This window comes from Microtus pennsylvanicus, chromosome 17 (assembly GCF_037038515.1).
Source record: "Microtus pennsylvanicus isolate mMicPen1 chromosome 17, mMicPen1.hap1, whole genome shotgun sequence".
NCBI classification, from domain to species: Eukaryota; Metazoa; Chordata; class Mammalia; order Rodentia; family Cricetidae; genus Microtus; species Microtus pennsylvanicus.
The window spans coordinates 45,268,223-45,340,311 of record NC_134595.1 but is presented as its reverse complement, the minus strand read 5'-3'; the positions used below and the strand labels follow the sequence as shown (position 1 = coordinate 45,340,311).

The following is a 72,089-nucleotide window of genomic DNA, read 5'->3' as shown; positions in this document are numbered from 1 at the left end:
GGAAGGTAAAAGTAGGGGAAAGGGTTACCCCCTAGAAGTGATGGATGCAGAGAAAAGCAGACAGAGAGACATCAGGCTAGGCAACAAGGGCCTAGATTCAGCAATCACCAGGCCCAGACCCTGTGACTACACCAAATGGCATAGGCCCTACGGAAGAATCTACTTCTATTCTTCTGATTAGTAGATATAGATTTAAATGGACTCCTGATGACTTACAATTATACCCACACATTAATGTATCTCTTTGCCCTCACCAGAGAAGCTTCCATTTGTAGTGCATGGTTAGTAACATAGAAAATCAAAATTGTCCAAGCTGAAGAGAAAAAGCGACTTCAGAACACACGTCCCTAAAAGGGACACCTATATCACAGCCCTTCCCTCTCAGCGCTCATGGGATCATTGCAGAGGATGGGGCAGAGAGGTTTTGAGACCCAGAAACAGCGGGTAAATACAAGAAAATAGTGCCTTCTGCTGACAATGTAGAAATGAACACTTCGGAACTCAGAGGTGTGTGACAGCATGTGCAAGCCCCGTACAAGCTCAAGCCAGACCAAATCTCATGGAGAAGGGGGGCAGAGGAGAAGCCCCATTCTAGTCAAGGAACCGTTTGCAATAGACAGCTTCTGGCAAAGGGAAAATCACTTTTCTTTAAGAGTGCTGCCCTTAGTAAGTCAACACGCTCCAGGGGAAGTCTGCACATCCAAGAATAACACACGGACAGACAAACTGGAAATGGTGGATGAAAAAAAAAAAGAGGATACAAAGTTGTGTGGATAGGGAGGGGGTAGATCTGGGAATGAGCTGGGGGAGATGAGTAACTATGATCAAAATTCTCAAAGAACTAATAAAATGTTGCTTGCTTTATCTCGGGTTATTGTTACAACGATGGTAAGCTGACTAGTTTGGGCCGTCTCTGAAGCTCAGAGGATTTCCAGCACCAGAAATGTTCTAGCTGGCGTGCTGGGACCCGCTGCCAAGTTAGAGAACTCGGTGCCAGATGAAATTTCCCTCGCAGTCCTATGATTCTGTGTTCTTAATGTATTGGCGTGTTTCATAAGAGATCAGGAAAAAAAAATCTGAATGTTGGTTGCTGGTTAGAAACTCACAATTCCAGAGCCTGGCCCCTCACTCTGACCTGGACAAGGCAGATCCTTGACCCTGCTCACTTTTGGTTGCTCAACTCTGAATGACTTTCTTCCATTCCACTCAGCAGCCACAGCCTGCTGGTTCCTGCCCTGGGATTCTATCCTCCTCATTCCTGACCCCTGATCAGCCTCCTCCTACTCCAGCTGCTTAAAGCATTACCAGACTAGCGTCATCTTCTTGACATGCTCAGTTCAATTTCATTCCCAGAGGACTGTGCTTGTGGTTTGCACATCACATACTCCACAACATCCCTGCTCTGCCATATCCTTCTCAAGCGCTCGAGTAGATAATCATAGCTGGATGCTTTCAGGTATGACCCATGATGCCTCAGTCACTTCATACTGAAAGCTCTATTACATTTAAATTTCTTTATTTTCTTTCTTCCAACCAATATTATTGCTTTCTTTTGTTTGCCCCTACCCCGTGTATGTGTGTGTGTGTGTGTGTGTGTGTGTGTGTGTGTGTACACATGCACACACCATGATTCCTGCTATCTCCTGCTAATGGGACTGAATTCTGTCATCTAGCTCATCTAATGAACACTTATCACAACTCTGGCCACAATGATGACTTCCTTCTCTTCTTGCCTTAATTGTTCTCCTACCTTGAATTCAAGTTTTTTGGGTGCTAGAAGATCCAAAAGATTTATAAAAACATACTCCAGGTTCCAACTTCAGCATAGAAATCCAGCCCCAGAAGGTTGCCAAGGGCTTTTGTACCAGGACCTCAAGGAACACTAAATAGGACCTGAACTGCTGGTCATAAATCTTTTTGGCAGGCCATGTATGGGCAGGGTTGACCACATGTTGCACCGGGAGTCACTCATGGTGCTTGCCGGCATTCCTCCACTTCTTTCTATTCTACCCTGTGGAGTGACCAGGCCCTGTGGTCAGTCTTAGCAAATCCACGCTCATCATTGCCAGGTGGTTAGAGGAACTCCTCATTTAACTGGGTGAACTTACAGATGGTCCAGATGAAACGGTTTGCCTCCCTCCACCAACTTTTTCTGTTGTCTACGCCATCAGCCAAATATTCACACTGTAGACTGGAACCTCACCGTGTGATCCTTCATGGAGTTCCTCAGCGTGTAATCTATCTCACACTCCGCTCCAGTGTCCAGTGGGCTTTCAAATTCATCGGGTTTCCAGCTCGATAGAAAAAAAAAAAATAAGAATCCACTTGAGCCTGTGGCAGGTTGCCACTTCTGTTCAATGTTTGCCCATGTTGGCTGGACGTGGCAATTTCTTTGTGGGACTATTGGAAGTCTACTATCACCTTAGAGACTTTACATGTTATTCTTTGTTTCCCCATCTGGAATCCCAAAATTTCATCCAAGTTCTGTAGTCTTGCCCTCCTACATGTAACTGGGACAAGGTGTCTTCCTCCCTTTCTTTGCCACAGCCAGATAATTGACCAGCATCTAAGCACGCTACTGGGCTACTGGCGATGGTATGATTGGAAGAGGCTAGGAACCAGTTCTTTGGTGCCCTTTGTCTTGGGGGAAAGAGTCTTTGCTATGGTTGTGAATGATGCGCCCCCTTGTGGTAAGGGTAAGCCTTCACATTTCCAGGGCCTCCAGGGTGAGACCAAAAGGGAGATCTGCAGAGCAAGGAGATCAGCAAGGGCAGCCGCCCACTGTTACCCTGTCCATCCTCCCTGGCAGGGTTCTCTAAGCTAATCGGAGCTCCCAGGAAAATATGTCCAGCAGGGAGCTGAGGTGCTGGTCCTTAGTAGTTCTTCTTAGGCGTACACTGCTAGCAATGAGGCCCCTGCATATTGCCTTATTTGGGCCATATACCACACCACTCTAGTGTGCAGTGGTCTCTCACTTAGGATAGATCGACTTAGAATTTTTCAATTGTTTGGCTTTGCGATGGTGCAGAAGCAATACATACAAAGTAGAAACCATAGACTTGCATTTTAATATTGAAGGCTTTCTCTGCTGGAATCAATGAACCACACAGAGCAAGCACTCAACAGGACACTATATTGTTAAGCTGCGGGGCTCGGTGGGAGCATTCGTTAGGGTACTACTTCCTTGTAAGTGAGAAACGCATCTGTGCATTCTTTCAAGCTGGTTTTCAGGAAAGGGCACGCGTGGGAAATGCTGTGGCCTGGGACTGGGCTAGAACTGCCGAGAGCCAGACCTCTGCTATTAGGAAGCATCCTCCTTCGGGATGCAGCACGCACGTCACGCCAGACAGCACAATTACGAATCGGAGGAATTTGGTATTTGAGTTTCAATTCTGTCGTGTGTTAACACATTTACTTAAAGTGACCATAATAATCCTTCCAACTTCGTGGGACTGTAAGAGTCGATGACGTACAAGAAGCACACTGTACCAAAGTTCTAGACATTTAGAACATTATTCTAGAAAGTCTTACTTCAGCCATCCCCCCTATAGCCGACTTCTTTAACTCTCATATATGTGTTGGCATGCAGAGTACATCTAAAGTCCATTCAAAATAAATTATTGAGGGAATCTTTCTATCCCGGGAAAGTTCTGCGTGTGATAAATAGTTTTCATGACAGTAGGGGGCAGCAGCGTACACGGTTCTATTTAGGAAATCCTTGGGTAGGTCAGACCTAAGGGTAACATTAGGTACTTAGTGGAGCAAACCCATTCCTTTTAACTTCATGAATCCTATCTTTAAAGGTAACTCCGTGGATATAACAAAGCAGTATAAAAACGTGACACTGCTTCCCTTTCCTGCGTATATGTTGTAGTTGTTTAGCTTGGTATTCTTGTGGAACTCCGAACAGTAGGAGTGCGGTGTCTCTGACTGCTTCAAATGATCTTGGAACCATTTTCCTCCTATCGGGGTGCCTTGCTCCACCCTGATACGAGAGTTTGTACCTAGTCTTCTGGCATCTTATTATGCCGTGTTCGTTTGATAGCCCTGGGCGGCCTGCTCTTTTCTGAAGGGAAACGAAGTTGGAGTGGATCTGGGAATGGACAAGGGGACTGGGAGTAGAGAAAGGGGAAACTGTGGTCAGGATATCCTGTATGAGAAAAGAATATATTTTAAAAAATTATGCATTTATTTACTATAGTTAATGTACTCTGAAGGTATCCCTGTCCATTTTTTAAAATTTCAACTTAAATAAGCCATGCTGCATATAAGGTTGAAATGTCACTGTAGTCCACGAAAATCTACAATAGTTAGGTATCAATTAAAATTAAAGTATATTTAAAAGAGTTTTTAAATTTGTGAACTAGTTTTAACTGTCATTTTCTACTGCATTTAACTTTCCTTAACTATTACTATTGTGTTCTTAGCCATATTTTAATATGTTTGGGCAAGACAAAAAATTAGCACTATTCTTGAAAATACGATTAAATGGTGATAGTTGCATTAATACAGATATAAAAAAGTGATGGTTTAAGTATCCCCACAAAAGACAAATATTCTAACAATACAAAGTTATTGAGGTAGGCAGTGGTAGTCCACACCTTTAATCCCAGCAGTTGGAGGCAGAGGCAGGCAGATGTCTGTGAGTTCAAGGCCAGCCTGGTCTACAAGAGCTAGTTCCAGGACAGGCTCCAAAACTACAGAGAAATCCTGTCTCAAGAAACCAAAAAAACCTTGGGAGGGGGTTGAAGGGGAGGGGAGCAGAGAAAAATGTAGAACTCACTAAAAATGAATAAAAAAGAAACAAAATTATAAGCAAAAAGATTTTTCATTTTTTAAATCAAAAAAATAAACGAAAAGACAAGCAGGAAAGTTGGCAAAATTAAAGAACTACTTAAAAGTTATAAATACAGGAAGATGCAAACGTAATTTTTTAAAACGAATTTTTAAGGACCCCAGGTTTTCACCTATACAATGGGACAACAATCTTTATTTCAAAGAGATACAACGCCACATGATTCCTGTAGTACTTAACACTGATTTATGACAAAATCCAAGACAGTAATATCTCAGCCAGGATCTTAATGATGTACAGGAATTGAACCAAATGCTTGGTGACTCAAAAGCAGTATTTTCAATGAGAAATGGGGAAAATCAGCCTCCATTTGTTTCCCATGGGAATACTTACAAAGAGTGATGACATTTTAGGACCTGGCTCTGTGCTCGTTGCTGCTGCAGCTATCACGTTTTAGACCAAGCCTTATGTCCCGTGGATGGTGCGGTCGTATAGAATAGTACTAGTCCCGATGAGTTGTGGGAGATAAACTGAGCACATCCTTCGACGCTGTCAAAGCCAGGATTCCAAATGTTCCCTGTGTTGTCTCTCTTTCCCCGATTCCACTAGTGTCCCGTTTCTTTCTGATCTCCCTTCCTCTCAGATTGAGTCTCTGTCTCTAACTCTACACTCATAACGTGTCCCACCAGCTCTCTTCAACATCTTCCTGGACTCCTCTGTCTCTGTTGTTGCATATTTAATCACCCTGCAAGACCTTCCATTTCTATGATACTTACACAGTCATTCTGTGGGTTGGCTCAACTGGGGCCTAGTTCATTCCCACCATAGATGGCCTAGTGCCTGGTGCAGAGCGCATGCATCCTCACAGCCTGGGTGGGATATATGACTTGACCCCCAGCAGGAAGTGACACCTATGCCCTCTGAAAAGGAAAACACTAGAAAGAGGCACATTCCATACTGGATTAGTAGGTAGAGAATGAGACTCTTAGTCTCAGGGTCAGGGATTTGAGCCCCATGTTGGGCTTCATTTTTTTGTTGTTGTTTTTTTTTTTGTTTTGTTTTGTTTTTCGAGACAGGGTTTCTCTGTGGTTTTGGAGCCTGTCCTGGAACTAGCTCTTGTAGACCAGGCTGGTCTCGAACTCACAGAGATCCGCCTGCCTCTGCCTCCTGAGTGCTGGGATTAAAGGCATGCGCCACCACTGCCCGGCTTGGGCTCCATTATGTAGGCAGAGACTACTTATTCATTTCCTGGCTGCTCAGTCCCGAATAATCATAACCTCATATCCCCCCAAATAAACATTATACCACTGAGCTATAGCCTAAGATCTATGAATATTATCAAGAATCAATAGAAAAAGAGACCCATGGTGCAGGAACCTGACAATCTCTTCCCTATCGACTCTATTTTGAATTTGGGACAACCATGTATAAGTCTGCTCTTCAGGAAGAGATGGAGGAAGCCGTGGCTAAAGAGAAGTCCCTCTCAGCAAGGCTGACCAGTTGTCACTGAGCTGAGGTACACATTGCTTGCTCAATGTTCAGGTCCCTTTAACAGACACCAAGCTGAAGTCCCAGTTGTGTATCGCATCCTGAGAGGCTGGACTGATTCTGTGAAAAGGAAAAGCTTTCCCATTGAGGAAGGAGAAGACTGTGCTTCATGGAAGAATAAAGTAGGATAAGAGCATTCCTTCTGTTCCTTAAGCTGCTTTATCCACAGTCCCAGGGTCCAGGCAGTATTGCTCCTCGATATGACCTTAATGCCCAGGCCCAAGAATAAAGGCACTCTGAGAGCACCCTGTTCTTGTCAAGAGACTACATTACTTGGACGGGACAGACTTATAGAGTACATAGTTACAGAGTTGGAAGGAAAGAACATTTTGTTGCTCTGGTATGATTATTTTCTCTGAACTACAAACTTTATTGGGTGCAAAATCGTTATAGATAGAACACATAGATCCAAAGAACAAAAATGGTTTGGGCATCTCTAAAAATTCCATCGAGCAAGTCACTGAAAGGTGTTTTATTATTATCTTTTCAACCATCATTTTCTGTCCTCAGAAATTTGAGATTCCCAAAGACAAAGTTATTCAAACTTTATAAGCATTTTCTCATAGCTAAACATGGCCCTTTGGCCATTCCAGGTTGCTTATGCCCCTGGATAAGTAGAACAAAAAAGGGGGTTACCACAGTGAGCGGAAAGATTAGAATATCAAAGGAAATGAGGTTCCTGTTCATATGAGAGACTATTTTTCAAACTTAGATTTTCTAAGGGATAGCATTTTTGTTCCAAGTAGTAAAAGCCTATAGGAAGACATGATGGAGGAGGGTCATCTTTCTATCTGTTGTTTCATTGGTTAAGTAATAAAGAAATTGCTTGGCCTCTTGATAGGACAGAAAATTAGGTAGGTGGAGTAGACAGAACAGAATCAATAGAATTATCAAGAATCAATAGAAAAAGAGACCCATGGTGCAGGAACCTGACAATCTCTTCCCTATCGACTCTATTTTGAATTTGGGACAACCATGTATAAGTCGGCTCTTCAGGAAGAGATGGAGGAAGCCATGGGAGAAAGAAAGCCAAGTCAGGATTCGCCATAATTCTCGCTCTCCAGACAGATGTAGGTTAAGATCTTTCCTGGTAATCCAGCTCGTGGTGCTACACAGAATATTAGAAATGGGTTAGATCAATATGTAAGAGCTAGCCAATAAGAGGCTGGAACTAATGGGCCAGGCAGTGTTCAAAAGAATACAGTTTCTGTGTAATTATTTCGGGTGTAAAGCTAGCCGGGTGGTGGGACGCAGCCCCGCCGCTCCTCTTACAACAAAGCCATGGGGTATTAGTGCAGCAAAGTTCTCGCTAAGCTTCATACCCTCCACTAACTAAGATTTGAATCGCCTCATGACTATAGAACCTAACCCGGTAGACAGATAGCTGATGTAGAATTGGCAGTGGAATGAGAAACATCCAAAGAATACATACTAGTTGCAAGGGAACATTGTTCATTGTTATAGTTAATGTATTTCCTTGTATGTCAATGTATTCCTTCCATCGTTTTACCCTCTCTTACATGGGGAGTTGTTGATGGCACGTGAGTTCATGATGTTATCCACAAGCTAAAGTAACAACCGTGATAAGAAGAACGCATGATGCCCAGAGACCAGAGCTGCCTCTGATCACAACTGGGGTCTCTGATTGGGAAAAACATTGTGTGTTTCATGAGAGGTGGTTTCATCACAATCGTGAGAGGGTTTTTCACTCCTTATGCTGTGGTTTGAAATCTACAGTGGGAAGAAGAGTGAATCTGGATGTCTAGTAACTGATGGTGTGGTGGGAAGCAAGACATAGCCATTGGCTCTGTGAAGTCCCTATCAACCACCCTGTCTCTGGCCTTTACTGAAAGCTAAAACCAAAAATCCAGATTAGATTCCCTCGTTACCCTTGCTCAGGTTTCCACTGGGACCAGACCACACAAGCTGCCTGTGAGCTATCCCAAAGAAAAGGCAGACTGTTCAAGCCTAGATTTGGGCTATTTTCTTTTAAAACTGAATTTCCAGAAAGGTAAGAAAAAGGTCAGAAACAATGGAAATTTGAACCCTTCTTTGGTTACTGAGTTCTATAACAATGTGGGCTACTTATGAACTTTATAGAAGAGCTCCAAGATTTACTATCCTGCATGGGAAAATAAGTGAAGACCTATGCCTGGAAGAGTTAAAGAAAACAGCATGTAACCCACCTGGCATAGTGTCGGGCACAAAGCACAGAGGACCCATCCACTTAACAACGGACAGATGAATTTGACTATGTGACAGCTGGTCGTGCTTTGTGTAGCAGTAACTAGAGTAGAAACCGTGTTGTGTTACAGGAAGGATGAGAGAATTTGCGATATTATCTCCCTGGCATGAAGCCAGGGAAAATCTTAGTCCAGACGGAGTCTGATTTCTTTTCTAGATGTGAGTTACCTAGACAAAGCCTCTCAACGTCACAGTAAAACTGAACTGGCTCATGACTTTCGGGGATATGGGACAGAAATACATCCTGTACACCCCCGTATCAGCTACCGTCTTGCTATCTTTCCCACTGGGAGCAGGAAGTGCTATTTAATACACCAAAATTTCCCACAGTGACCCCTTTCAGTACTTTCCACATGTTAAAGTTCCTGAAAGCTGCCGTTACACACCCTCCAGTCTCTGAATAAACCATTTGAATGCTCGCTCTTAAAACTAACCCAGGATTTTAACTTCTAGACAGGGAAAAGAAATAAAATAATTTGTTTACCCATGGAAAGTACCTCTTTTGAAACAATGAAGTGAAGGGAACCATACTGCCAAGACTATTGCTTCAGAAAGGTCTCACACCTGAGCACCCTGGGCAGAACAAGAGGGCTGTTGATTATCCAGTCACGAAACATGCACCAAGTGATCCAGATTCTAGTATAAACATCTGAGTACTTAGCATGCCCAGGGTGGAGGGAGAATGTTCTTCCTTTGAGAATTGATTTGGAAAACACAAAGAACTTATTCTTTCTTTTATTGAAATATGTCAGTCAGGAGTCCAAAAGAAAGTCATGTGTGACACTTAATGCATTTTCAGACTTACTAAATTTATATTTTCTCTGCAACCAAGAATATGGAAATGATGATCTTAGAAATGTTTTTATCTACACAATAGATTTTGTTCAACAAATGTGTTAATGCTATCCATATATTAATGGGTAATGGCAATGAGATAAATGGAGAATAAGGGGTGAAAGACCAAAAGCGAACAAACAAAAAAGATGACAAATTAGACAGATAATTAGAGAAAGGGGAACAGAAAATGAAAAACAGAGGCCCGAGGCAGCGACCTTCACAGGAGCAGACCTGTGCCAGTGACCTCCACCAGAGCAGGCACAAGGCAGTGACCTCCACAGGATCGGGTACAAGGGAGTCACTGCTGAGGAAGCAGGCCTGAGCTAGAGACCTCTGCAGGGCCAGGCACAAGTCAGGGGCCTCAGCAGGAGCAGCCTCAAGCAAGCAACCTCCATAGGAGCAGGCCCAAATGACCTCCATGATTGTAGAGCTAATTCTGGGAGTGCCAAGCAACCTCCAAGTGGGAACACTGAGTGACATTGGGTGACTGGAACCACGGCCCTGACTGCACCACTAGAAGCAAACATCTGAACATTAAAGCCACTGGCACCTGGAAGATGGATCACCAGAGACACAGCACTGACTACACCAATAAGAGGAGAAGATGGGTAGATGAGGTAAGAACACACCTAACACCACACAGAGAAACATAACACCTACAAAAACTAGTGGCTCTACAACAGCAAGACTTGAACACCTAAATATAGATAAAGAAGAAGAAAACGACCTAAAAAATAACTGTAGGAGAATGTTTGAGGCTGTTTAAGTGGAAACAAAAAAATTCCTTCAAAGAAATGGGGAAAAAGACAAGCAAAAATTGGAAAAAAAAATCACACAAATTCCTTAAAGAAAACCAAGAAAAAGCTATCAAACAGATGGAAAAAGGGGTTCAAGACTTGAAAACCAAAATAGAGACAATAAAGAAAACACAAACCGAGGGAATTCTGGAAATGGAAAATATGAGAAAATATTCAGGAACCACAAATGCAAGCAGAAACATACAAGAGATGGAAGAGAGAATCTCAAGTGCTGAACACACAATAAGGGAAAATAAGACTCATCAGCCAAAGAAAACATTAAATCTAACAAAAACTTAACACAAAGTATCCAGGAAGTATTGGACACCATGAATAATAGGGATAAAATAAGGTGAAGAAATCCAACTCAAAAGAATATAGCCAACAAATCATAGAAGAAAACTTTCCCAACCTAAAGAAGCAAATACATATAAAGATACAAGAAGCTTACAGGAAAAAAAAAAAGATATAAGAAGCTTACACAACACCAAACAGATTGGATAAAAAAAAAAGTCCCCTCACCACATAATAATAAAAATACTAAACATACAGAATAAAGAAAGAATATTAAGAGCTACAAAAAAAGGTGAAGTAAGATATATAGACCTATCAGAATTACACCTGACTTCTCAATGGAAGCAATGAAAGACAGAAGGTCTTGGACAAGCGTTATACAGACACTAGGAGACCAAGGATGGCAGCCCAGACTACTAGACCCACCAAAACTTCAATCACCATAGACAGACAAAACAAGATATTCCATGACAGAACCAGATTTAACCAATACCTAGCCACAAATCCAGCCCTACACAGAGTATTAGAAGGAAACCTCCAACTTAGGGAAGTTAGCTACATGCACAAAACACAGACAATGGGTAATCTCACAGCAGCAAATCCCAAACACACACAATAACGTTACCAACAACGAAAACTAAAATAACAGAAACTAGCAATCATTGGTCATTAATATCCTTTAATATTTATAGACTAAACTTACCTATAAAAAGACACAGACTAACAGATTGGATACAAAAACAGAATCCATCTTCTGCTGCATATAAGAAACACACCTCAACCTCAAAGACAGATATCGCTTCAGAGTAAAGGGTTGAGAAAAAATTTTCCAATGAAATAGACCTAAGAAACAAGCAGGTGTAGCTATCCTAATAACTAAAAAAGTAGGCTTCAAACTAAAATCAAACAAAAGAGATAAAGAAGGATATTTTGCATTTGTCACAGGAAAAAATTCATTAGGAGGAAATCGCAATACTGAACTAGATGTCTATGTCCTAATACAAGGGCGCCCTCATATGTAAAAGAAACACTACTAACGCTTAAATCACACATTAAATCCCACACACTAATAGTGGGAGACTTCAACACCCCACACTCAACACCCCACACTCACCAGTGCACAGGTCTGCCAGACAGAAACATAACAGAGAAATAAGGGAACTAAGAGATGTTATGAATCAAATAGACTTAACAGACATCTACAGAATAATCCATCCTAACATAATAGAATATACTTTCTTCTCAGCACCTTATGAAAACTTCTCAAAAATTGACCACATACTAGGTAACAAAACAAACTTCAACAGATAAAAAAATTAAAATAACTCCATGTATCTTATCAGATAACCATGACTTAAAATTAGAATTCATCAGCAACACTAATTACAGAAAGCCCACAAACACATGGAAATTAAACAGTGCTCACCTGAATCATCAATGGGTCAAGGAAGAAATAAAGGAAGAAATTAAAGACTTCCTAAAATTCAATGAAAATGATCACACAACATATCCAAATTTATGTATGGGACACAATGAAAACAGTGTTAAGAGGAAAGTTCATAGCACTAAATGTGTACATAAAGAAGTTGGAAAAATCCCACTCTAGTGAGTTAACAGAACACCTGAAAACTCTCAAAAAAAGGAGCAAACTCACCCAGAAGGAATAGACAATAGGAAATAATCAAATTGACACCTGAAATCAACAAAAGAGGAACCAAGAAAACAATTCACAGAATCAATGAGACGAGTTGGTACTTCGAGAAAATCAACAAAATAGACACACCTTTATACAAACTAACCAAAATGCAGAGAGAGAGAATAACCAAATTAATAAAATCAGAATGAAAAGGGGACATAACAATAGACACAGAGGAAATCCAGTATAACAAAATTGACCTTAAATTTGTATCAATAAACCAAGATCCATACCTATCCAAATTATTCATCTCTATAGCAATCCCAGAAATGCAGGAATGGTTCAACATACACAATCTGTCAATGTAATCCACTATATAAACAAACTGGAAAAAAAACACATGATCATCTCATTAGATGCTAAACATGCCTTTGATAAAATACAGCATCCCTTCCTGATAAAGGTCTAGGAGAGAGCAGGAATACAAGGAACACACCTAAACATAAAGGCAATATACAGCAAGTCAACAGCCAGCATCAAACTAAATGTAGAAAAACTCAAAGCAATCCCATGGAAATCAGAAACAAAAAAAAAAATTGTCTACTCTCTCCATATCTATTCAATATAATACTTGAGGTTCTAGCTAGAGCAATAAGACAACAAAAGGAAATCAAGGGGATAAAAATCAGAAAAGAAGAAACCACACTCTCATTATTTGATGATATGATAATTTATATAAGCAACCCTAAAAATTCTACCAAGGAACTTCTACAACTCATAAACACCTTCATTAATGTAACAGGTTATGAGATTAACTTAAAAAAAATCAGGAGCCCTCCTATATACAGATGATAAATAAGCTGAGAAAAAAATCAGAGAAACATCACCCTTCACAATAACCACAGAAAACATAAAATATTTTGGAGTAACTCTAACCAAACAAATGAAAGACCTGTATGGCAAGAACTTTAAACCTTTAAAGAAAGAAATTGAAGAAGACACCAGAAAATGGAAAGATCTTCCATGCTCTTAGGGAGGTAGAATTAACAGTAAAAACAGCAATCTTACTAAAAGCAATCTACAGATTCAATGCAATGCCCATCAAAATTACAGCAAAATTCTTCACAGGCCTCAAAAGAACAATACTCAACTTTATATTGAAAAGCAAAAAACTCAGAATAGCCAAGGCAATCCTATACAATTAAGGAACTTTTGGAGGCATCACAGTCCCTGACTTCAAACCCTACTACAGAGCTACAGTACTGAAAACAGCCTTGTATTGGCATAAGAACAGTCAGGAGGACCAACGGAACCCAGTAGAAGACTCGGATATCAATCCACACATCTTCTAACACCTGATTTTTTATAGAGAAGCAAAAAATATCAAATGGAAAAAAGAAAGCATATTTAGCAAGTGCTGGCATAACTGGACATCAACATGTAGAAGAATGAAAATAGACCCATATCTACCACTATGCACAAAACTCAAATCCAAAGGATCAAAGACCTCAACATAAAGCCAGCCACACTGAACCTCATAGAAGAGAAACCAGGAAGCACACTTGAACACATTGGCAGACCACTTCCTAAATATAACCCCAGCGGCACAGACACTGAGAGAAACAATTAATAAATGGGACCTCCTGAAACTGAAAAGCTTCTGTAAAGCAAAGGACATGGTCAATAAGACAAAATGACAGCCTACTGAATGAGAAAAGATCTTCACCAACCCCCATCGAACAGAGGACTGATCACCAAAATATACAAAGAACTCAATAAATTGGTCATCAAAAGAATAAATAATACAAAAAAGATGGAGTCAAATCTAAACAGAGAACTCTCAACAAAGAAATCTAAAATGGCTGAAAGACACTTAAGGAAATTCTCAACATCCTTAGCCATCAGAGAAATGCAAATCAAACAACTCTGAGATTCCATCTTACACCTGTAAGAATGTTCAAGATCAAAAACACTGATAACAGCTTATGCTGGAGAGGATATGGGGTAAAGGGAACACTCCTGCATTGCTGGTGGGAGTGCAAACTGGTACATCCCCTTTGAAATATCAGTATGGAGATTTCTCAGAAAATTAGGAAACAACCTACCTCAAGACCCAGCAATACCACTTTTGGGTATTTGTACCCAAATGCTCATTTGTACCACAAAGACATGCTATATCCATATCAGCATTGTTTGTCATAGCCAGAACCTGGAAACAATGTAAATGCCCCTTGACTGAAGAATGAATAAGGGAAATTTGGTTCATTTACACAATGAAGTACTACACAGCAGAAAAAAATAATGACATCTTGAAATTTGTGGGCAAATGGGTAGATCTTGAAAACACCATATTGAGAGAGGTAACCCAGACCCAGAGAGACAAATATCATATGTACTCACTTATATGTGGCTTTTAGACATAAAGCAAAGAAAAACTAGCCTACAATTCACAATCCCAAAGAACCTAGACAACAATGAGGACCCTAAGAGAGACACACATGAATCTAATCTACATAAAAAGTAGAAAAAGACCAGATCTCCTGAGTAAACTGGAAGCATGGGGACCTTAGGAGAGGGTAGAAAAGGAGGAGAGAAGAAAGGAGATGAGTGCAGAAAAATATTTAGTTCAATAAAAAACAATTTTAAAAATGAAAAACCATGAAAAACAAAAGAAGAAATGGAAGAAAGAGGAGAGGTAAAAAATAGCTCTAAAATGTAAGTAGCAAGCATTATCTTAAATCAAACTGTCTGCAAGTCTATCATTAGAGGTCCATGTGTCATCCTGTTTGTTTCTGCACTTTCCAGGGATGTGTGTGTGTGTATCTACCAGCACATCAATCACACTCAACAGCAAGCCAATGAATTATTGCCTTCCACAAAACTGAGGACTCATTACAGAACCACAAAACAAGTCACCTGAAGACCCAGACACCCTCCACAGTCATTGTTCATCTTTAATGGTTCTTTGTAATAGTGTAGAAGATGTTTTCCTTGGACACAGTTTTCTCTCACATTAAGTTCTTCTTTCTCTATGTACTACCAAGTTAAATCTTGGGACTGTACTCAGCAAGGTTAACTTTCTTCTATAGAACAACTCAGAGGAAGTCATTAGCACACGTATTTCAAAATGGTCTCCAAGTCCCACCCCTTCCTATGCCAATCTCCATAGCCTTCATTCTTGAAACCCTGTTACAATTTGAGATGAAAAGCCCTCTACATGCCCATGTATATAAGTGCTTAGTCCACAGCTAGCAGCAGTGTACTAGGAAGTTGTGGAATTCTATGTGGTTTGGCCTATCTGGACCCAGAGGTTTGCTGAGGAGAAAGGCTTCAGAATTATTGTCCAGTCTCACTTCTGGTCCTCTCTCCGCTTCCTGGTCTAACGAGACATGCTAAGTCACATTAACAGTCTCCTCCATGATGCCTTGCCCACTATGATGGCCTATGTCCCTTTATACTGTGAGCCAAATAAATCCCTCACTTACCAGACGTGTTAACAGAATACATCCTTTGAAAATGTTTTCCTCCTTTCTCCTTTTCCGAACATGGCTCATTCTTTTCGTGTGGTCTGAACAAACAAAGGAAAAGACTGGTACATTTCTCCTTCTAGGAACTCCAAGTCCAATCCTGTGCCTTACATGAATGACTGCCTGGGGACAGGGGGAGGGGCAGCCACATGGTAACAGGAACTCTCCCTAATGAGAACTTTGCATGTTGCATGCTTCACACTAAGGCTCGGTTTCTGTCTCTCCTCTGGAAGTTATTTAAAGGGGGTCAAGGAAGTGCATCTTTGCACAAGCAGACATCCGTGCTTCTTCCCACTAGGGATGGCCCCATGTCCCCCTCTTTTCTTTCTCCTTCTGCCTTGAGTGAGGTTCTCCCTGGACACACCCTTGAAAGTTGACATACAGTAGGCCTGAACATGCAGTTTATTCTTTAACAACCCCTCCCCCCCCCCGTAAGCCCTTTCCTGGCCAGACTCTAATTTCTCTGGTCCACCAGTCTAGTGAAGAGATAAATTCTGAGTCAAGACACATGCAAAATTGTATAATCACAAGCAACACAAATTCAGGCCACAAATTTAATTTCCATTTTCTTTCCTGTAAATTGAGTTTGATAACAATGCACACATGTTTGAGTCCCTGAGAGATGTGGTAACACAGAGCCACCCCAGTGCATACTGGGGACTCAGTGAGCACTCAGGAAGTAGTGTTTATATTACAGTGCTTCTCCTGGCCATGCCTCCTCAGGGAATCGCTGATTTCTACAGTCACACTTAGGAGTGGCTGACTCTTGGCTCTGGAGTATCATGGGCAAGGTGCCCTAATATTGAGCTTGCAGAACAACATGCAAACTTATGTATAGATAAGCATTTTCTCCCTGAAAACTTTCTACTGTGATTACATAATACCTTCATCTGGGGAGCCCCTATAACTTCTACCCCATACAAGTCATCCAGATGTAAGCAGTCCTAGCAGGACTATAATACAGCTAGGAATGAAAACACAGAAACACAGCAAGGTGCTTAACACAAGTGGCCTTCCAATCACCTGAGTGGTTTGGGAAAAAAAATGGGACTCATACCCCCAGGAACTCTGGGTCTAAAACAGAGCTGAGCAACTGTCTGTTCGTAAAACAAAATGATTCTGAGCATCCCCAGTGTCCTTCCAACCTAGACATCATCCCCATCGCCTCTGCAAAAAGATAAAGAGGGAAAGGAAGGGGGGAATATGTGAAACATGATTTCACTTATGCCAGGGGCTGGAGAGAAGGCTCAGCCGCTAAGCACACTTGCTGCTCTTCCAGTGAACCAACAATGGTTTCCAGCACGCACACAGGACAGCTCACCACCATCTATAACTCCAGTTCCAAAGGATCTGTCACCCTCTTCTGGCTGCCATGGTACCTACACATGTGGCATATCTATACCCAGATACACATGCAAATAAAGAATAAATAAAAATAATGATGCTACATGCCTGAAATTCAGAGTTCACAGGTTATCCCCAAATTTATTTTTTCTAACAACTTTTCTTGTAGGCCTATCAACAGACCGAATGGGAGAACATCATGGTTCCTATGACGGTCCCATCTGCACCACAAACACTCAAGTTGCTCATCAGCCAAGAGCATCTCAGACTGGCTCCCCACTCTGGGCCAAGTCTCCCACATGGTTCACCAGCCACACGGGTGCTCCTGCTCTGCCTCCGAATGCAAGTCTGCTCACATCAGTACACTATCACCTTCGCAGCCTCTCTATGTGGTCTGCAGATGCACGACTGGATCTGTTTCTGTAGCCTCGTGGATTTCTTGCTCACTTCTGCTTTGTCTCCCTTTTAGAAATCTTGGATAGGAAATGGAAGCATTTGTACCTCCCCAGTTGCTCAGAGAGGGACACACATAGGTACTGAACTGCCACTTAACACCAGGGCCAGGCCAAGAGGTCTGGAGCAACTAAGCTTTCCCCCGCACTGTCCCAGATTCTGTTTCTTTGCTCCACGGATGTTGCGTCTAGGCTCTCTGGATGGCTTCAGTTACTACTTGGCATCTCCAAAAGGGTAGGATGGAAACTCACCGCACACCATAATCCAGAACGCATACTTGTTTAAGCAAGGGGGCTTTTTAGGCTCTGTCTGGAAAGAAAACAAAATGGCCTGACCCAGTTTTCAACTAGGTCGAGATGTGGCAGACCGAGCGAAATCACGAAAGTCATAAATGACTCTAGAGCCCAGGAGTGTGTGAAGTCACTTCCTGAGTGAGTGCCCCCGCTGGCCAGTGTGTAACTTGTTTTTCCAGCAGAGCTAGTGCTTAGGCCCTGGGGGAAGAGAGGATGAACTCATAACTGAAACAGTCCTCCACTTGCCTTTTCCCACCCTCCTCTCCAGTTTTAGCAAGTTGAACATCCCTTTTCTGCAATGGTAGCTGTTCCCCTGTGTAAATGACTGGGGGTGGCTACAAATGCATGTGGTCTTAGGGTGTGTTTTCATCTTCTCTGCCCCCCTTCAGCTTTACCTTTAACAAACGAGAAGCAAGCAAGAGGCACTGGAATTCTGAAAACCTCGGAGCCCTGTGATCTGTATTTTCTTTGTGTCTAAGGACAGGGGTCAAGTTCATGTGTCATCAGAAACATGGTCCACAGTGTTTTTTGAGAAAAGGTTGGGAACAGGCTGCTTTGGCCAAGCTGACTAGCCAGCAAACCTTAGGAATCAACCTGCTAGGACTTCCTCTAGTCTAGCCACCAGCCCTGATTTTAAGGTGCACTTCAAAGGATGGAATGTGAGTCAATGTGATTCCATGGTGGGCACTTTAAATACGGCCTTCTCCCTGCTCTCTTCTCTGTCTTCTATGGGTGGTGCCATTTGGTCCTTTCCCTGGCTAACAGCGCAGCCTAAATAATCAAATTATGAAGACTTTTAGGTCATTCTTGTTTTCCTATTACTTCGTCTTACTGAGCTTTGAAATATGAATCCTTCTAATTTCCTTTAAATGTTTCTTCTTTTTTAAAAAAGGAAAGAAATAAAAATAACCCCATTTCTTTTTTCCTCGTAAATTTTTGATTTTCGCGGCTCTGTTAAATTTCTGAGTGATTTCTCTTTTCCTGACCAAACTGCTTTTCGTTTCTTCAGACCTTTGCTCTGCCTTCCTCTGAGTGGGGAATGCGCTTCAGAGCTCAGCTGCAAAGACTTCTGCTTCTTGCTTCCGCTCTTGGCATAGCTCTTTCCTCTGCTCTTCCTCCATTTCCCCTCCACTCTCTCCTCCAGTCATCCTCTCTTCATTCCATCACATGTATCTGTGCCTTCATTTTCCCATCCAAATCTCCCTTGGCCTTTTCTTCTGCAGACCTCCCTGATTTTGCCAGTCTTCGATACTGCTTGTTTGTTTTAAGAGAAGGAAGACCTTTTAGATCTTCCCTTTCAAACCGAGACTATAAATTCAATCTTTGGGATGCTATGCTGTTTATAAAAGCATACAGAATTCATGAATAAATAATATGGTGTATCAAATAATTGTTGGTTAAAAATTTACAGAACCTCTGTAAAAATCAAAGCTGGCCAACCCCCATGCTCTGCTCATCAGCGCAGTATCATCGAGACTTCGCTGCCTTCCCAGCAAGCATTTCCACCCTTTTCTGTCTTTAATGCCTTGGCAGCTATACTGAAACACACAGAGTTTACTGCTACCCAATGCAGTTGTATAAAAGTGAGATTCCAATGAGTCCTCTGCCATCTTCCTTCCCCTCAAAGCCAGGTTTACAATCGCAGGGTACCATGGCATTTAGTTACTCATCATCAGCTATCTCCTCCATTTAGACTGCCATTGTGTCTCATAGCCTACATTTCACTTATCCATCGTAAAGCTGCTGGACCAGTTTGGAGCTAGTGTAAACAATGCTTCTGCAAACATTCCTGAACAAGAATTCTGGCCCACGTGTGCATGCATCTCTGCAGGGCAGGTAGAAGAACTGCTGAGTCACAGTGGCTATCCTTGCTTTGTTACCAAATGATAACCAGGGATTTTTTTTTTTCCCCACAGTTTGCATTCCAGCAGGAGAGCATGAAAATTCCTTTCACTCTGCAGTTTTGACTAAAGTCTTCCTCATACTGTGAGGGCAGGGATAGCATTTTCATCTCTCCATGCCGAGAGCTACCAAACTGACTGATGCGTAGAAGGAATTTCCATCTATTTGTTCATTCTTGAAATTCCCTTACACTTATGAAACCTTTCTGACCTATTTGGTGTTCCCCAAGGAGCAATTTTAGGAGGTCTTAGCGTTGAACACATGTGGACAAACCTAATCAGTAGAGCCATATTCCAGAAATTCATAAAATGTTTGCTTCTGTGGTACTATGGATTTATAGAGAAAAGAGGGCTGACTTTTATACAAAACAGAGTGGTGGAGACAGCAATATATCATATAGCCAATGTCTAAAACAGGAGAGCAGAGAATAGAGGATACCTCTCCCCCCCACCACCACCAAGTCTCTGGAACTTATCTATACCCGTCTTTGTCTCTAGGACCATCGGTAAGTATTGAAGAGAGCATTCTAGGGTAAGGATAGTTATGTCTCTTTCCCTTTTGTTAGACTTTATAGAATAGTTCTCAGTGTTGTTCTTTATATATCATTTAAAAAAACTTTAAAAGAAATGACGAGACATTGTAAATAAATGTTAGGCCAGAAGTGGAAAGGTTTAAGAAGAGTATATTCTTGGGTTTTGCAATTTATTTTGAAATTCCTTTTAAAAGGTGTGGGGTTGACAGGTGGCTAGACTGAGAACAGGGAGCGAGGATGTGCACACACACACACACACACACACATTTACACACACACATTTACACACACACACACGCACACTCAGCACACAGTGCAGTCCGGCAGTTGCTTTAGGTTGTAAGCACCAATGCACAATTATTTCGGTGTTTCTATATGTTTAAATTTTTAAATAATAAAATGTTAGAAAAGCATGTAATAAAGCAAAGAAATGAACCTAAATATAATTATCAAATCTAATACTTCAAGAAACCCTCTAATATGCACTTTGTAAAAGCATGGCAGTATTTAGTCCAAGAACAAATAAATCCAAAATAATAAATAAACAACTCCACTCAGTGGTTTAACTCTTTTTATTTACACAAGTGATTTATGCATCACTTTTCTCAATTATTCCATAATAGTTACACAAATGTACGGAGTATAATGAAAATTTTGATATATGTATTTTCTTTAATAAATAAATCAGCATAATTGTCATATCTGGTACTCAAACATTATTTACTTTTGGTGAAACATTTAATATCCTTTCATTTTTATGCTTACTCACTTCTCATGTGGAGGGTTGGGGGAGTTTGCACATGTAGAGGTCCGGGTACAGCTTGAGGAATCCATACTCTCATCCATTACTCAAGGCCGGAAGAATCCAAATCAGGTCCTCTGGCTTGGCCCCCAGAAAGCGCCTTTAACTGATAAACCATCTTATAGGCCCTGAAGCATTTGTTTTAAGACCATGACTCCCATGTTTCAGTAACCCAGATGCTGATATTAAATGTGTTATATATACATTATACCTGAGCTACATAGCTAGACCTTGTCTCAAAAATGGCTGTGGGGCGGGAGGAGGGGTCAATGATAAAGGAAAACATGGGTTTATTGTTCCTTGGAGTTATCTATCCTCCACCCCAAATTCCTACTTTGAAAAATAGCAACTTCCTAAGGACTACATATTATCGCCCACAGGTTAAAGGAAAGCCCAGCTTTTTTTTTCTACATTCATTTGCAAATAAATGTAGAAAAAGTAACAAGAGATTTTAACTAGGAAACAAAGAATTGACTCAGGACCACCAGGAATACAAAGCTACCAGTACAACCATGATGGAAGCCAGGTGTGACATCCAAATGTCAGTATTTGCCAAGGGGACACCTCCCTGATATGGTGGAGAGATCTGACCTTCACAGCCTTACCAAACAGTTAAATTAGCATTACGCATAGCAGGACAGGGTGGTATAATGTGGACATAGGCACACAATCCAAGCCTCGCCTAAGAAATCGTATCAGAAAAGTTTATGTGAAACCATACAACTATTAGAATTAACCTCCAACTTGAAGACAATATAAAAGACAGAAGAAAGCAACAAGAAACAATCATTAAATACTCAATATGAAAAGGCGATGAAAGGAGACAGAGACAGAGACCCACATTGGAGCACCGGACAGAAATCTCAAGGTCCAAATCAGGAGCAGAAGGAGAGAGAGCACGAGCAAGGAACTCAGGACCGTGAGGGGTGCACCCACACACTGAGACAATGGGGATGTTCTATCGGGAACTCACCAAGGCCAGCTGGCCTGGGTCTGAAAAAGCCTGGAATAAAACCGGACTCGCTGAACATAGCGGACAATGAGGACTACTGAGAACTCAAGAACAATGGCAATGGGTTTTTGATCCTACTGCACGTACTGGCTTTGTGGGAGCCTAGGCAGTTTGGATGCTCACCTTACTAGACCTGGATGGAGGTGGGTAGTCCTTGGACTTCCCACAGGGCAGGGAACCCTGATTGCTCTTTGGGCTGATGAGGGAGGGGGACTTGATTGGGGGAGGGGGGGGAATGGGAGGCGGTGGCGGGGAAGAGACAGAAATCTTTAATAAATAAATAAATAAAAGGTATAACTTTTAGATTACACAATGGGTATTATGGGTAAGTTTTTGTGGGACCCTAATTTGGAAAAGGTTAAAACTTTTTTTTAAATGGTGTGGATCACTGTTTGGGCATGTATATATATATCCATATATATATGGATATTTGTGCTAGGGAGGGGTAATTACATTTATTAAGTGTGACAGCGCAGATTGTGCAAGAGACTCTTGTGGTCTCTCCATTTCTGCTGAACATTCAGAGGTGAGCATAACCATTTCGCCAAATGATATGAAGAATCTCAGTCAACATTTCAGAGAGAAGGAGCACCTGAGCAGGTGTGCAAAGTGATCAAATGTGCACAGGCATCCAAGACTGCTGATCAAAGCGGTTCTCAACCATTGGGTCACAATCCCTTTGACTGCTGCTCAAAGCGGTTCTCAACCATTGGGTCACAACCCCTTTGAGGGTCGAATGACCTTTTTACAGGAGTTGCATATCAGCTATTTACATTTCAATTCATAACAGTAGGAAAATTACAGTTATGGAGTAGCAATGAAATCATTTTATGGTAGGGGATCGCCATGGCATGGGGCGCTGTATTACAGGGTCACAGCGTCAGGAAGGTTGAGAACCTCTGGCTTATGACCAACTTTTCTGTACATTCTAACTTTTTTTTTCTTCAAAAATGTCAAAAGAGCAAATGGGGAATAATGAATAAAACCCTCAGGATCTCATAATAAAGACTGTGGTTTCAAAATACAGTAGTGTCCAACCTAAAAACACTCGAAGTAAAATTAAGCATCACTCAAACCTGGGGGCACATTCTTGGAATTTCAGCTACTCGGGAGCTGAAGAATAGGGATGATTTGAAACTTAAGGACAGCCCCGGATGGTGAGTGAGTTCAAGGTTAGCCTAAGTAACTTAACCAGTCCCTGTTTCAAACTTTAAAAAGGCTGGAGACACACCTCAGTGGTAGAAGGACAAGGGAGAGGTGGTGGGTTCGATCCCTAGTATCGTTCCATCCATGAATATACTTGACATCTAGTTCTGGACTCATCTAATGGATCAACACCTTATCATCAAATTACTTTTCAAAGATCAGATCACGCATTCCATCCTTCTGTGTTCTAGAGACAACATCACAGCTTCCTTTGGACACTTCCTGACTGGCATACCGCTGCTCAGTCAGACAAGTGCCTTTGCCCTGCAGACTCCTTAAGGTCTCCTCTGCGCCCTGTCCATGATCAACACTGTGCCTTTCATACCCACGCTATCTCTTTTTCTCACTTTCTAAACTGAGAGGCTGAGCGTGGCAATCTGCAAACTACCTGTCAGCTAGAGAACTGGCTATGAGTCAGGATCAGCCATCAGATCATCTGTTTTGAGATGTGAGATGCACACCTCCAAGTGACATTGTACAGACTGAGCAGGTTGTACTCGTGTATTTAGGAACATATATACATTTATATAACATTTATGTAATAACAATTGATGAAAAGAGAAGCCATGAATTTGAGAAGAGGGAGAAGTAATATAATCCTATTATAATCTTTAAATATAAAACATAATTTTAAAAGATTTTGAGATTCAGAAGACAGACAGTGTCCCCTTTAATGTTCCTCTTTCCCTTTCCTTTTCTAGATTTTCATGTCTGGAGAAGTCACAGGGGGTGACAATTTTTGCTACCATCTCACATCCACCTTAGGTTCCTGGAGTGACTTCTAGATCCTGAATAGCGCTGGGTGCCCACTTCCCAGGGTCCTGGGCACGCTGAGGTAGCTGTAGTGGGGCGTCACGTGCCACATAGCAGCTGGCAGCTCCTCTCCAATCTCTCAGTTTTAGAACTTCACTCGGGAGGGATCAACCCTTTCCTGTTTCTAGAACCGTTCCTCAGAACCTCAACTGAGAGCCCATTCCTTCAGCTTTCCAGTCATTTTCTATGACCCAGGTCCCTACGCTAAACCCCATCTTGACTAAAATGCCTTCAGAGGTTTACGTTTCCCACAAGAAACTTGATCTGACAAAATTTCATTAATCTGGGAAATCAGAATCTAAAAAAATATAAGTTATTTTGAAATAATAGGAACTTATGAAAGGACTGGGAGTAAAACTTATGGGACATGAAACCACCTTCAACAATTAAGTGGGGGAATACATTACTCGTCTCCACCCTAGACCTATAGAGTAGGAAACTCTCCAGGCAGAATACCGGATGCATTATGCTAAACCTCCAGGTATTCATGATGCAACCTACCCAGTGCAGAAGGCCAAAGGCTGTCACGGAAGATTATTAGATGTGAGGTTACTTGGGCGTCACGAAACCCAACATGCTACCTGACTGATGCAAGACTGTCAATGCTGACATTTTCTTATTTCCCAATCCTCCTCTCCTTCAGATTACCAACACGGTCTACGGCAATTTGTCAGACAAACAGGAACTCTTTACTGCGGGAAGCTACCACCACAGAAAGAATGAACTCACTGCTCTCAGAACTATACAGCAAAGCAACTGTCTTTGCTAAACTCTGATTTTTAAAATCGAATTTGGCTTTAACTTTGTATGACACGGCTCTTAAGCTGTTTGCAAGGATATTTATTAGCTGTTGTGGTTTAAATCAATTTATTTCTTGTCATTGTAAAATGTCCGTAACTGCTTTATGCTGTTGACACTGTTGGTTTCTAATCAGTGATCCTTGTTTTGGGTGGACTGGGGACATGAGTGTTACTAAGCAAGGGCCTTGTTGGTATGGCTGCTGTTGGTTCTGACTGAAGTTGTCTGCTTCCTTGTCAGCTGCTCACGATGTGACACTCACAAAAGCACAGACAGAGCCACTACTTACCCCAGGCATTGCCCAGCATGACAGACCAGCCTTCCCTGACAGACTGAAATCCCTTGAGATGGAAGTCAAACCCTCCCTCTCGTGAGCTGCTTCTGTGGTGGGCTTTGTCACAGCATAGAGAAAGCAATTGTTCTATTAGCTTAAAACACATTGCAGGTACCACATATGTGCCAAGAAAGATATGAAAGCAGGACATCCTAGAAATAGGGAATTACACACTTAGAAGCAAGCATAAAAATAATTATTTGCTAACTGATATCAAGATCTCAGATTTAAGCGTAGAAATAGGCTGCCATGTCCTAGCATAGTGATTGGAGAAGAACTTCTGAGCACAGAAAAGAAGAAAGAAATACGAAAGGATGAAAGAAAGAATAAAAGAAAGAAAAAAAGAAAGAAAGAAAGAAAGAAAGAAGAAAGAAGAAAGAAAAAAAGAAAGAAAAGAGAGAGAGATAAGGAGGGCGGGAGGGAGCCAAGTTAAGCAAATTTATTCAGCTATTTGAAGCAGAACATCCATTTATTGTGCTGCAATTACACCCATGAATTCAAGACAGTTCACTGACTTAGAAGATGTGTAATAGGGGCCCAGTGTGTGACTGAACCTCCTCCTAACCTGGGATAGTGTGGCGAACTTTCCAGACATGTTATATGTATCTGAACTGTTACCAACGGTTTCAGCATTTCCTTTTGTCCACATGGTATAAAGATGTAAGCATTGGGGCCACACTGGTCAGGACTTCATTCTCAGCCTCACTTCTTAGTGAGTGCACAATCCTGACAGTGAGTTCAATCTGCTCCCCCTCCTCTTGGGCTGCCATCAGGCAATCAGATACCAACTTCGGAAACAGCCTGATCCCACATCTTGGTGACAGACAGTTAAACATCCTTCAGATGCGGAGAAAGCCATCACTCTTAGGGAAAGAAGGCAAAGTTCTTACAAACTCCTCTTAAAATGTTCTGCTTTGAGAGCCCCATCCAGATAGGACATTTGCCAGCTGACTCTGACCACCACAAAGAGGAGAACTGCTCTCTTTCCTGTGGATGAGGCCAAGAGGCTCAGTTGGTGCAGATGCCTCCTCCACTCCAGACCTCATCATTGGTGCCAGAATCAGCAGGGATTTCAACTTTTAACAAACAACGTGGAGAAAAGTTAGTGAAGGACTGCACAGCCCCCAGACAAAATCTAATGATAAGCCCAAACCAGAAGGCTTGCTAAGCACAGGAGGACTTTTTCTCCCGGAGTGCTGACAGAAAAGGTAACCATCTAATGTCTCTGAACATCTCTAGAATTGGCTTTTTTAATTAGAAGTTACCAAGAAGGAGCGTTGGCATGTGGTACCTTGTTAAAACTGTCCCAACTGTTTTTTTTCCTCTGAAATGGGAAGGTTTCTGCCCTTTTAGATTGTGTTAAGTATCCTAAAAATCATACTACAAATTTATCACCATAACCCGTAGAAATTGTAGGTTGCATTCTGTTTGAGGACTTTTCTGATTAAGAAATTAATATACATGTAATATATATGTGTGTATGTATGTATATACATACATATACTGTAGATTTTATTAAGACACAGATGAAAGTCACTTGCTACCTAACAATTTAAGGCTTTTAAAAATTATTTGATCATTGTTTCTCCTTTTGTTTTATTCCCTATACATATTATTCTCATACTATTTAAAAATAATGCCAAGAACATTGATGTTTTCTTGTGTATGCTCTCACATGTATCTGCATGTATTTGAACACATGTCTGGTTGCTATTATACAGACATCAGTTCAGTTCTCTATTGTTACTGAGCAGCGTCCACAGCAGACACTGATGCAGGTGTTGGGAATGCAGCAAGAAGGGGTGGGCTGAAATCTGTGCCTTAACAAACTTGTCATGGTGGGAAATGCGTGAGAGATCACCTAGCCGATGCATACATGAATAAAATACAGGCAATGAATGTATCAGCGATGACAACATTTGGGTGCCTGCCAGGAGTCAGGAATAAGTTCCAAGTGTAAGTTCATTTAATCCTTCCCATTTTTTCAAGTGCTAAGGCAAATTATTTACCAGGCATCTAACTATTAACAAGATGCTATGAAATAAGCTACTAAAGACCTACTTAGAGATCAGGTAGCCAGAAAAGCCCACCCTTGTGGAGACGTTTACTTTCAAATTATAATTTAGAGGCCAAAACTGAGACAATAATACAAAATCTGAGTGGCTTAAAGGCATGGGTGAGGGTATTTTTATCACATTGTGCAGAATCATGGTGTGTGAATTCATGGGGTCATCTGAAAGATACCCACAAGGCCTTGAAGTTTCCTCTAGCTGGACCGAGCTGCAGCCAGGCTACCCCACTTACAGGACCCTGGCTTCACCTCCTTCCTACATTGGAAAACTTTTTTGTGAATGTTTTTTCTCCGCCACTTTGAGATTTAAGTTTTTGAAAAACCATATTTTAGAACCCAGGTATGACTTTCTCTAGGACCCAGGAGTCAGCCTTCGAAAGGTAATCATCAAAAACAGGAACCTAATGCCCTAACCTCCCAGCCCTGCCCTTAGGAGAAAAGCCTAACTTCTGGAGCCTACGCTTGTTCCAAGATGTAAGTTTCATCTTGAAGTTAGGGTGGATGTGCTCTCCTCTTGGCAAAGCCAATTAACAAACACAGATTGCCTACAATACCCTACTTCATCTCTTAGAAAAATTCTTCTCTCCTTTGCTTCAGCAAAACTGAGTCCAGATTTAGTCCTGGCTTCTCTCCCCAGCTGTTACGGCTTGGTTCAACTTCGTCCAGAGCAATCTTTGCTCTTCCAAGCACGCTGATACCCAGCCTTTTGGGAGGACCATGAATTTACAGACAACAAATGGTGGAGGAGCACTGTGATCAGCAGTCACCTGAGCATCAAGAAGATGGACAAGACTGAGCCACAAGGAAAGCATTGAAGTGTGCATGTTGCACTAGGGAGGAAAGGGATGAAAAATATGGATGGGAAATTGATTCAGTGTTGCATTCTGGGACTTGGGCTGATGGGTGGGAAGGAGGAATCAAGAGCTTGTCACTCACTGCTGAAGTCTGTTGCTAGGTTTCACCATCCCAAGCATGAAAGTACTTTTCCAAGATGACCACTGCTTTTTGTAACCCCATCCCCAGGCACTTCTGCAGCATCGGCTCACATACACTCGAGAGGCCACATGCACACGCCCAAGCACATACACACTCACTAAGACATCATGAACAAGAGCTTTGGTGTAAAGATGTTTTCCACCCAACAACATTAAGCACATCCTTACTTGTTTAGTAGCATGTTCCTTGGAAACCCTGGCAGAACCTGCAAGGCCCAAGTAGAACTCCTGGCCCTTCCCTAAACTATTAAAACCCCCTCTAAGAGTTTAAGAAATATCTCTTTGTCCTTCTTAATTGCAGGATAAATGTAGGAGCTAAGGATTTTGTTGGTGGAGTTTTTGTGGTTGGTTAGGCTCAGGGGAACAATATTTTACACCTTTGTTGTAAAACAGGCAACATCTCTTTACTCAAACTGATTTTGGCACCCACAGTGACTCATGTGCGGGCAGGTTCTACTATCCAGAGAAAGTACAGCTAACTTCCACGCAGGGGAGGGAGGAGAGCAGGGTGTGTTAGACGCAGGCAAGGTCAGGCTAGGCTGTACAGGATGGCGGAGGAGCAAAACTCAGGCAGATGAGAAGGTGCAGGCCAGCTGATGAGTCCTGAGGGTTGAAACTAAGGAAGTAAAGCCCTTTCGACAACAAATTGTAGCATCTCACGCCAGATCAGATTGAGCCCAACCCACCAAATACAAGGACCGGAACTGGGTGATGAAAGAGTCGGGATAGCTGCCACAATCACTCTAGACTTTATCTTGTTGAAGACGACAACGGCACTGGATCGACTTCGAGTCTGCACCTCATCTGCATTAAACCAAATTCCAAGGCCAAGCTGTCTTCAGTCATTAAGACAGAGAAGGAGAGCTTGCTGATTTCTCACCACGACCCTAGGATGGGGACGAGTACAAACACACATATACACATAGTGATATCCTTGGTGTGTTTTTAGCATGCCAGCCACTGCCTTGAGATGGCCATAAATGGCTCCCAAATCATTCAGGTGGTCTAGAAGCATTAATAAAGAAGTCTAACCTGTACTGACCCACTACCCTCACAAAAAAAGACAAAGGTAGACAAAAGAAATCTCTGTGGTCAAATCATTTACATTAAGAATTGCAGAGCTTGTCTCAAAATGTGGTTGTGAATTGTGGCGATGGCTCAGCGCATCAAGTGCTTGGATAAGGGCCTGACTGCAGATCCTCAGCATTCCCATAAAAGTGGGGCCCCTGATTGCCCATAGGCCCCATGCTGTGTGGCTCAGACAGAGAGATTCTCCGTATGCTTCCCTGGTCAGTCAGTCTAGTCCAAACCATGAGTTCAGAACAACCAAAGAGAGACCCTGTCTCAAAATATGGTGGAAAACTAAAGGGGATAACACCCAAAGTTGACTTCTGGCCTCCAAAAGCCCAGATTTAAAATAATTAAAAACTAAAAATCAATTAAAATGTGTTCATAATAGATAAGAGAAAGGAATTTGTGAACACATACAATCAATGTATGATCAGCCTCCCTCTGTTCTCTTTGGCCTCTTAACCTCAGGATGCTGTCCTGACTGGATGCTTTAAGTGCTTGCCACTAAAATGAGCAACTCTGTCTTTCCTGAATTATGGGCTGCAAAGCACTGAGCTCAATGTGGCCTGATTGCAAAGGTTTAGATAAAAGGGTGCAGTTCTCCGAGGAGCAGCATCAGACCACGAAGGGTGTGGGTCCCAGGCGGGGAGCCAGGGCGCACAGTGGGCCATTGTAGGTGGTTTAAAGCAGCAGCAGGTGGGAGACCACAGCAGGCCATGAGGGGCAGCTGGTCCCACCACCAGAGGCCTCTGTGGATCCCATGTGGGTGGAAGGCAGAGGGTGAGAGACCTCGGCTAGTTAGCAGGGCAGCCTGTCCCACTAGGAGCCAAAGAAGATGAGAGATAGAGACAGAAAGATGCCATGCAGAGAAAGTGGGTATAGTTTATTTAGTGGATTATGGAAGGAAAGGGGAAATGGAGAGAGACAGAGAGAGAAACAGAGACAGAGACAGAGAGAGAGTATAGGAGGCAGCAGCCACCTCTTCCAAAGAGAGATGAGATAGAGAGAGTGCAGGCTAGAAGCGGAAGGAAGAACAAGCCATTACATTCTCACCTCTTTTTTATAAGAAAAAAAAAAGTCAGGAGGTTATGCACAACAGGTTAAAAGAATTGGGACAGCAGATTCTCAAGACTGCTTTCTGCTTATTTGTGGGGGTCATGGAGTGGGGGGGGCTGAGAATGCTGGGGGCTGGTCACATCCTGGGGTAGTTGGTGGTCTAGGGTTTGTGGTATGGAACTGTCTATTGTCTCTTAGACCTGGCTAAGTAAATGTAATGGTTTGACCTGTCCCTTTAAGAGGCAAGCCCTGCCCACTTCAACCACCCAAGGCAAGCAAATCTTCCTTCTGCTTCTAGGCTGCTCTCTCTCTCTCTCTCTCTCTCTCTCTCTCTCTCTCTCTCTCTCTCTCTCTCTCTCTCTTCAGAAAAGGTGGTTACTGCCTCTTTTCTCCTTTCCCCCTCACCCCTCTCCCACTTCCCCTTCCCTTCCATAACTCACTGAATAAACTCTATACTCAAACTCTCTCTGCATGATGTATCTGTCTGTCTTTCACCTGCCTCAGTGACCAGCCAAGGCCTCAGGGGACTGGCTGAGACCTGGGGGACTCACAAAGGCCTTGGGTAACCCACCACTAATCCTCGCGGGACTGCTGCTCCTTGTGGGACCATTATTGTCCCCTTATATCTTTAAAAAAGAATAACACCAATCATAATATATCTAAATCTAACTCATCTCCTTCTGGAGATGAAGTAGAGTTCAACGCCTCCTACCCCTGTAACACACTGCTGCTATTCAGCCTAGGAAGAAGAAAATAGGAATATAAGATATAAATTAAGATTCTTGGGTCAGCCTTTCAAACTTGTGAACAGCAGGTTCATATGTTTTACGAAAAAACAATGCTAATCATTAAAGGAATGGAGATCAGTGTCCCACTTGAGACTGTGCATGGCATTGTCCAAAGCACAGCATTGTGCCTGAGTCCATTACAAACACTGCGTGCTTGCTTGCTTTCATTGAGTCAAAACCATAGTAGGGAAAACGAACTTGTAAAGCCTCCTGTCTTGGTGGTCATCCAGACATTCTCTCATATTCTCACCGGAGGCCCAAAGGCTTGATGGGATTCATCACTCTACACAGTATGTTACTGCCGTTGCTTGACCCTAAGGATGAGCATGAACTTATGAATCACACATATAGTTGAAAAGCAAGTTAAAAGTTAAAACATTCTAGGTATGTTTTTTAAACCAGATACCAAACTATATATCCAGTAGCTTCATGAATATGAAATCTAGAAGAGGCTATCTACTGTGAAAGAACCCCAGACATCTGTTTCCTTTGAGCTGTAGATGGAAGAGGCTATTTTAGGTGCTGAAAACACTTACTATCCTTAAGCTCACAAGGTTGCTAACAGGTACTTACCAATGTGAAAAGAAATCATCTTATGTAAGATGTACGTATTTTAGTTAGTGTAAATTATACCTCAAGTAAAAATCAAGTAGGAAAATGTACACTTTCCAAAATGAAAAACAGAAAAACCTGTAAACAGTACCCATTATCTAACCATGGTTAATCCAATAAACGAATGCATTAAATACTCAAGTTACAGAGTGAGGTCCTTCTGTGCTTGGAGGCCAGGTTCAACTATGATTTCAACGTGATTTCTGAAATAGCTTGTTCGATTAATATGCCCATGGGCATATGCCCGTTCAAGTGTCACCTGGGTTTTTTCATTGTTGGCTGTGAAACTAGCACCTGAAACTAGAGAGGAGACATCAACCTCCTCTCTAAGGTGTACCTAGTTATTCCCAAAGCTTCAGACATGTTTACAATATTAATAAAATATGTTGTCCCTTTCCTGGCTCTACAAGGCTTACCTAGCAATCCCTCCCGTATGTTGGCCAAATTTCCACGTCCTGACATTGACTCTGTTCATCCCTGCAGTTCCAAGAAAGAATGGCCTGTAAGCGTGGACAGAAGGTAGCTAGGCTATCTCAATATTCACCAGCCTATCTCCTCTCTACCTGTCCCTCTGCCTTGACCTTAACTGGGATCTCATTATCTCTCACGCCGGAGCAGCTACATTTCTCATTTACCTCACCTCTCTTCCCTCCATTACCGGAGATCCCACCTGCCTTGGCCTTTCTAGTGATTGTGTGGCAACCTCAGGATCAAGCTCAAACCACTCTACTCAATAAAGGAAGCTATTTTATGAAATCTGCTATCACACACCCACGTCACCTCTTGCGTGTGTTTTGCTTCATCCAGTGTTGTCGCATGGGTGCATGACTATGAATGACATTTCAGGAGGGACAATAATTCATTGTGCAGAAGTATTCTGTGCATTCCAGTAGGTTTAACAGACCTGGCTCCTGCCCACTGCATGCCTGTGGTACCCACCTTCAGATATTGTGACAACTAAAACATGCCCCGGATGTTTCTAAACACTCTGAGCTGTCCCCTTCCCAACTGACTACCTCCTACTGGTCCTTCATACCTCAAGTGCTGAGCTGAGCCACATGGAACTGCTTTGGTTATAGTCCAAGAAGATAGTATAAGCTATTTAAATATGGCTAACCTTAATATTCTGTTCTTCTGGAAGCCTTTGCTAATGATATACGAAGATACCCCATGACTGTCTCTATTAAAGAGCTCACCACCAGGCACTGTAATTGTCATCTCTTCCTCTTACCACATGGTTTAACTCTAATTAACTATGAGCACATTACCAACTCTTACATCACTTCATCTCTCTAGCACTTGTGTTGGGTGCAGAAGGAGATTAATCCCAGGCTGGCTGAACCAATGAATAGGATGGTAGGCATACTTTCCCTGATGACTCAAGCTTACTTACTATTCCTCGGCGAGTAGATGTCTGCAGGGCACAGTGAGCCACTATACTTTTTAGCTTGTCATCAAAAGACCCAGCTCAGGGCTGCATCATTGGTGTCTGTGTGAACTTTGCTTTACTGCATCAGCATAAATGTCTTCAGTGGTCTTTGGTGCTCTTTAGAAACAAACGCAGATCATCGGGAGGACTATGGTGAGTCTCCAGAATTATGCCATTGTTTGACAGGCCTATTGCTAACATTTTTTTATAGCTTTAACCATTAGACTTAAGATGCTAAGTCTCCCTTCTGGCTACTAAGGCGATTGGCTTCTAGGACCTTCCTAAGTAGTGACTTTCCTTTGCAAAACTGCTTAAAGGTGGCTCAGGATTTAAAAGCAGAGAAACATCCCCAGTTGAGATGAAGAGCTGCTAATGAGATGAGCCAAGTGACTTTGCCCAGTGTTTTCTAAATGGTTGCTATTTCTCTATAGCCCCAAAGAATATGGCTCTACTTATTTATGTCAAAATGCTTATATCAGTAAACACTGGAGTATGCATCTCAAATATAGGACAATTCTAATTTTGGAGGGATGACTTACAACTATAAAAGTGCAACCTATTTGTTGTAATCAATATAGATAAAGGCCAGGCCATGAGGAGCAGAAGCAAAGGGGAAAGCCAGGAAAAATTAACTGAAGATAGATTTTTTTCAGAAAAATATTCACATGTGTTGTATCATTAAATATCTTTACTACACATCTTGACAAGTAATATGTGACTCTATCAACAAGTAACTTTTCAGGTCTTTTATTTTCAATACATTTATAATTCTTTTCTGCTATATAAGATAATCACATCAGTTTAAGAGACAATTAAATACACAGAAGAAAATTAAATATTTTTTACAACAAGTTATTGCTTACATGAAGGGTCCATATAATTTTATTTCCTTAGACCAAATCCTCCCTTAGCTTGTGGGAAATTAACATTAAATAGCTAAACATAGAAAACCAAGATCTATAAATAACATAAAATGCCACTTAACTCTAACATGAGCTTAAACAAGACACAGAATGATGCAATATGAATCAACTTCATCCATTGGACAAGTCCAGTGGGACACGAATCAGGTCTGTGCAATGATGTGCAGGGAAAGCCTCCAGCCCCAGCTGTGAGCATTTCGTCCTTGGGCTGTGTCCAATTTCATGCCAGAAATGCATCCATTTTTACACCTTCTTCTTGTTCTTAGCTTTTAGGCTGTAATAGGAAATGAAAGGTGTGAACTTCAAATAGAGGAATGGATGGTAGGTATATCACAAGCCTTCATTCTTGCAGCTCATCTGAGAAAGGATGGCCATGCTCAACATAAGTAAAGCTAGTTAATGACAGGAACAGGAGACGGACACTTCTCTCGACTTTCTGCGTTCGTTGTATGCGGTGCAATCGTGTTAGCTACTATCTGTTGATCAAATGCTACATTACTGATGTGAACCAGAATCACTGGTCTCTTTTTAAGTCAAATTGTCTTTCAGGATTTAGCAACCAACCACGTGTCAGAAAGTCTATAAATGATACAAAGAGGAAACATCCTTGCAAGGAGAATCAAGTAGCTAATGACTATCAGATGCCCAGGGAAATCTAAACCATCACGTGAGAAAAGTTATTATGTTAAAATAATAACAAACACGACGATGGTGTTGACGTGTAAGTGCAAAATGAAGTCTGTGTTTGCACGGTCTAACTCAAATTCCCTCTTCTAAAGTCCTATGTCTCTGGACTGAAGACCTCCCTTCCAACAGGCCTGCCGCCTACACCCTTTATTCTGTCTTTAGGACAGACTGCTTGTCTGTCAGTGACCCATACCTGAGGTGGCGCACGATCTTTTTCACCCAGTCCTGCTCCGGATCAGCACACACGGATCTTTTCCTTTTTGTGTAAAGGCTGAAAATCAAAAAAGAAAACTTGTAGTTGTGTTCAGTAAGCATTTAAAGGTGTTTGTTTTGCACAGAACATGCAGGAAACTTCACGTGCTAGTTTATTGTTCCACGGACTAAGCATTTGGCTGCAGAGATGAAAGGAAATAAAAAATGCATGAAGTCCATCCTGCTAGAAGGAATGGAAGGGACTTCTTTAGACTCTCCCTGCAATGTAACAGATGACTATGCAGCTGCAGAAGATGTAATCCCAGACTTCTCATTCAATGTTGTTGCTGCCAGAGGTTTGTAACAGGTAGGTATGTGGCTAGTAGCTTGTATTATTCCAAAACAAAATATCCTAAATGAACCATGAATATTTTAAGTGATATTATAGTTAGCCTCATTTTCCAGTAAAGAAAAAAAATCTGCATTCCAAGGTGTCTTTCATGCATTACATTCAACATTATTCTAGAAAGTGACTTCTGCCCTGGGCAATGCTTACTTTTTCAAAATCTAAACTTCGGACTTACTCCAGTCCTACTTAAACTTTGAAGTACATATGAAATAAAACTATTTTGTTCCAAGTATTATTTCTGAATAAAATTCCAAAAGGTTAACATGTTTTTGAAGTCTCCATGTGTTCCTGACATAATGGAATTAAAAAGTTAATGAATAACTTACATGATAGCATTAATGTCACAAGCTTCATCCACCAGCTGTTCCGTGAATCTCACAAAAATTTTGAGAGGGTAAATGCGCTTTGTGTACCGAAGGCAGCAGTCAAAGTTGCTTGCTGCTAAAAGAAAAAAATATAAATTCCATTGAGTTCACAGGAAAGAATTTTCCTATTTGGAAACCTAGTGGAGGCTCTTTGAGGTCTAATTTAACATAGCTCCCAGATATCATTTTTTTTAAAAATAAGAAGCTGTAATGTTTTGGTTCAACTAATGTAGGCAAAGTCTGCTCATGCATTTCCTGGTCGCCCAGACCAAAATAATCACAGAGAAACTATATTAATTAGAACACTACTTGGCCAATGGTTTATGCATATTCCTAGACAGTTCTTACATCTTAATTAATTCATTTTTATTGTTCTTTGTATCGCCATGAGGCTGTGCTTTACCAGATAAAGTTCTGGCATCTGTCTCCTTTACACAGCGTCTCTTTGACCTCGCCTACTTCATATATATATATATATATATATTTCAACCTGGCTATATTCTCCCCTGTCACAGGCCGAAGCAGTTTCTTTATTAACTAATGGTAATAAAACATATTCACAACATGCAGAGGGGAATCCCACATCAAACTAACACAGTATACAAGCCCATGGCTTCTTTAGGTCTTTAATAAGAAATTCAATTATCTCATTGCTGTTTGCCCTAATCGCTCAAGAATATGGGTATTCATCCCCACCACCATCCTTTAAAAATAAAAGACTTGTATAGAGAAGCATTTCATATTCAGAATATAGGGTAAGGGAGTCAAATTTTAATCTGACCTCTGGCAGTAGTGAAATTACAAAAAAAAATATGATTTTCTAGGAACTACAAAAAAAAACGTAGAGGAAATCGTAACCATTAGGAGTTGTGCTCAAAGCACTCTGAAACTGTTGTATGGGCTGGTGGAATTTAAATCCCGTTCATAAAGTTCACCACGTGTTTTCAGGCATGCACCTGTTGTAGATAGTGATATAATAAAGCAATACGCGGGCACTCCTCGGAGTTAAAGTGTAACCTGCTGTAAAGGTACTGAATAAATGTTATCTCAAAGTTGAAGAACAATGTCCTCCAGGCCTCACAGGGACACTGAGGCCAAGTGTCACAGTCTGAACCTTAATGGGATATTATGAACTGTACTAATATTACTTAGTTGGGAGGTTTAAAAAATGAAAGGTTGGAAGTGAAATGTTCCCCACTTTTCTGAATGACCATATATCCTGAGACTGTCACACTCAGAACATCACTCCCAGAAAAGGTACTTGGACCTTATCCTGAAGTAGAAGTGTTTCTGAAAGCCATTTATCTCCAAATCTGCTAGAATTGACAGCAGAGAAGATCCTTGGTTACTCTTTCCTCCTCCTCCTACTCATGAGCCAGCCAGTCCCTCTTACACACTTCTTAGCAGGCTGCTGTCCACAGGGCACTTCCAGATGAGGTCTAGGGATGAGGAAAGACTTTTTCCCTCCTGGACCAGCAGAAGGGGCCACACTTACCTTCTGACTGGCTGCAGAAGTGAGCTAGCACTATCGAGGCCACAACAATGAAGAGCAGGCTCTTTCCAGTGCAAGACATTCTCAGCTCCAGGAGTGATCAGCTCAGTGCTAAGTGCTCAGTGCTGCGAATCCAGTGCCCTGTGAGTGTTCTGCTCCACCAGCAGCCCTACTTATAGCAAAATATTGGGAATGTACACAAGAAGGCGTGTTCTCACTCAGGGGTTTTCCCCCATTGATTAATCTGGCTCCTCATGTCATCACAGAGAAAACCCACAGGGAAAACTTCCTGCCTTTCCCTAATGTTGGGAAGGTGTGAAGGTCAGGTGGGGGCTGGGAGGGGAGGGGAGCCCAGAGGAGCACAGAGCAAGGGAGTGGAGAATCATGTTAATTCCTCTCCACGTAGGAAGAAGAAAAGCTGCTCAGACTAGTGGCCCAGAAATGGCATCTTTCCAGGTTTAACTTAATCTCCCTCTTTCTTTTCTTTTTTTCTCTCTGAAAGAGAGGAACAGCCTCTGAATGGGAACATTTTCATACTCCTATTGTTACACCAGTTTCCTTCCCAGAGCCAGCCCTGGAGGGGGAAGATCGGGCGTGCTGCAACACAAGTTTGTGATTACGTGATTGATACTTAGCCGTCACAGAAGATTCTGAATTTCTAGACCAACATCCCGAGCAGGTTGTAAAGCAACATGACAGAAGTGTCCCAGACTCTTATGGAAAATACCATCCTCACTACCTACCCTCAAGCATCATCTTCATCTTGATCTTCCATCAACATCTCTAAGAATCGTCTATAGTTATATGCCATTAATCAATACTGCAACCCAGACCAATCTCCCCACCTGTCTTTTGTTCTTTGTGATGAGAGGGCAGAAAATAAATACTATCAGCAATGAACAATCTGAAAGGCAATCCCGAAATGGTGACGGTAATAATAATAATAATAATAATAATGATAATAATGTGTTGTTATCTCTAATGTATGATAAGGGCTGTCTACCATAAAAAAATGAGTGGAAGCAAAAGAATCCAATAAATAAATAACTGGGATTTGCTAGCCCTGTGCTAGACGTGAAAGATTTTAGACAAAACAGACACTGCTCCAGATAAGAAGGGAGTCTCAGACTATTAAAGGATCTATACATTCGGGAATATAGGAATATATGTGAAAGTTAGGAATATACACACACCAACCAATTGCACCACTAAATACAAAATACAAAAAAATACTAAATACAAAAATTGACAGAGCTGAAGAGAGGAAGAGAAAAGTTAATAATACAAACTGAAGAGTACCATTCCACACTTTTCAGTGATTATCAGAAAAAGCAGGTCAAGGATCCACCCCCAAAATACGGAACTTAAACAGTATTCTAGGCCAACTAGACAACAGGCATCTCTAGAACTTTCTACGCAGAAATAAGACAGCCATTCCTCTCTGCTGTAGATGAAAGAATCTCCAAGATGAATTATATAACAGGTTACTGAAGAAGTCCTAATAAATTTCAAAAGTTTTTAAATAATAAGTAGTATGTTTTTTTTAAAAAAAAATGAAATTAAACCATCAATCAAAAGGAGAAAGAAATTTGGGAATTCACAAGTGTATAAAAATCGATTGACATGTTGCTAAATAACCAAAATGTCAAAAATCACTAGAAGTCGGAAAATGCTTTGAGATGAGTCGTAAACAAAAATACAGCTTTCCAAATCTTAGGAGAGGCTGTGAGCTCAGGGAAGCCACAGCTGCAATACCTGCATTAAAACCAAGAAGGAGGTCAAGTCCTTCCCCTTACCTTCCTCTTCAAGACACATGAGTAAAGCAAGCAAAGCAGCCAAAAGGAGGAAATGGTAACACATGGAGGAGAGTAAACAACGCACTGGATCCAAAGCAGTAGAGGAAATAGACAGAATCCAGTCCTTATTCTTAGTCATGGTGGACAGCATTAGCAGCTTTAATTACAATAACCAAGTAGATAGAAAGGGAAATCCTCTCAGCAATGAGAGCGCATCACTGCTAACTATGGACAACCGCATGCCAGCCAAACATACAACCTGAATGAAAGGACAACCTTTGTGAAACTGCGTCAGAACTAGAATAGACTCTTGGATAGATTTAAACAAGGGATCATATTAGCAGCAATAGATTTTCTTCACAAAGAAAACCCCAGGGTAAGGTTGGTCCACTGGTTAGTTCCATCAAACAGCCAAAGAAAAATTGCTGTCAAACTCACACAGCTTTAACAAAAAAATCAGGAGAGAAAATTTCCAACTCCTTCCGTGAATACAATGTTGGCAGACAGTAAGAGGAAAGACCGCTAGTGAGAAAATATCTACAGGTCAGGACATCTTGTGGAAACAGACACAAGGGACCATTAAAAAGCAGGTACTGCTTTGCCGAGGACCAAGTTGGGCGGCTCCCCTTGGACTCCAGCTAGAGGGGAATCTGATACCCACTCCTGGTCTCACAGACACATACATATGCATAATAAAGAGTAAGATAAATTTTTTTTTGAAAATTTTGCGAAAAGACACGAATACTCCTCAACAGCACACTAACAAACAAAATCGAATCTCTTCCATAATAGACTTATGGATCACAGTTAAACGGGACTAATTATACAGTCGACTAGACTGGTATGGAACTGAAGATATGTACTGCAACATTAAAAACAACACCCATTTGAAGAAATACTTGATAGACTCAAATGCTTACTCATGATAAAAATACTCAGCCATCTAGGAGTCACAGAGAAATTCCTCAATCTGATAAAGATGATCCGTGAAAACCCCAAAGTTAATGTCACGCTTACTATTGAAAGGCTTAATCCTTGATCCTGAGGGATGAACAAAAAGACAAGGATGTCTATCGCCAGTTCTGCTTAGCCCTGCACTGGACACTGAAGCACAACCAATAAATCATGGAACAGGGAAGGAGGGGGCATCCAGACGATAAAGGAAGTGGGACCCGAATAAACGTCCAGATAATGTAAGCTTGTACATGGAAAATCCTTTTTTAAATCCTCTGATATGATTAGCACTGATAACCAAGTTCACTGAGGGCCAAGACTCAACCTCACTGCACAAAAGCGATTGTCTGTCTGTCTACTATCAGTGACTAGTCTAAAACGCAACTAAGAAAATGGCTTTATGACGCCATCAAAAGGAATCAAATATGAGCTGCTTGTGGTGACACCTGCCTGTGGTATCAGCTCAGAAAATAAAAAGATAAAATAGGCATAAATGGAGAAAAGAATAGACCAGCAAGATGGCTCAGTAGATAACAGCATTTTTCTTTGAGCCAGACCTCCTGCCTTTGATCCCCAGAACCGACATGATAGAAACAGAGAGCCATTCCTTCAGTTTATCCCCTGGCCTCCACATGCACACAGCTGGTATATGTACTCACAGGCCTATGCATAATGGAAAATTTTTTAATTTGACAAAAGTAAAAATATACTAAAAACTAAAAAAGGCCATTAAACCATTAAGAGTGGCTACATACTCCATCTCCACAAAACAGACTTAATAAGATGGCCACGCTCACTACATTCACCTGCAGATTCAACACAGTTCCCACTTAAAGCCAAGTTAGCGTCTTCTTAGAAATGAAATAAAAAGTATTTAAAATAATATGGACTCTAAAGGGATCCTGAATGGCCCACATGTCTTAAAATGAACAAAAACTAAAGGAAGGAGGCCTGTTTTCTCACTCCAGTCTTTGTGTCAAAGCCGCTGTAACCAAGAAGTGGGTTCCGGGACAACTGTGGCCACAGGCAAAGAACTGAAACCCTAGAGTTAAACCCCTGCCTTTGAAGGACTGATTTTTTGCTTACTGTGACAATGGCAGTTGGTGAAAGAAAGAGTCTTCTCAGTAAATAGTGCTAGATAGTCACGTGAAAAAAATAATATTAGACTCGCAATATACCCCAAATAGCTCATAATTTTAAACTATCAAATCCCCTGCAATAAATACAGAAGTCAATCTTCTTGACCATGGATTGTGCAGTGGCTTTTATATCTGTCATCTTAAAGCTCAAGCAATGCGACAACATAAAGAATTAAGTAAATTATATAAAAGCCAGCAACAGGGAGAACGGAGGATGGGGACTGCACGGAGTGACCACCAGTGAAGTGTAACGGCACACCTACAGGAGACATTACCAAATTAAAAAAAATCATTTGCACATGCACACAAACAGGAATGTACAAAATACATCTATTAAACTTTAATTAATTGTTTAATGAACAAAGTGCATGAATAGCCATTTCTCCAAAAGGGCTATCTAAATGCCCGGTGAGCACGTGTGAAAGCTTAAGATACTTAGGGTTCTGAATCACTCAGGAAATACAAATCAAAACCACCATAACATACCGCCTCACACCCACCCGGATGGCTTCAGTCAATAAGAAAACAGGCAGAGCTGCCCGTGCGGTAGAGAAATGGAACCTCACAACATCATTACTGGGAGTGAGAAATGGAGTAGAGATTGTGGCAACAGTTTGACAATTCCTCGAGTGTTTAATCAGAGGGTTGGGCCCTGCAATTTCATCCCTAGACATACATCCAAAAGAGTGAAAACACACATCCATGCACAGACTTCATGGATGGCTGTGCTCACAGTAGCTAACAAGTAGAAACAAAACGCATGAACCTAAGAAAACACTGTCCAAGGTGGAAGAGGCCCTGTGCTAGGAACGGCTACCCACACGCAATTCCTTCAGTTCAGTGTGAACTGTTCGGACCTAGCAATAAGAGCTGAGAGGAAATGCAGGGATTGTCCAGTGCAAAGCTGAGGGAATGAAAGCAGAAAGCGGGAGACTGCTGATGGATCTGCGATAATTTGTTCTTCTTTATCCAAAAACAGACACTGGTAAAGGTTGCACAGCCTGGGGAATATACTAAAACACACTGCACCGTGCAGCTTAGCTGCTGGTTTTTATGGTATGTCAATTAAACCTCAATAAAGATGGCAACAACAAAGGAGTGTCCTGTCTGCCTGTGTCTGATCATAGCTGACAAAGCCTCTTTATTATCACTCCTCACGGGGCCTTGAAGTCTGTGCTCGGCTTTCCTGTGTCCTCTACTCCCGTCATCTCCTGTCTGCTTCCCTCCTTCTCATGTCTAAATAGGCACAAAAAAGAGCTGTCATTTTTAGATTTGGGACTGAGATAAGTAGGAGAGAAGACATACAAAATTTGTCGTTCTGAATCTAACCTATTCCACTTCGCACGATGATTTCCAGTTGCATACATTGTCCTACAAACGTCATGATTTCATTTTTATTTATGGCTACATAAGATTGATATAATGCACATGTGTACTGTGTGTGTGTAACCTTTTCCTTACTTATTCATATTTTATGGACATCCAGGCAGCTCCCGTTTCTTGACCACCTGAATAGTGCACCATTGAACATGGATGCATAAATCCCTGTGGCAGCACTTCAAGTCCCGTCTATAAAGCCAAGAGTCTATAGCTGGGTCACATAGTAGCTCCATTTTTACTTTGCTCAGAAATTTTTGAATTAATGTCCCCATAGTTACACATTTGCATTCTCACCAGTGAACAAGAGCTTTTCTCTCATATCTTTTCCAGCATTGGTTGAAATAAGTTGGGAAGATATTGTTATATTACTTTCTTAATATCAGCCTTAATGACTGAAGCGAGATGGAATCTCAAAGCAGTTTTGGCTTGTGTTTTCTTGACCACTAAGGACATTGAACATGACTTTAAAATGTCTACTACTGGCCATTTGTTTTCCTTATTTTTCAAAATAACTTTGATTGAAGTTATCCTTTGGCAAAAAGCTATCGCCAGGATTTCTCCTTTGGTTGGCTGGATTTTTGCGAGTGGTGGGGGAAGTCTCTGGAAGTTATTCTTTTCAATTCATTTGGACACAATTGTCACAAGTTCTGATTTCTACATGTAGTAGGATATCAGGGTCTTGCTTTCCACACCTTCCCATATAAAGTTGGCGAGTATCTATCTCTTCAATGGAAGGAGCTTATGGGTGTCTATATACAGACAGCAGAAAGCTGAGGCCTGCCTTCAGTGTAAGCGTCTTTAAAAGTAGCATGTTTTACTTAAAACGTTAATAGAATTGCTAACAACAGGATCATCTAGACATTGCATGACTTCCTTCAGTGTCTATGATAGGTGAATATTAACCTGGTGTGATGCCCCTACTCTGTCCACCCATCATCTCCTGTCTCTGGTGAATTTCCATGACACGTTTTAGGAATAAGGAAGTTCCTTTCAAAGCTGCATGGATTCTGCCTCTATCACATGCAAGGCCGTTTAATAGGGAACATATTACGAGAGCAAGGAGTCATGCTGTCTGTTTAATTCCTACTAAAGACAACACATTTCTGGGAGAGGAGACCTTCGAATGAAGACATAGACCATCGTAGAGCCTGTAAAGTGCTGCATCCAAGAGCAATCCAGAGCTGTGGTAGAACAAGGATAGAGCATAGGAGGCATCTGAGCTTCAGCTTGAAGGGAAGCTAGAAACTTCCCTTTGCTATGTCAAATTCAAACACTCCCAGACTTCCTTCTTGATCAACAAGAAATTGCCAAGTTAAAATTTCTAACCTTTCAGTGAAAAAGTTCAACATTTACACTTGAAAAGATGTCCAATCATATGGATGCAAATCTTGCACTCTTCCTGACTGTGTAAGGTAGAAAGAAAGTAAAAAACTGACTCTCAGATCTTCTTCTCATAAATCGGAATGATAAAATGTTTCACAGAAGACAGTAGATTTTCAGCAAGTATTCTACTCTTCCTCCCTCCCAGTTTTCCTTTCTGTTCTCAGGATTAACCCATTCTGTATGTCTCCTCTTAACTCTGTGTAACTATACAGTCAGGTATCATATTCAGTGCTTATCTGATGGCCCTCCTGTATAATATATGGAAACAGCAGAAATGTTATTGTCTAGTAATGCCATGGTTTTCTTAATGTCTTAGCCACACTCATGTGTTAGTGATGATGCTGATATAGTAAAGCCTACTGTTCTGTTAGTGATTACAGTACTATATAAAGCTGTGTAAAGTGCATGAGACGTGATAATTATTAGTTCAGTGCTACTGACTTATGTGCTTACTGTTATGTGATTTTCAAAATTATATTAATGTGTACCACTTACAGAGAGAGAGAGAGAGAGAGAGAGAGAGAGAGAGAGAGAGAGAGAGAGAGAGGAGGAGGAGGAGGAGGAGGAGGAGGAGGAGGAGGAGGAGGAGGGAGAGCAAAACTGTAAAGCTACTCAAGCTACTCAATCCTTCATAAGGTACTTCAGAAGAATACACTGTTGCCATGCAGGACAAAAACTCCATCATGATTCTATTGCTCCCCAAGTCCTTCTAATAGGCCAGGGTGTGGAGGCAAAATACAGCAACATTGCTGACCCTGGTCCAGGATAGATGCTATGGTTTGGCTGTAAAATGTATTCCCATGTGGTGGTATGGATAAGAATGGCCCCCACAGTCTTTTATATGTAAATGTTCAGGCAGTGGCTCTATGGGAAAAAATTAAGAGGTATGGTTTTGTTTGAGGAAGTGTGTCACTGGGGATATGCTTTGAGGTTTCAAAAGCCCAAACTAGGCCCAGTGACTTTCTCTCTCTCTCTCTCTCTCTCTCTCTCTCTCTCTCTCTCTCTCTCTCTCTCTCTCTCTCTCTCTTCCTGCTTCCTGCCAGTTTAGACATGGAACTATCAGATCCTTCTTTAGCACCTTAAATCCCTGTGTGTGGCCATGTTTCCCCACCATGACAATAACAGACTTAACCTCTGAAACTGTAAGCCAGCCCCAGTTAAGACTGGCCATAGTCATGGTGTCTTTTTATAGAAATAGAACACTGACTAAGGCATCTCACAAACTGATATATCCAAACACTTGCACGTCTGGAAAGTTGCAGAACTTTTGAGACTGTAGTCTAAGCAGTAGAAGTGGGTTTCTAGGAACGGGCCTTGAAGACAGTATTCTGGCTTTACCCTAAACTTTCTATGTTTTGACCTGCTAAGATGTGAACGAGCCATGCCTCGAGTTCCTGCCACTGCAGAATCATTTCAGCTGCCATATTGTAATGTTCTATGTCCCCTAAAACTGTGTTCCCAAATAAATTCTTCTCCCTTAAGTGGTCAAGGATTCTTGTCACCCACACCAACAAGGAAAGTAACCAATACAATAGTGCTCCAGATAAACCTAACCCCATGATGTAGGACCAAGTCCCAGGTGCTGTGAGACCAAAGACAAGAGGCAAATGGACCCAGGTCCATACAGAAGGCAACTTATTGGGCACTTGCTGATGGAATCATGGGACAGAGCAAGCGCAAGGAGATCTCCATAAAAAAGTTCAAGTCAGAATATGAAGATTTCGAAAACATTCAAGACAAAAGTGACCTCTCCTATGTCCCTGACTTACCCCAGACTATAATCAAAGAGTTAGATGTAAGACTGGTGCCAAGGCCCCGCTGTAAAGCTCCGCAAACGACTTGCGTGGACTTTGTCTGTTTATAGTAAAGCTGGGTGAGTATTTGGGGAATACCAACCAGGTTTGCTCTAAGGGAGTGGTGAGAATTAGGACTACAGCCCTCAGAAGGGGAACCTAGAGAGTGGGTAAAGGTGCATGCTCACGTCTCACCTTTCCACAGCCAAGTTGGGAAATGAAGCAATAATAATAATGGAGAGAAAATAATGTTATAAAGGAAGAAACTATTCCTGCACAGTCCTCCAGTGTCTTTGCATTGTGAGCAATGTTTTTTTTTTTTTTACCAAAGTCCTAAGGTTAGAAAAGTGCAAATGCTTACAGAGTAAAAATGTCATCGCGTCTAATTTACTCCTGAAAAATTAGAAAATAATAGAGTATACAGCAGTTATAAACTCTGCAAAAGTAAATAGTAGTGTCCTAGGCCTTCACCTTCTTTCAGGGGCAGGGTGACTGCCAGCCCTGTGAGCTCCGGTCATGGCATCTGTCCCGTACAAGTTTATCATCTTTTCCCTTTTATAGCACCTTTTTATGGCGTCTGTCCTATGCTTAAGAACACAAATACTTACACTTGTCGACAGTATTCAATAAAGTCACGTGCTGTGTGGGTTCATGACCTAGGAGCAACAAACTGTACTTTGATCCAAAACATCAACGACACACCTAGAATCGCGTAAGGACTTCATTGTGCACAACAGAATCTCCCAACTATGTTTTTCTCAGAACCTTGTTCCATTGTTAAGAAACATGTGACTGTATTTCAGTTCACCCCTCTTCAAACATCTAACTTCAGCTTCAAGAGGTCACCCACAACAATGACACTCAGCCTCTGTCCCATCTACTCATAGTAGCATAGACATGTGCCTCAGGAATATCAAACCCAGTACTGAAGCACGCTGAACACTGCAGTTTTTCTACTTATCTCTAAAACAACTGTGGTAACAGACCAGGCCACAGGATGCAATTAGCAAGAGGTTTATTGAGTAAACACAAGTACCTGCGGGCAGCAAGTCTTTCGGAGGACTTGTGCGCCTGCAGACTGGGGGGAGGTCTTTTTATAGGGAAGAGCAAAAAGCAAGTTTACAGAAGCAAAAGTGTGGTTATCAGTTGACCGGAATGAGGCAGAGGCATGAATGGTTTCCTCTCTCAGCATGGATGCCTGGCAACAGTCATCCTGTTCCTATCTTATAGCTAACCTGCTTTGTTGATATCCTATCTTATTGACATCTTGCCTTGCAGTCTTCCTATCTCTATCTCCTGCTCTCTCAGGCACATGGGATGTTCTTACGGGAGCAGGCTGGCTGCTGATCTGGAGAGTTTTTTTTTTTTAAAGCAAACAGGACGTTCCCCCGGGAGCATGCTAGCTGCGGGTTTTGAGGAGGGGGTCTGTAGGGTCTTTCAGTAACAAGTGCTCTATTTATGGTTTTGTCTCTGAAAATGTAGCCTCTGGACCAAAATTATCGTTTCTTCTCTTTTACAATATCAGTCTTCCTATGTTCTCCTTTCTCATTTATTGAAGTCAAAAGATTCATTATGGAGACTGTTATGTACCTGGGCTGGGAGGAAGAAAAGAAAAAGAAGAAAGGGAAAGAAGGAAAGAAAGAAGGGAGGACAGACAGAAAGAAGGAAGAGAGGGAGGGTGGAAGGGAGGAAATGACCCTTCCGACCCACCCCAGTCCTTGCTATCAGAACCGTCCTGTGGGCTACAGATGGCTGAGAGGACTCACTGGTGTTCCTGCCATAGCAGCAACCACTGTCTCCCACCTCCAACTGTGACAAACGAATTGTCAGTGTCCTAGAGGACAAAAGTCTGCGCGTGAGAGCCATAGTCTCAAAGGAACCACAATGAATACTTGCTTATATTTTATTGGATATCTAATAATTTTTTAAATATTTTAAATATATATCCTATTTTAATATATAATATAAATCAATATATTAAGGCATTTTCTCAGAAACTAAATATTTATTTAAAAATCAGGGGTCTATAAACTATGCCCTACCCTCAAACCAAATTCAGCTCCCTTCCTGCCTTGTGCAGAAAGCTCTACTGGCACACCCCACACTCTCTTGCCTCAGGACATCCGTGGTGGAGGTCAGCACTTGAGACTCACTGTGTGGCCCCAAAAGCATAAACTATTTACTACCTAGAGTTTTACAGCTTCCCACATCCTGTTCCAGAATGCGATCATTAAGGACACACAGCCTTTGGTCACTTTGAGGGAAACTACGGTTTGTTCATTCACTGTGAGAGTTAAACTGTTGACAGTTTTTCCTATTAGTTTTTTTTTCAGGTGTTCATGTAACCTTGTGTGCTTCTTTCTCTCTTTGTACCCCGGGACACATCTGGGTTCTCTACTAGTCATATCACATGTATGTTCTCGGAAAGTACTCAGGATTCCCCTCATTCAGTGTCTCAAAAATGAGTTCTCTGACTCTCACTATTACATATTTATACATGAAATCCAGATGTCTGCTATCAGCAGCATTCAGACTACCTATGGCTCTATGAGCGTCTCTTCTAAGAACATAAAAAGATGAAGACTTCAAAAGTGATGATGGGCTAAATAGGATACACATGCACAGGATCTCAGATCTTCCCGAGAGCCACTGTCATCAACAGTTGAGTGAAGGACAATGTTGCACCGAAGGCAAAGATGAACCGAAGCATAACTGAAGCTTAGAGTGTTTTTGACTTGGTGTTGTTGGTCTGACCTGACTTGAGCATTTTTAGAAGTAAAAACAGAAAACTTTGGGTTGTAATCAAAATCTCTTTCTCACTGCCTTTGTCTCTGTCTCTCTTTCCTGTGTGTGTATGTGTGTGTGTGCGCGCGTGCACGAGCACGTGTGTGTGCATGTGTCTGTGTGTGCGTGTGTGTGTGTGTGTGTGTGCGCGTGTGTGTGCGTGTGTCTGTGTGTGTGTGTGTAATGTGGTTAAGGATCATAATGAAACAGAGGGTGTTTCACATGCAATTACTTTAAAAAAAATTTTCTTTCTTTCTTTTTTTGGCTTTTTGAGGCAAGGTTTTCCTGTAGCTTCACAGCCTGTCTTGGAACTAGACCAGGCTGGCCTCGAACTCACAGAGATCTGCCTGCTTCTGTCTCCTGAGTGTTGGGATTAAAGGCATGAGCCACCACCACCAGACCTCTTTCTTTCTTTTGCAGTGCTAAGAGTTATACCCATGGTCTTGGACACACTAGGCAAGCACTCTACCACTGAGGTATACTCCTGTTCCCCAGGGTTACTTCAGAGGAGAATCATGGACACTGACTGCAAGAAGTTGTAGAAATAAGGGGCCTTTTGTCCAGAGGACCTTTTTAAATCCCTACTGACCTTAAAGACTAGAAGCACTTGAATCACCTTCTGTCCTCTGTGCTGGGGGTTTTTTCCAGGTGCTGCTAGGGCAGCAGTGGTTCCAAAGGTGGAAGTGTGTGAAAGACGGTGAACGTTACATCTTACGTCAAGGACTAATTATCTGCGTTGGTGGTATAGTGGTGAGCATAGCTGCCTTCCATCAAGGACTAATTTGAAACAAGGCATGTTAAAGCCATTTGGTTGTTGGGTATCATCAGTTTGACCTGAGAGGATCCAAGAACAGCAAATCCACTGATGGTTACACTAGCAAAAACAATGTCTCAGAAAGTAACAAGACAAAGAGAACAACCAAGCTACCTTTGTAAGAAAAGAGGGTTTGTACACACGTTTTTATCAGAATGTGAGAAAATCATTTGTTACAAAGACTCCAAAGATCCCTATGTGACTTTATATAATACTGAGATAATTTTACATTTTAATTCAGTACTAGTTGTTGATATAAAAATAAAATTTTAGAGCTACCTTCAAATTTCAAATAGACATGACCCACCAAAGGCAGAGAATTAGTGGACAATTTTAATGGTAATTTTTTAAACTTTAGTGAGATTCTACATAAGCTACATTTTTTATCCTTTTTTCTCGTAGATTGCGATCTTTTTACTTTTTACTTAAAATATAATTTCCCTTTCCTCGCTCTAGCCCATCCTCCCTTACTATCTCTCTCTCTCTCAAAATTATAAACTCATTTTCTTTAGTGAGCTCATATATATATCCTAAACATAGAAATACCACCTGCTGATTCTGTTCAGTGTATTTATGTGTACATGATTTCAGCGCTGACCACTTGGTATTAGAAAACCAACAAGTATGCGCATTCCCTGTGAACTATTTCTTTCACTTTTAGCATTCCTTTTTGCCTATAAACTACATTTCTACTCTATTCACTTCTGGGTCGTTTTGTCTTTTGTTTTAATAAAGGTATAAAGAGGGTTAGTAGCTTATTGCCTCCCTGTGCCCCAATGTCATTCATTACACCAATCCCTCTGCCCACTCTAGGACTGTTTTGATGAATTACAAATGCAGTAAAAGTGTTCTTATCTGGGTTTTGTTTTTGATCCCTTGAACAAGGCCAAACTATAAATTACCCAAAGGTATTGAGCTTGATGTCTATCTATCTCGATACCTTAATGCTGAAGGTCATGGGGTCAGAGAGACATGAGATATTGCTGGTGTAGGCCCTGAGGACTAGAGGTGAAGCTTCTGACCTTCTCCTTAGGTCAATGTCTTATTCCTCATTTCCTCCACAATGGTTTATTATCTAACTATGGAATAGATCACATTATAGACGTCATTAACCTACACATTAACCTAACTTCTTTCAGAGAGCAACGTAAGCTTCAGTTTCTATTTAGGCTTAATCATACCCAACGTATTATAAATGTCATCAAATAAAACAGCCCTGCATGTACGTGCAGACACAACTATTCGGAGATAGGAGATGAGAAGAGCATTGTAGCCCAAGAGTTGTATGCCAGCCTGGGCAACAAATTAATTAAAACTAAATTAAAAGGTTACACTTTCATAAAGGATGACAGCTAAATGAATTACTGTGATGAGTACTTCAAACAAACTCTTGGGTCTCAGCATCTAAGCTTGGATTCCCTTGAAAGCCCTGGAAGTGCAGATAATTTAGTTGTAAGGTCATCTCAGGAAGCAAGAAGACAGACAGGAAGAGAGATAAATAGCTTTCTAGGTCATCCAAGGTCATCTGTGGACATTGGGAAGTTGACTTTACTGGAAACTCCCAAAGGGGAAGAAGTAAATAGTAGTCTTTGATAATAATCCCCCTGGAGGATGAGAGATAGCACTCTCCGCACTGGTTCAAAGCCTTTATTACTGGAAGATGTCTTCCTGGGCAGTGGCTCTCACTAGTTTTATTCAGTGCTAGGAGAAATGGTGTGCTCCAACATTCTCCCCCAGCCCAGAACAGATCTAGGAACTGAAAAGAAGGCCGACGCTGAGCAAGCCATTTGCAGCAGGGGTGTTGGCAAGGGCTCAAATCAAAGCTGGAACTGAAAGCAACAATGTTTGATTCCAGAGAGGAATGCCTACAACAGATACATCTGGAAAATTCCTTTAGAAACAGCTATTTTTAAGGGCAATTGTGAATAAAAGAAACATCCTACATGCTCAGGCAAAACGATTACTCCAAAAACCACAGAAGGACAACTCAGCTTTTGGTTTCACAAAAAGAAGTCTTCTCCACAACACAATGCATATTTTTGAGCTTTGTGATTTGTTCATTCTAGAAGAAAAGATTTGGCACATAAATCCATGATGCTGTTAGGTCATACAGTCCTGGGGTGGGGGATAATCATGTGCCACACTCAGGAAAATCAAAGTGTCCTGGTTATAAGAGCTGCAGATGACTATAAATATTGTCATTGCTATAAAAAGAGAAAGTAAAAAAAAATACTCTGAGGATGTCCAGAGCCAAGGCATGGCGGGACTTGCAAGCATCTTGAAGAAAACACCAAAATAAAGAATATTTTTGCAATATTTCATAAGCTTCTTGCAAGGAGTAGCTAGCATATTAACTCTCTAAGGAAATGTTATATATATTTATATATATATATATATATATATATATGAGATCCTATAATAAACCTTAATATGCATGTTCATGAGTGTGTACACATATGAAGAAGTCAAGGGCAATGTCTTCCTCAGTGTCTCTTTATCTTATTTTTTGGGTGAGGGTCTCTCACTGAACTTGCTGCTCAGCTGTTGGCTACACTGGCTGTACAGCAAGCTCAGGGATCTACCTGTCTCACTCCTTCCCCTAGCTCTGAGGTTGCAGACATGCGCCATTGTGTCTGGCATTTTCTTTGGTTACTGATTATATGTACTCATGTTTTAATGCTTAAAAGACAAGCACTTCACCAACTAGGTCCCTGCTGTCTTTTAGAACCAAGAAGCATATCAGTAAAAAATTGCCAAAACGTTGGTAGCAAGTCACATAATACGTAAGGCCGTTCTACTATGAATTCCTGGGTGTTATTGCTGAAACCAAATAGCACAAACAACCAAGCCAGTGATCAGTGGCGTTGTCATCTCAGACATGGAGTCTTTAGACTCAATAAATAGGTTGTTAAAGTGTTTGGACATTTAGCTCAGTTGTTAAAGTGTTTAAACATCTGGCTAAGTCAACAACCAAGGGAAGTCATTCCCCTCAGTCCCACTCCATTTCTGCCCTGATTGAGAGAGAAGTCACCCAGCTCAGACTGTCATTAAAAAGGAGGGAAAAAACTCAGTCCACTCCTCTCTATAGTCTCCACCCTGATTGGGAAGGGGTCTACTTTCCTTGGTTCTCCCATCTCCTTGGCTTCTACTGAGGTCCACAGTAGAAGAGTCTCCATCAACGCCGTAAAAGGGGAAGTCAGGAAGAGTGTTTCCAGTCTCACACAGATGACAGAAATGTCAAGGTTCTCTCTATAAAAAGAAAGCCATCTGCCAGAAGCCAGCAAGACTTTGAAGAAGCCCTTGGGAGAAGGCAGAATGAGGCTGAGGAATATGAAGAGGGTGGGGCAATCATGTCTGGTAACTCCCTCAGGAGAAACACAGTTGTGGTAAGTCACTGGTGGTCACATCCCTCCAGAAATAGTACAATGATATCTGTGAGTCTTCGATTGTGGGCCTGGTCTTCTTTATCCTGTGTCTCATATGAGCTGCTTTCCATTCCTCACACAAGCCCATTGCATAAATGTTGGTTTCTCTTACAGTTAAAGTTCTCCCTACTCCATTTTCTTGGACATCATAGCCTGAGATACTTTTGACATTGGAGGATAGGCAGATACCACTTAACAGAACATATCCAGAGAGGCCTGTACAAATGGCTCAGGGATCTTGCAAAGGACCTGAGTTCAATTCCCATCACCCACATAGTGGCTTATAACTGTCTGTATCTCTGGTTTCAAGGATCTGAAACCCTCCTGTGACCTCTGCAGTCACCAGCCAAAACACTTATACACGCAAAATAGGTAAATCTAAATTGTGTGTGTGTGTGTGTGTGTGTGTGTGTGTATGCTTATACAGAAAAAGAGTAACTCTTTGTTTTATACCCATGGTACCTCATTTACTCGGTATAAATATATTGATACCCAATTTGTGCCAGAAACTATGCACAAGACAGTCTTTACCTACATCCCATTTAGACTACAGCAGATACAGTGCGGGAGGCAAAACAAAACTGAGGGAATTCAACAGCAAGCAGTAAAATTGTAATGGGAAAGAACAAAGCAAGGTGGTAGGAAGAAAGAGACCCCAAGGATGGTTTGGATAAGGTGGTCAGGAGAAGAAGAAGAAGATATTATATTCAGCAGAGACCTGAGGGAGGTAAAGGAGTGAGCTGAGCAGACATCTGACATAAGCAATCCAACAGGGAGGAAGTAGCCAATACAATGACCTTATAGTGGGATCCTATGAGAGGCAGGAAGAACAATGGAGAAAGTGGGCTGGGAAGAAAGGGGGGTTGGGATAAGAAGTAACTCAACCAGTTCATTGGCCTTGAAGAGGACCTCCCTTGTGGTACTAAGTGGGATGGAATAGGATCCCACTAGCTGAGTTTACGAGGGGAATGGTGTGTTCTGATGTCACATTGTAAAAGGTTTCCTGATCACTGTGAGGGGGTGGGAAATGTCCCCATAGACTCGTGCATTTGAGCACTTGGTCCTCAGCTGTTGGCTGTGTAGTTTCCACTGGGAGCTGGAGTCATGCTGGTGGAAGTGAATCCATAGGGACGGGTTTCAAAGTCTGATAGTGCAGCCCCCTTCTGGTCTTTTCTTTCACTGTCATCATCTTTCTTCTCTTAAGTTTGGTCACATCAAGTATGTGTCATAGTAACAAGAAAGCGACCAATCCAAAGGGGAGCACAGGTAGATAGTAAGTGCAAGCAGGGCATGTATAGACTGTGCAGACATGGTGGAGATGGTCAGAGAGGTAGATGCACTGGGGAATATATGTTAGAACTGAAATTTTGTATTCACTAGACATTGAATATGAAGGAAGGGGACACAAAGAACAACCCCACACGTGCAGGTTTCAATAACTAGGGGAAAGTTGTCACAGTGAATGGAATACAGGGCATGAAAGGGAGCCAGAGTGCAGACCTCTGGGTGAGCGTTTGGGAGAGAACTCGTCTGGGAAAACAAAATGGACTACGCTTAAGGAAGACCCTTGGTGTTGGCCATCAACCTCCACCTTGTGCTTGAACGGGCATGTCTTGTGGTCAAAAGGATCTGTTGTGAGGTGTTATAAAAGAGATTGCGCCTGATTATTTCAGACTATCATTTCAGCTGCTTGAGGAAGTTGGGGGTTTGGTTGCTCTCCACCTGCCTGTCACTGCAATATGACTCTGATTATTAATGTAACCACAAAGAGGGCTCAGAAGTTCCTGTAGGAATTTCCCACTGTGGATCCTGAAGCCGGTAAACCTCTTTTATTGTAAGTCTTGCTGCTGCGAGATAATCCACATACAGAATCAGTCCATTTCCCATGGCTAAACTTTCAATTCAGTAAGGACAGTTCTGTTCCGCCAAAGCAAATTTGTTCTTACAGCATTGATTGTTTGTTTGTTAAGAGCCTTGTTTCTTGTATGATACGGTGGTGTTTTCAAACACCAGCATTTTCAAGCCAACTCTGCATTGCTTTGTCCTATCATTAACTGAATTCCTCAAAACTGACTGGCTCAACTAAGGCTTATGCACGGAAACGCAGACTGAATGAGGACACAGATTCTTCTAAAAGTCTGATGCTGAATGTCTGGGAATGAGACTAGAGCCACGAGAAGACACGTAAATGCTCTAGGTGTATAGAGTTGGCAGGTGCACAGTGACAGATTGGCTGTACCACAAAAATGTTCCTGGTGTGTCACGTCTGCAATGCATGATGTTTGCCACACCACTACGCTGACTTATTTAAATATTCTGGAGCCTTCGTGGCATCTTCTCCAGAGCACTTTCCTTGATGAAACGCTAAGCCTCTTGTTTTAGTCGACCTCTCTGAAAAGAATACTCAGTGGAGAAGCACAGCAAACTCTCCAGCAGTGTGACAGCTAAATGGCATATGACAACTTCCTGAGGTGGCAAATAGAGGCTCCCGAGGAGAAAGTGTCATGATGTATTGGAGTTGATGGTGGCTTTGGGGTGGGGGGCTCCATAACAGCCTAAGAACTGTACATTTGTGAGCCTCAGAAACGTCTCTCTCCTGAACTTCTAAAATGCTCTTAATATAACGATTAAAGGGTTCATCTTTTCCTCAAAAGATTTTTACCACAAATATGCTTGTTAAGCTGAATATACAAATCATCCGCTGTCTTTTTGTGGAAGCTGGAGAAATTCTATAAAGCAAAATACAGTAAAAAAAAAATAGTTTTTTTTAGGTTTGTTACTTTAAAATTTGCCATAGAGCTATTGAGATGGGTCAGTGGGTGACAGTGTTTGCCACCCAGGCCTGACAACACGAGCTTGATCCCAGGAATGCACAGTGAAAAGAGGAGTCTTAACTCCCAAAAGTTGTCTTCTGACTACCAGATGACTACCAAATATGCATGCCCATATTCACAATACTAAGTAAATTCTATGATTCATACCCTGTTGAAATATAAATATATAAATATAGCAAAAAAAAAAAAGAATCATGTGCTTGCCATTCAGAGGTCAGAGACTTTAAATACCAAACCACTTTTAGGCCGGTTGCTAGTCATATGTTTAGTATAAACTCTGCGCACCATAAAGAGTCTCCTTTTTATTTAAGGCTATGGATCTGGCCCATATCAACAAACTTTCTGGGTCATTATTTTCCATCATTTTTATTTTTATTACATGTTTAGCCATGGTCCATCTTCAGAGGTTGTTGCAAGTCATTTACTTACTATCACTGGTACTGCGAGAAGCATTTTGCATGAATTTTTGCACATATTCCTAGTGATTTTCTTAAGAGAAACCCAAAATATGCAATCGTGGAGTCAAAACTCATGTATATATTCAATAGCTTTTGATACAGCAAAATCCTTCCGGAAATTCCCTGTAGAGTCGGCCCATTTCCCTACACAGTTAGCAATGTTGGGAAGTAAGGGACTGGCTCATGAGCAGGACAACAACCAAGGTCTCACTAAGTGGCGTCTTAATCCGCCACATGACTCGGTATTCACCCCTGCTTGCTGTGCCCTGGTATAAACTCACTAACGGTTGATAATTTTTAATTTTCCTTCCTGGAGAAGAGGAGTGACTGCCTCGTGATGTAAATGCACCACACCCTAACCCCATCAGGTAGATATTTTGCCAGAGAAATGCAAGAACCAGAAGCAGAGAGCTGAGGGAAGGAGAGAAGGTATATTCTGTCATTCCCGTACTTTCCAAAGGAGCCTCAGGGTACTAAGTATATTTATTCAGCAGACCAAAGGTTTTAATATGTAACTGAGCTATTGCTCCAACGATGATGAAATCATGGTAGCTCCCTATTGTAAAGTGGAAAATTCCCCTACATATTTTTCTCAGCACTGCCATGAAGAAGCTAGCTAAAAATAACTGTCTGACTGATCAGAGAGTAACTTGCTAAAGAATTCTGTTCATCTTTGTCAAGTCCTCATGGTCTTTCAGAGCATGAAGCTTCAGGATAGAGTAGAGAATAACATTTGACCTTTACCAATGCCGTTGGCTAAAAGACCCACTTGTTGGTGCAATAAATAATGGGCATGGCTTTAATCCTTCAGTTTTATACAGGTTTAAGCTTACTACACTTCTGTACAGAACGTTCAGGTATTTATTTATGACATGTTTCTCCAGTCTAGGACACCTAAGCCTAATTGTTTATATAAGACAAGACCTATCTATTAAGGCAGGTTTGACAGAGACACGTGCTTGTAATCCTAGCTACTCTGGAAGCTGAGGCTGGAAGATTGCAAATTCAGGACCTGCCTGGACTATAGAGCTCAAGTCTGGTCTGGGCAACTGATGAGACAGTCTCAAAATAAACTTAAAGGATAGCTAGGACTGTACTCAGAGGTAGAACACCAGTCTGTCATATGTGAGGCTCTGCATTCAATCTCCAGTGCTTTAAATCATGTGTGTGTGTGTGTGTGTGTGTGTGTGTGTGTGTGTGTGTGTGCGTGTGTGTTAGTTTTCTTTTTTCATTGGTGTGACAAAATATCTGACGAAAGCACCTTAAGGGGGAATGGTTTCCTCTGGTCCACACTTTGAGGGGAAGTTAAGGCAGCAAGAGCAGAAGACAGATGGGCACACTGTATCCACAGTCAGGAAGCAGAGACAGCTGAATATCTCTATACCCAACTTATTTCTTTTTAATCCAGTCGAGGACCCCAGGCCATGGATGGGTAACACCCATGTGAAGTGCAGGGTATTTTCTCCCACTTCCCTTAACCAACCTAATCTAGAAATTCCCTCCTATGTATGCCCAGAAGTTCATTTTCATAGTGATTCTAAGTCTTACCAAGTTGCCAACCAAGATTAACTATTATTCCTCTGTGTGTGTGTGTGTGTGTGTGTGTGTGTTTTGCGTGCACACGCATGCATGTGCACATGTGTGAGTATGTCTGAATGCAAAATCTCTAGGCAAAGAACTGGTCAAAAAGTTGAGAAGAAGAAACTGAGTGTTCAGCCCTACGTAGAGCATTTTTGTTAACATCTTACCCCATTGTGTCTTGAACAACACTTCAGAAGAGGAGGCAGAAAGAATGTAAGAAACGGAGGATGGAAAGGACGGCTGTAAAACCCTGTCCTCTACCAATGGCAGGGCTATTGCTCTCCTGAGATCACACAGCTTTGGGTACATGCATAAATCAAGTTGACCAAATGCAGGAGATGAGGAAGAAGAGGGAGGTGATCTTCAGGCTCCACCCCTTAGTGAGAAGCTATTGGTGGGAGATAGCTGCTGGGGGAAGGAAAGTCATTCCACTGTGAGGGTGTGACAACCTGTAGGTTTCCAGCAAGCCAGTAGATGGTCCCACACCCATCCACACATGGGTGGCTCTAATCAGGCTTGGTCAGTTGTGAAAAAGAAAAAAAAGACATGAAACTAAAGAGGAGGGTGCTGGAGGAATGTGGAACAAACCAGAAGGTGTAAGTGGGAGTGCTTATGGTCATATAGCATTGATTATACATGGATGAAATTCTTAAAGAATAAAATAGTTATTAACTTTTAAAAATGACATGCAAAGCTGTTCATTGAAGTGCAGCTAGAGTAGGAAGTTCAATGATAAGAAAACCCAAATACTCAATAATGTAGTCATAAAATAATTATAAAACAACCATACGGTTGGATGTTTTGTTGGCATTTAATACTTTGAAGTACTTTTTTTTCAGCCAGTTCTTTCCTTTATTTACATTTTGCATTCAATGTAAATCAATTCCATAACATGAGAAGTTACTATGAATCAAAGCATAAATACACAAACACAATATACAATCAAATAGATGTACAACATTCAGGTACGAGGCGAGAGGGAGTACCTTTGGGTCTGTGAGATCTCCTTGATCCCAGGCAGGTTTCTAAAGGTATTGAAAATGACTGGTTATCAAGACTACTGCAGCCATATTAGACCCCAGAATGTGTAAGCATCAGTATGTGACCATGCGAGCAAAGCAGTTTTTTTTTCAAGGAATGTCTATGTTTTAGAAGGGCATTGTGTATCAAGGCACTGGAAAAACTCACGATAAAGCCAAGCTCCCTTCCAGGCACAGGACCAATGTCAAACTACCTAAAAATACGAACTGATAACCAAAGTATTCCAAATGTGGCTATTCTGATCCATTGTTTTGTTTCTCTGCTTTTAAAAGAGTATTTACAGAAACTGTATAAAAGACTGTGAATTCAATGCAAGTTAGCTTCCAGGCTTCAAGTCCCAAAGGCTAGGTTTATGGTTTTGACTCCTTTGCATATTTACCTTTAGAATCTCAAGATTCATAAATTTGCCTTCCTAACAGACCACACTTTAAATTTTGAAAACCCCTCAACATATGCAGAAATAAAAAGCAGCATTTTGAAATTGGCTGAAGTCAACGCAGTTCTGCTCACTGGAACCGGTTTACTTAAGGGAATCTGGCACACTTGCTGAGTGAAAAAAAGATGATGGAAAATGCCTACTATTTGACTTTTGAAATAAGATTTACTTAATGATGGCTGGATTTGGGGGTGGATTCCAATCCATTGTTGCCTGGCACATGTCAAATACTAATAAGGGTCAAATATAATGTCAAACCTAAAGTCACTGGAGTGGGTAAAATGTTCAATTCCAAAGAGAACAACTCAACAATGGAGAACTTTACCTAGAGTTTAGCATATTAAATTAGTAGTAAGGAAACAATACAATGAGGATTTAAAGTAACACCTGGTAGTTCCTTCAACATATACACAAATAGCATCAGAGAAGCTTCTTACGGTCACCTAACCGTGTTATGGCCTTATAGGTTGAATGAGCCAATGAAAACTAAATCTTTGTCCCACATCCCATCATTATCTCTACAGAAAACCTACGTTGATTTCAAGTTAGAGTTTTAAGTGTCCACATTTCTTAAGCCACATTCAAAGAAATCATGCCAGCTCTGGCTGTTATCTTCAAAGGTGATCATAAAACTCCAGCAGATTCAATATTAGCATTCACCATCTGTCAAACCTTTCACATGAATTCTCCATGTTTTCTGCTGAGGTGTGGTAGTAGCAAATTTGATAGGGACCTGTTTCTTCTGGGTTACACTGGATTTGTGGTTAACATTTGGGGTGGCTCTAGAAGATGGGGAAGTTCCTTGGCCTGAGTCTCTAACAGTAGAGATGTAGAAGAGAAAGTGAAACAGCGAGGAGACCGGCTGTTGACTGCAAGGCCCTGCCACCTGCTCTGCTGGTGGCATTAGTTGGATTTGGGGCAGTAGAGATATTCTGGTTACTTGAAAACGGTGCAACAGATGTTTGGTTGCAATCAATCTGTGTGGGTAGGAGCAGTGCCAGAAGCAGCAACCCCAGACCCAGTCTATCCACCATCGCTCTGCCCATGTCCACTCCATGGGCCCGCTGCGCAACTCTGTGGATCTGTAGATAGTCGCTGCGTGGACATCTGCTGGGCTCAGGTGAGTGCAGGCAAGGTGATCTTTGAAGTACTTATAAGACAAGGAACGCTGTCACATAATGATAGGAGACAAGTAAGAAGCAAGATCATCAAAGATGGGTTAAATCATCATAGAAAATCATGTTTACTTATATTTATGTCAACAAACCTGAAGGAAATTCACCAACATTAAAATAGAATTTTCCCCCATTGTAGGAAGTTATTACCTTTTATTTTCTCATTTTTTTCCTGTATCTTTTTAAAAACATATTGCTAAGCCCACTTAAGAACAGTTAAGAACACCAACTATTCTTCCAGAGGACCCAAGTTCGATTCTCAGTGCCCACCTGGCAGCTCACAACTATCTATAACTTTAGTTCCAGTAAATCCTATAAATCCAGTAAATCTCACACAGACTTACAAGTAGACAAAATACCAATGCACATAGAAATAAAAAAAAATAAAAATAATAAATAAATAAAAGAAATAAAAATAAATATATATTTTAGAAAAGAAGGAAAAATAGCAAATTGTTTTCAAAACCAAGTGCAAAAAGGACCCAGACCCTAATTTAAGAAGTGAATTGAACTTGGAAATATAACCTTGAAAAGTTACTTTTTATTTCTACTTTCAGTGGTTTTTCTAATAAAACAACAATAAAAAAAATAAAACAAAAATTAAAAAAAATGCCACTGGGAGAGAATCAGGATCACTTTATCTCAGCATTCTCACAGCATGTTTTCATAAATACAGTAAGACTGCTCTTTCAAAGTTCTCGCTGCCTTTATAGGTTTGTGGCTAACCCCAGAAAAGACGTAACTCTGCCAGGATCACAGTGATCCATCTTGTTCTGCACTTTACAAGATACACCAAGGAAAACCTCATGGGGGACAGTTGATAGGGCTACCAACCTTTTTGGTAATTTAATTGTGAAGTTGCTTTGTACGGTTAGGAAAAATGTGTCCACGGAACAGTTTTAGAACAGATTGCTGTGTCTTCTAGGGCTAAAGAATGACTAATTGCCTAAGTATCCATGGCAGTAGCTCACGAGTGACTGGGGAAGTCATCATGCTCTTTGACTCTCAACCTCTTTGCTCACAATATGCAAATACTAGCCCCGGAATTCTCTACAGGAAGTAGAGGATATCAAAAGTTGTTCACATATTTCAATAACATAAAACAATTTTTATAGATCTTGCTACCTGATGACTTCATTTCTATTTAGTAGATGACCCTAAGCTCTTGCAATATGTCAGCCTCATAATTCAAACCGGCATATAACAATCCAGTTTAACCAGTAGATGTTTTCCACCATGCCCTGACCCTATACAAGCCTCCATTTTGACCTGTGTGTTTTCCATGACTATAATCTTCTCAAAGCACAAATGAGGCAAACCCTAGGCTGCCCTGTACCTTCCTACTACATACATTACCGTTTACGACACGTCTTCAGTGCTCACAGGTGCCACTGGGAGTAAACCCAATGACAGAACCAGATAAGCAACTGGAATGTTCCACCATGCCCTCTGGCTTAAGCCCAGAGGCACTTACTTATCTGCCTAAAGTCTATACGTCAGTTGAAAGATGAAATGAGTCATTAGATCCATTCCAAAGCTGTAACATTGCCACTGGAATGAGGTAGGGTGATGCCATAGTTATCCAGGGAATGATGCTAGTTAAAACCCAGCTCAGAGCCATTACTGGATGGCTCATTGATTGCTTCTGTCTAGGCCTACCTCGTGGAAGGGTGCAAAATATACAGATGGATCTCAACAAACGGTGATTTTCTCTGCCATAAAATCAGTACATCTCCAAAATTATCCTCAAAACCTTTGGTGAAGATTTCCCAACAGAATCCACCTAGTTGATGAGTTATCTTTGTTGTATAGGTTCTCTGGGGTTGTGAATTGTAGGCTGGCTTTCTTTGCTTTATGTCTAAAAGTTACTTATGAGAGAGTACATATAATATTTGTCTTTCTGAGTCTGGGTTACCTCCCTCAATATGATGTTTTCTAGATCCATCTACTTGCCCGCAAATTTCAAGATGTCATTATTTTTTTTTTCTGCTATGTAGTACTCCATTGTGTAAATGTACCACATTTTCCTTCAGTTGAGGGGCATTTAGGTTGTTTCTAGGTTCTGGTTATGACACACAATGCTGCTATGAACATAGTTGAGCACATGTTCTGGTGGAATGATTGAGCATCTTTTGCGTATATACCCAAAGTGATATTGCTGGGTCTTGAGGTAGGTAGTTTCCTAATTTTCTGAGAAATTTCCATACTGATAACCAAGGGGGCTGTACCAGTTTGCACTCCCACCAGCAATGCAGGAGCATTCCCTTTACCCCATATCCTCTCCGGCATAAGCTGTTATAAGTATTTTTGATCTTGGCTATTCTTACAGGTGTAAGATGGAATCTCAGAGTGTTTTGATTTGCATTTCTCTGATGACTAGGGATGATGAGCATTTCCTTAAGTGTCTTCCAGTCATTTTAGATTTCTCTGTCGAAAGTTCTCTGTACCAATTTTTTAAGTGAATTATTTGTTCTTTCGATGACCAATTTCTTGAGTTCTTTGTATATTTTGGAGATCAGCCCTCTGTCCAATGTGGGCTTGGTGAAGAGCTTTTCCCATTCTGTAGGCTGCTATTTTGTCTTGTTGACCGTGTCCTTTGCTTTTATAGAAGCTTCTCAGTTTTAGGAAGTCCCATTTGTTAATTGTTTTTCTCAATGTCTGTGCTACTGGTATTATATTTAGGAAGTGATCTCCTATACAGTGTATTTTTACCATATTCATCTCTACTTCTTCCCCTAGCTCTTCCAGGATCCTGCCACCCACCTCAATCTCAATCTCATGTCCTGTCTTTGTCTTTTTCTCTTTTTTTATAACCACTGAGTCCAATTTGTGTTTTCTCATATACTCCTGGGTGTGGGATCATTCACTGGCATATGGTCTATCTTCCAGGAACCACACCCTTGAAGAAAGCTGTTCTCCCTTCCCTAGAAACCATCTCATAACAATAGCACCTCAGGAGCAGGGGCCCATGAGCCCCACCTCACCCGTACCGGTAAATATTGACTGGCTTGACCCTGTGCAGGTTTTACACAGCAGCTACAGCTACTGAGTGTTCATGAGAGCAGTGGTTCTGCCGTGTCTGGAAGACATTGTTTTCCTTTGGTCCTCCTCAGTCTTCGGCTCTTATGATCTCCCACCTCCTCTTCCACTTGGTCCCTGAACCTTCAGGGGAGAAGGTGTGATATAGATGTTCCATTGGCTAAGTGCACACCAGAGATGTTTATTTTATGCATTTTGATCACTTGTAAGTTTCTGCATTAACCACCATCTGCGGCACAGAGAAAACTCTCTCATTACATGTGAGAGCTATGCTGGTCTGTGGATAGAGAGACATAAATGTAGAGAACTGTTTGCTACCATATCCATTAGCAAAACAGTAGTGATGGGTTCACCACCAAAGCCTGGGAGCTTCCCAGCTATGGGTTTTGGATGGTTTATAGTACTAAACATGCATTTCATCCCAGGGAACAGGCCTTAAATCCAATCAGAAAGTAGTTGTTACTCCAAAACCTTTGTGCCTCCCTTGCAGTCATGGCATATATTACCTTACTGGTGATTATTACAGGTTATTAGGTGGGTTATTGATGACCCCCTCCAACAGCAGTCTACACAGCACTTTCCAGTCCTCTGAAAGTTGGCCAGCATGGGAGAAACTTACTGGTCAGCGCCAACTTGATTTCTCCAGGTCCTGTGACTAAAGGTCATGCTGTCTTCAACAGTAGGGACTTACCATCAATTCCTGGGCAATCAGAAACAGTGGCAACAGCCTATATTGTTTGGGGGTGTCTCTGGGATAGCCTAACAACAGCTTAAGGGGAGGTGTCCCATACTTGACACTGGACTTTTTATTTGGCAATCTGTGACTTCTGGGAGAGGCGTGATTTGTACGGTAACCCAAATTAAACTCCTTCACATGAATTTAAGAAACACTAAGTTTCCAAATGGCTTCTTCAGATATCCCCCATGTTAGTTCTGCATCTACTCCACTGTTGGAGAGAGTTCGTTAAAGGAAAATGACAGAGGGAGAGACTGAATGTGGAGCTTCCCACAAAAGCAACAAAACAAATAAGGAAGACTGACAAGGATTCAAGAGCTGTGAAAGATGCCAAGCCTGAGGACATGATTTTTTAATTTGGTCCATGGGATCCACATGGTAAAAGGGGAGAACCAGTTCCCACGTGGTTCCCTGACCTCCACCTGTGCACACTAAATAAGTGTAATTTTTAATCTTTTTTTTAAAAGAAAGACTAAAGAGTCTAGTATTTCACAAATCTTGATCATGCAGAAACATCTAAATAAGAAATGGATCCAAACCTTCCTCTCTTGGAACTAGGCTATGAAATATTTATGTTTGTATCCATGGGCAAATAGTACTTCCAGCCTTAACGAGAGAAGATTCTCTATGTGTGAATGACAATCAATGCAGAGACACTCGTCACCCGAGGTGCTAAGGAAAAGTAACAGTGTAGTGATCGGTTCTAAATATAACATTTCTATCACCCTTTTTATGGCTCTGCAAACGTTACGGAAGAGAGGACAGAGAGAATGTGAGATCTGGAATATAGAGAGGAGGGCAGTGAAGTGCTATCTTTTGGGCAGAAGGAAAACAAAATAGAAGCCTGAGCATTGTGCAGATTGGTCCTTGACTAGCATTCATCTATTCCCAATACAAACATAAAAGGGGAGGGGAAGAATAGGGAGGGAACGGAAGAAAAACAAAAGAAAATATGGTTCTTTATTGTGTGTTTCTCTTATTAAAGATGTCAATTGAGATGGCCATTGAGCTATTGAACACCCACACTAATAAATACACTAAGAAAACAGAAATGTAAGAATTAATTCTCCATCCTCATTATTTCTATTCAAAATAATGTGGTGGGGTATGATAATCCAACACACAACTTTACCAAAAATAAAAGGGATTTGTTCTCTCTCCCCACACAGTTATCTCAAAACTTTTCGTGACATAAGTAAGAACATTCCTTGAGTAAGAAGAAAAATACATAATCTGGAAATGAGAGGGGTGGAATATGTAATTAATTATTAGTTAATTAACTAATTGAAAATGTTTTTACTTGATACTGGTACAAAAACATCTTGAAAGCTCCTAAATGTGCTAAGATACCTCTGGGCACCTGTAGTCCTTGCTTTTATCAAGTGCCTTAGAAAAATAAAATAATAAAACGAAATAAAATCCACACCCCTCTTCTTGCTTGACATTCCAAAAAAGTTTGCAATCCTCCTACACTCTGCGTGATACCATCCTACGAAAGTTTCCCCAGCACGTGTGCCATTTGGCCAGAGGGTCTAAGGATGCCACCACCTTCCTCCTGCACTTGGACTCTTGCAGCGATGACTGCTGATCTCAGTCCTGCCTTTCTGGTGACCTACTTATCATTTCCTGCATACCAAGAAGAGACTTGATTTTTTTGCAGAATAGAAAGTAACCTGTTAGCATCTTGTCTCAACAAATGCTTTGGTTCTAGAATGGCTTCCAGTTCCCAGGAGTGAGTAACAGATGCCTAGCATGATTGTACTTGAGCCGCCTGATTCTCCAACCTGTAAAGTAACTCACACACGGGTGTGAGAGGAGCACAGCCAAACCACCCGCTCACTAGGGTGTGATCAGAAAGGAGGATGGGAAGATGAGGACAGTGGGAAGAAAATGCCTGGGAAACTGAATGCAAAGGGCACATTAGCATCAGGCAAAGGACAAAGCCTGGAGCAGAAGCAAAGGGGTCTGCTCCTTGGCCTGAGATTCCTCAGCATCTCTTGGAGCCAGGCTTTCCAATACCCATTGGTGTCCTAGAATAGAAAAGATTTCCCCAGAATACCTACATGCTCGGTAGCCCTGGGTGAGCAAAAGAAGCCTTGCTGTTAAAAGTTCTGAGTGTGGCCCTTCAGCTGCAATTCAGCTACCCTAAGGATTGGGTAGAAACCTCTAGTCTTATCTCCCACTGAGCCCTAGAGCTCTCCAAGTGTCTTCCACATCCCTGGAGCAACCAAATCATCTTTCTTAGATGTTGTATCTTCATTATCACTCAAGATGCAGCTTGAAGCCGACTTTTCCAGCCAAAGAGATGAAAGAAGATGAGTATTTACTGTGAAGTAGCGTGGGGTCTTTGTTTTCCAGTCCACAGAGCCACCGGCACCAACACATCCGAGGTTCCCACGGGTCTACACAATAGCCTAAACACACAGGATCACCCCCACCCTTATTTCCTATAGCTATTAGTAACTGATTATTTTTCACACGTTACCTTTAACTCACCGACCTCTGCTGTCTGGTCTCAAGTTTCAGAATTAACTGTCTGTGTTAATGACTTTCTCACCCCAGTCACAGAACCAAAGAGTAGCAGGGTAGCAACATGAGGAACCTGCCTCTACTGTTGTGGTTGGTTGGTCATCTCGGGGAAGAAAAAGACATCGGCGTATCCACCAGGCCATCTTCCCTAGGGGATTAATTTTTATTTTATTTATGCCATCTTTAATTTTTTTATCACATTTACTTATTTAAGTGAATGCCACAAATACATGTGGGATCAGACTACAACTTGCAGTAGCTGGTTCTTCTCTTCTACCATGCAGATCCTGGGGATTGAACTCAGGCCATCAGGATTGGCAGCAAGCCCCTTTGCCTGTCATCTCAATAGTTTCTAATTCATTTTTTAAATGTCCATCAATTCTATAGATCATTAGAAATTCTCAATGCATTATTTCTGAATCGCTGTCATCACAATACGTTAACAGAAACAGCTTACGAGAGATGTCTATTTTGTCTGCGCTTTCTGAAGGCTCAGGTCTTGATGGGGTGGAGGGCAGGGCACTACAGATCAGTTCAAGGTGTGGGAACATGTGGTGGAGAGTGCTGGGATTACTGACAACAGACAATGGAGAAGAGAGAGCCCCACCACCACCACCAACCAGGAGTCAGGCATAACTTTGCAAGCCCATCACTAGTGACTTTACTCTCTCCAGCTAGGCACCATACCCTAAACGTCCCACACAGCATCCCAGAACACCACCAGCGGGGAACACACGTTAAATAAGTAAGTCTGTGAGAGACATTTCAGATTCAAACCTTAACAGATTAGATCAAATACTCAGATAAGAAAATGCTACTATGTGATTTTCTTAAAGATTTATTTATTTGGTTGTTGTTTATTTGTTATGTATACCATGTCCTGCCTACATGTATGCCTGCAGGCCAGAAGAGGGCACCAGACCTCATTACAGATGGTGGTGAGCCAGCCTGTGGTTGCTGGAATGGAACTCAGGACCTCTGGAATAGCAGCCAGTGCTCCTAGCCACTGAGCCATCTCCCGAGCCCAATATGTGATTTTTAAATTTATATTTGCTTCATTTTTGCCCTCAGAGGTGCTTTATTGGGGGCTGTGGCTCCAGCACTCATGGACAACTAGCTCTCTCAGAAGGCTCACTTCTCCACAAGCTTCACTCTGTCTCTGGGCTTGAACTTGCTTCTCTCCTGCAGCTTGATCATTTTTTGCTTCTGGGAGCTCCTGGACCAGTCTCAGAGGCTGCTGCCTCAGGGGCAGGAGAACCTGGCCAGAGCTACAAGATCAGCTCAGGCCACACTGAGCTTGGGTATAGGGAGGAGCCAGGACAGTCTGTGAAGAGGAGCAGGGAAAGGCCTTTGATGGACTTTACTATGTAAATGAGATGGGGTTGGGAGAGAGGGACAACATTCAGGACCAGGCCAGAATGAAAGGCCTTCTGAGAATTATAAACTCATATGAGCACCCACTCCCACACCCATGGTGATCTCAGCCCAAATGCTTCATGCGGAAGGGTAGCCATGGTTTCTTCATGGAGACACAAGAAGTGTTTGATTTTAACAAAGAATTTTGTCAAGACCTTCCAAGATATGCTGTTTTTCTTTTTTATTAGTACATATTAACTGTACAACATTCTGGGTTTCTCTGGAACATTACCATACATACATGCATAGTAAATACTTGATGCCCACCATCCCCCCTCCATTTTCTCATTCCCCTTCTCCCTTTTCGTGTCCTCTTCGTCTTCCCTGATGATAGTACTGGGGTGAGGTGTGAGTGTTTTTGACTTGAGCAAGACTATTTTCCCTTAAGCAAAACATTTGCAGGAGCTAGATCTTAAGAACAAAATAGAAGACTCATAGTTGGGGGGATTTTATAGTGAGAATGAGATGAAGAGATTTTAGAGACTAGTAACTAAATTTGGAATTTAGAGAAGAGAAACAAATATTTAAAGGTTAAAAGTTAGTTAGCATGGAGAGAGAAGGGACACAAATTGAAAGTTAATGGCCACAAGGATAAGGATAGTCGATGAGTGTTCTTCAGTGAAGTGCATTGCTTACGCTCTAGTGGACAACCCTAAACCAATATGCACATTGACAACACTAACTGGGTTCTGTGGGTTATAACATACCAATATCTACATATATATATGTATACACACACACATATATGAACACAAGACACGAGGCTGGGAGGAGGACATGGGAGAGGTGTTGTCCAAGAAGAGATGAGAGTTGGAGTGGGGAACAGAGTGGAGAAATATGATCCATGTAGAGTGTATGCAAATATGAAATTACCAAAGAATAAGTACGATTTAAAAAATAAATAAAAATAGAGTAGTAGAGTATATGTGCATATGAAATTACCAGAGAATAAATACAATTTTAGAAAGATAAAAATAAAGGCACAGTTTGAAAATTTTTCCTACATAATTCACTGTGGAAAATAAAAGTCCTTGACCTGCCTCTGCAAGAAATCCAACATTAAAATTAACTTTATTCGTAAAATTTTTAAATTTTTATATTTTGAATTTATATATTTATAATTTTTTCAGTGCTGTAAGAACACAGACTAGAAATCACAAACATCTTTGCCTTACATAGTTTTTAATAGAGCCTTGGGATCATAAAATACTAAGATCCAAGAAAAAACCCATCTCTTATGTGAATAAAATGAAGGCTGCCAAACTTAAATGACCTATGTAAACATTTCACTAATTACTGGGATGTCAAACACCCCAAACATTACTAATATCCCAAATAACTAATCTTGCTATTGTAATAACTGAAGAATTCCTCTCACTCTTAACTCATGACCTACCAAAAGGCATTCTAACAGTCTAATTAAAAAAAAAAAGAAATCATCTTCTTTTAAAGTAAACTGGTCTGGTACTGTCAGGATCAGATGTGTCTCATTTTCATGAAAAGCCTTATGTTATTATTACATTTTAAATACCATATTCTGTAGGTCTTTGAAGTGTTTGAAGATCACCTGTCTATTTAAAATGTATCTTTGTATGACCTTGAAAACACACCTAACATAACTATAAATTTGTTATAGATGACTATTAATCTGTATTCCTTTATTATCCTAAATAGCATTGAAGGACTAAATTTTTAAAAAGCTGTATATGTATAATATTTTAAACAATAATAGAAACACATATACAGTATAACAAAAATAACCTTTATTAGCATCAGTATACAAAAATCCATATCAATGTAAAATATTTGAGACTGGTGGTTGTTTAAAAATAGACTCAACAATCCATTTTTTATCTCATCATTTCTATACTATATCCCATTTTTCTTTCAGAAAGAGAACTCTAAATCTAAATGCATCTGTTTAGCTGACTATAACCAATAACAACTTGTAGCCAACCCCCCCAAATGATGACAAACATCCATCAAATAACCAAAACCTCCCACCCCACCTCTTGAAAATGTGGGCATTATGTTCTTAAAACATTATGTTACTTCCTGTTGTCTGGGGGGTGATGACATCTTTGGGGATCCTGAGAAAATTGGGATAATGGTCAAGTATTGGCCAAAGCTAGCTATAACATTTGTGGTCCAGTCTCTGTGCAATGGGAAAGCACAAGACTTATCCTGTCTAGAATAGTCTATGAGACTGGACCATCTCAGTCAGCAGCCTTGAAGATGTTCTGGATGTAGAACTCTGAGAAAACTGCAACAGTGGCATTCTGAGAGGCTGGATCACCTGGGCCACCTGTTTTCATTGGTGTCTTGCTCTGAAAACACACAAACATTCAAAGGTAACATTTAAGTCTGCACTAACATAAGTAAGGATTGTGCATTGTACATAAGCCAGGCAAAAATGACTTTTTGTTTTATGTTTGAGCAGACAAAATATACATTACCTTTCTTGGAGCTTTTTTATATTTATATATTTTTATCTATAGCTAGGATTTTCAGATGGTCTCTCCTGATCAAATCCGATACTTAACCTTGAATAAATCCACACCTTTCATTTTCTGTGGAAACCAAAGTACAATCTTGTCCCCAAAGCAATACACTTTCTGACTTCCATTTTAAAGCTCAGGCATTCTTAAAGTATCTAGGGCGGTTTACTTCAGCAGTCCCTTCAACAATCCAATATTTCTCAGCAACTGTTTCTCTGTTCACTCACATTCAAAAAATTCAAAATTAATAAGACACGATATAGGATCCAGACTCCCTGTGTATTTCCCATCTCTACATGGCTCATCTTTTTAATGGTATTTTATTCTCTCTTTAAAGACTTCTTATTACTTATAAGCTATTCACTTTTTTCCAAGACTACCTACATCCATTTTCTTTTGTTTTTTAAGTCTATGCACAAATTTTAAGCACTCCGCAATCTGTTTAGAGGGTTTTCCTTCTGGATCTGAACTAGGAAGTGACATATGGCTCCTTGTCTAAAACTTTCCTTAGCTTCCCAGACCCTATGTTTGGGTATTTGAACCCCCACATAGGACGCCATATGTTGGTGGATTTTTAGCCAGGACTGTCAGCTTTCCAATAATGACATATCTTCACAGTATACAAAAAGATTATTCCACAACACCCAATTCTATTTGCCCAGGAGCAACACTGCCCATCATGAGCTTGGCCTTTTCACATCCATTATTAATCAAGAAAATATTCCATGGACATTCCAACAAGGCAATTTGATGAAGGTAATTCCACAAATTGAGGTTTCCTTTTTCCAGGTGTACTGGCTGATTTTACGTGTCAACTTGACCTTTGTAGTCTTTACTATAGTCATTAGAAAGGAAGGAAACTCAGTTGAGAAAATGCCTCCATGACATCCAGCTGTAAGGCATTTTCTCAACTACTGATCAACAGGGGAGGGCCCAGCCATTGTGGGTGGTGTCATCCCTGGGCTGGTGGTCCTGGGTTCTGTAAGAAAGCACGCTGAGCAAGCCTGAGGAAGTGAGCAAGTAAGCCCTCCTCTCCACGGACTCCGCATCAGTTCCCTCCCCCAGGTTCCTGTTCTGGCTTCCTCCAGTGGTGGACTATGATCCAGAAGTCTAAGCCAAATGAAACCCTTTCATCCCCAACTTGCTTCTCGGTCATGGTGTTTTGTCACAGCAACAGAAACCATGACTAAGACACCAGATAACTGCAATTTATGTCAAGTTGACAAAACTACCCAGCAGAGCAATCACACGCAATTCCACATAACCAGACTGCCACTGAACTACAATAGGGATATGTCTTAGTCCTGGACTCAAGCTTCTACACTGCTTTGTTAACCATCTAGCCTTGTGATCTTGCTTTTGTCTGTTTCTGTCCAAGTTTTACCAATCTTCCATGGCACTGCTTGGGGTGACTCAGTCTTCTATGTTGTCTTTGCTCTCCTTTCTCGGTATCTTGTATCATAATTATCTATCACTTAGGGAAATTAGTTGCAATACTTACAAACTGAAGGATTAATTTAATATTTTGTTAAATACCTAGAAATTCCTGGAGATAGGCTTCAAGAACGTTCCCACACTCCTGCAGTTGTGGGTAAAAGGCTGTGTTTGTGGGTTTATGTCT

At 41.3% G+C, this 72,089-nt stretch overlaps 1 protein-coding gene and 1 pseudogene across 2 annotated transcripts; both read right to left on the bottom strand.

The window, feature by feature from the left end:
* Positions 1-33,920: 33,920 nt before the first annotated feature.
* Ccl20 (C-C motif chemokine ligand 20) lies at positions 33,921-37,395 on the bottom strand. Of its 2 annotated transcripts, none has more exons than XM_075951654.1 (4): positions 37,261-37,395; positions 35,727-35,838; positions 34,993-35,070; positions 33,921-34,386 (listed from the first exon to the last, which is right to left on the bottom strand). In XM_075951654.1, the coding sequence occupies exons 1-4, from the start codon at positions 37,337-37,339 to the stop codon at positions 34,356-34,358; spliced, it is 300 nt and encodes a 99-aa protein (XP_075807769.1). In that variant the 5' UTR covers positions 37,340-37,395; the 3' UTR covers positions 33,921-34,355. The 2 variants fall into 2 exon arrangements, with proteins under 2 accessions (XP_075807769.1, XP_075807768.1); XM_075951653.1 differs by having other exon boundaries at positions 35,727-35,841; positions 37,261-37,394.
* Positions 37,396-59,890: 22,495 nt separating this feature from the next.
* Positions 59,891-60,147, bottom strand: LOC142837082 (signal transducer CD24 pseudogene; annotated as a pseudogene).
* Positions 60,148-72,089: the final 11,942 nt, after the last annotated feature.

Excerpts from the sequence above, each read along its gene's own strand:
- Ccl20 (XM_075951653.1), bottom strand. The coding sequence starts at position 37,339 with ATGTCTTGCACTGGAAAGAGCCTGCTCTTCATTGTTGTGGCCTCGATA. Across the intron at positions 35,842-37,260 it reads CTTCTGCAGCCAGTCAGAAG|CAGCAAGCAACTTTGACTGC; the intron begins GTAAGTGTGGCC and ends TTTTTCTTTTAG. Across the intron at positions 35,071-35,726 it reads TGTGACATTAATGCTATCAT|CCTTTACACAAAAAGGAAAA; the intron begins GTAAGTTATTCA and ends TTTGATTTTCAG.